General features: G+C 41.5%; 2 protein-coding genes and 2 long non-coding RNA genes across 9 annotated transcripts in view; 2 read left to right on the forward strand and 2 right to left on the reverse strand.

Moving 5' to 3' along the window:
• Nucleotides 1-23,751: 23,751 nt before the first annotated feature.
• On the reverse strand, nucleotides 23,752-27,546 carry LOC135406571 (uncharacterized). Of its 4 annotated transcripts, none has more exons than XM_064640886.1 (2): nucleotides 27,173-27,546; nucleotides 23,752-26,197 (listed from the first exon to the last, which is right to left on the reverse strand). In XM_064640886.1, exon 2 carries the CDS (start codon nucleotides 24,863-24,865, stop codon nucleotides 23,768-23,770), a length of 1,098 nt encoding a protein of 365 aa, XP_064496956.1. In that variant the 5' UTR covers nucleotides 24,866-26,197; nucleotides 27,173-27,546; the 3' UTR covers nucleotides 23,752-23,767. The 4 variants fall into 4 exon arrangements, with proteins under 4 accessions (XP_064496956.1, XP_064496957.1, XP_064496958.1 ...); XM_064640887.1 differs by having other exon boundaries at nucleotides 23,752-26,132; nucleotides 27,169-27,546; XM_064640888.1 differs by having other exon boundaries at nucleotides 23,752-24,967; nucleotides 25,074-27,546.
• An 8,960-nt stretch (nucleotides 27,547-36,506) lies between these two features.
• LOC135406754 (E3 ubiquitin-protein ligase Topors-like) lies at nucleotides 36,507-37,884 on the reverse strand. The gene has a single exon (XM_064641160.1). It carries the CDS (start codon nucleotides 37,800-37,802, stop codon nucleotides 36,747-36,749), a length of 1,056 nt encoding a protein of 351 aa, XP_064497230.1. The 5' UTR covers nucleotides 37,803-37,884; the 3' UTR covers nucleotides 36,507-36,746.
• A 16,454-nt stretch (nucleotides 37,885-54,338) lies between these two features.
• Nucleotides 54,339-56,520, forward strand: LOC135406854 (uncharacterized). Of its 2 annotated transcripts, none has more exons than XR_010426530.1 (2): nucleotides 54,339-55,385; nucleotides 56,057-56,520. It is a non-coding gene; the product is annotated as an uncharacterized LOC135406854 (long non-coding RNA). The 2 variants fall into 2 exon arrangements; XR_010426529.1 differs by having other exon boundaries at nucleotides 54,339-55,380.
• Nucleotides 56,521-67,243: 10,723 nt separating this feature from the next.
• Nucleotides 67,244-71,626, forward strand: part of LOC135407743 (uncharacterized) — a 12,018-nt gene continuing 7,635 nt past the window's right edge. The window contains exon 1 of one of the 2 annotated variants that reach the window (XR_010427002.1): nucleotides 67,244-67,619. This is a non-coding gene — a long non-coding RNA (uncharacterized LOC135407743). Of the gene's footprint in view, nucleotides 67,620-70,350 lie in introns of those variants that run through there. The other variant, XR_010427000.1, reaches the window with a different exon arrangement.

Below are 71,626 nucleotides of genomic sequence, written 5' to 3' on the forward strand. Positions count from 1 at the left end.
TGTTTTATTCTAGTTTTAATGGAGTGTTGCAAAGTAGAACACGCTGAAAAGATTCTTACAGAGGCTTGAAATAATGCAGGTAAAGGATCTGAAGAATTCCCCAAACTGTCTCCTGTTCGTAGTGGGTACTTCAAAGGATATGGAATGAGAAAGCAGGGGCAAACATGTATTTTGTAGACTGTTGTGATGAACAGGGAGTCAGCAGGACCACAGTATGCTGCTGAAGGAAAGGAGAGCTGTGGAGCTATGAAATAAATTGATAGAAGCAGTCTGAATTTTATGCGGCATTTACAAGAAAAACCATGATATATTCTATATTTTGTGGTTTTTTGGTTTTTTTTGAGTTTGTTTTTTTTTGTGTGTGTGCTATGGTAAGGGAAACTAGATAGATAAAATATTGGAAAGGAGAGGGAAGAAAGCAAAAGCTAGGTTTACTGACAATTACCAGTAGGACTGAGATTTGTATAGAAAGACTATGAGAATATTAAAGCTCTACAGGGTGAGGAAAACAACTAAACTTATGAGCGTGCAGAAAGAGAGGCCAGCTGCAAGGACATGAGTTACTAATAAGATTATCTTTCTTCATAAGAGACAGGTTCTCACTATTAATAATGTGTTATTATTTTATTGTTTTATTTTATGTTATTTTAAACTCACCTAATTTTCTATGGCTAAGTGGAATAGTGTAAAATGAAACTAGAGTATGTTCAAGGAATGAAGCATTTGGCTGTTAGCACTACTACTGATTGGGCAAAGTAAACTGCTCACATAAAAGTGGAGATGGCCATTAGGCACACAGTTGGGAAGCCATAAAAATCTGAAAGCTAAAGCTCATCTTGATTTCAGGGTTATGCAAATTTGGCACAGAAAGACAGAAAAGAAATTGAAATGCAAGGCAAGTAGCACTGAGGCCTACCATTCATGAGTCTATCTACTCTACACTCAGATTTCTTGATAGATATGAAAATACAGATGAGAAAAGAGTAAGAAGCTGATATATCAGGCTCATAAAACTGAAGCATTAACATTTTTTAGAGTGCAAACACTCTTAAAATTCAATAAGATAAGGAATCAAAATTAAGTGTACATAGTAATGATTTCTTATTTTATTACTCAGATATTGAAAGCTGTTGCCAGTGTAGTGTTGGGACCTCCTAGTTTTTGTGCTGCTAAATCTTGCTGCAGTACCCGATCTCTATTATAACGAGCCACTATAATTGCACGGAGAGCTAAAAACAGTGTCTAAAATTACAGTAGGGTTGATTTACAGCCCAGTGAATCAAAACAAGCAACTTGGAAACACTCCAGTGTGAATGGAAAAGTTGTCACTGGCATGTATTCAGTTGAGGAGGAGAAAGTAGCAACACATGGAGCTGACAGCCGACCTCCATCTCCTTCATCTCCTCAGGATCCTTTCCACAAAAAGAAACACCCCAGTAATCCTCATGTTCACTAGGGACTGGTGTCCACATGGTTGCAAGTAAGACAGGACTGCTCTTGGCACATGCTGGTGATGTGTGGCTGGTCATCTTTCTGTCCAGAGTGTAGCAAAAACAAGGTATTCTGCCTTGCAATCCAGAAATAGCAAATGTCTCCCAGACAAGAGGGAGAAGTATTTGAATGTTTTCCCATAGCAATCCATGGTTCCCATTGCTTTTAATTTTAAATAAATATAATATTTGTTCTCCTTATAGTCTTATAGATCTCAGTTAGTCTTAAAACCAATCTTCTGGAAATACAAATTAAGGTCTTAAAAGACTTTACTTGCTGTTTAGTCTTCAGGGTTCTAGTTGGTCTGAGAAGGCCGCTTAACACTGGTAACTGCCATCAGATAGGGGTGCTGTGTTTGCATCAGTAAAGACACTTTCTGCTTGAAAACTCAGCACAAAACCTGTCTGTTTGAAAATAATTATGAAAGCGCAATCACACATTCTTGCATAGACCACTGGAAGAAGAGTGAACAGTAGAAATGATTTTTACTGCAAGCCGCTAAAGTACAGAAGCATCTATCAGGATAGAAATCAATTGCAAGGAAACAGCCAGAACTTAGTTGGTATTAATTCAGGGACTCGTTCTTCACAATGTATCTAAAGGTAAATTAAAAAGATATTTCAGCATAGTCAGGACCACACTTTAGGGATTTTATGATAATGAGTAGGGCCTTTAGTTGGCAACTTTTGCTAATTGAAAAACTTAATTTCAGCTATAGAGATAAAAGTTAATTTGCATATTTCCCTTCTCCTTTAGACACGTGCAAAACATGAAGCTTCTAACTTAGGGTCTATTTTTTTATTACTGCTTTCAGAAATAAGAGTGGAAGCAATAGAGTTGGCAGTCTCCAAGTGGTGCTATGGCACTGCTGTTCACCACAGTCACATGAATTATTGGTAACTGTGAGGCAGTAGGAATGGAACTACAGTGGTGACCCAGTGGAGATGAGGAATACAAATTCTTGAGACAAGTGTGTAGGGATTTGGCTAAGTTCCTTAGGACTCCAACCCTTCAACTGGAAACATGTTCTCCACTTCTTCCTTGTTTATTAAATTCTTTTACAGACATCCTGTTATTGACTGGTTGAAGAGACTGGGTTAGCTGCATCTCTGCAGGAATATTGTCATTATTCAGCACCTATGGAGACGACTTTCTTGTTGCAATAGCTTAAGCCAAGACTGTGAATCTTGCTGTCTCTTAAACTTTGCCTATACTTAAAATAATTTTTTATTTTAGGAAATGAACACAAAAGTAACTTTAGTATTACAATTTTTAAGTAATAACATATCTTTATCTATGCAAAGATTTTCTTTGACCTGGGATTGCCACTCTTCATCCCAACATCTGGTTGGTGAGCTTGCTGCTTACACACAGCTCCAATCCTTGTGGAACTGCTGGAGCCTTCCCTGATACCCTTCTCCAGGGTCAGGAGCAAAGGGAGAAATCCTGGAGCTGAAAAAGGTACACACATTTTGAAAAAAACCCACCATTTAGGGCTCCTTCACTTTGGGCTCTTACCCTTTGGAAAACTTTGGGCAAATTTCATATGCAAAGAAAGGATGTTCATACTAGGCTGAAATGACTTGGAAATGGAATAACCTGTATTTATGACAGCATAGTGAAGTGCTTCAACTACATCTACCTTGCATTAAATTAACTTTCTCCCTTGAGATCAAAATATTGTCTGTTGGAGGAGACAAGGAGGAGTGGGAGCGTTATGAAGCATGGAGGAAGATATATAACCCTTAAATGGACTCTGAAATACTGGACTTGACATACAATACAGATTATGACACCTAGCAAACATGTCTGTTGTACCCCAGTTGTTCCCCAGTTTGTTGTTGTGATGTTATACTGTGTTATGTACTTCATTTGTTGTTTTTTAAAATCCCCTCCATATTGTCTCCCTCATCCCCTCTGAGTTTTCCCGCCTTTTCCTTGTTTTCCCGCTCCTCTGCCTGCCATTGGCTAGGTTTTGGTGCAGTGCAGAGGTAGCTTTCATTGGTCCTTTCCCCTGGAGACATCTAAAACTCCTCCTCTCCTGACCCAGTTGCCCTATCACCTTACTTCCCTAGTTGTCAATCCCATGCTCCTCCCTAGCCCAAGTTCCACCCCTTATCCAACCCTATATAAGTTGTTACCCACTTAATAAACGTTGGCATTGCTTTGTTCACCTTCCACCGTGTGAGAACCCCTTATTGCAGTGCCCGACCCTATCCTATATCCCAGCGGGTCGCGGCAATTGTCTTTTTGGAGTTTTGGTGTCGTGGTTTTTGAAGGGTTTTTTTGTTGGTTTGTTTGTTTGGTTGGTTGGTTTAACTGAGGAAAAATCCATAGAAAGCAATGAGTTTTAGTTAACATTTCTACAGGCACAACTGAACATAAAAATGCCAGAGAAATATTAGAAATTACCAGATCCTAATGAGTTAAGTGAGGCTCAATAGTGTAAGGTAACTCAAAGTAAGTTGTTGTTTTTTCATCTTTATTTTTTGATGGTGTTCCATAAAGGCCATAAAAGTACTCTCAGTCAAAGATGCTTCAGACCTACGTGTTCTCATAATGAGGAAAGATTAAGAAAACTTGAGTTTATTCTTTCTTTTGTAGGCAAAGCTGAGACAAAATTTCTGAAATGCATCCCGGATTCATGAGAGCCATACAATTCTCCAAAGATACCTTGGTGAACATGTATTTTGACTAGGAGGCACAACTTCACACCCACTAATCTGATGAGGAATTGTGACAGGTTCAGTCATCACAGCTATTCCGTTTCCCTGAAACTGGCTAGGAGTTTTGTGAGAGAATCATGTCTCTCTCCTCACTCAGAGGTCTAAGTGCTGTAATTCTGAGTAAGGCACCTTTATCCATTCCACACTTTTAAATTTTCCCTCTTCTCTGTAGGCAATTCAGAATTCCCTGTCTGGAACATCCATACAGTAATGGGCATCTGCCATACTAGTGGAAATCTGTCCAATATCCTTCTGAAATAGATGAACTTCACTGCTAAACTCCCCATTTAGTTCACATTGCTCATGCCTTTTCGTTGTCTGCTTTGACACTTTAATTTTGATACCTGCAGTACCTCAACCTTTTATAGTCCACTGTTAATTCAAATAATGTATTCACACAACACTTTTGCTCTTTTTTCACTTAATGTTCTTGAACTTTGGCTCTTTCTCAGCCTCCTATGTCTGCTCAATCTCTCTTGCACGCTGTTATTCTCCAAGACCAGTCTTCTAGTCTGTCTTGCTGCCTAAAATGCCAATCTCTTTTGCATTCTACAAATTATGACCAGAAAACTTTGCTCATTCCTTGTCACCACTATGCTTTGAGCTTTTTTTTCAGATGACTCCCTCCCTTACATAGTATGCTATTGGGTGTTATCCATGATTACTCATGCTTGAACTTAATTTTTTCCTTCAATTAAAACCATTAAATTGATTGGTCAGGGAATCCATTAATTATTACTCCTAAACTCCAACCAAGCCTGAAAAGACACCTGAATATCAGTGACTCAGAAAATAAGTTAACTCCTGAATGTGCTGGACGTTTATCTGGTAAGGTTGATAGTTATGTCACACGCTATTGCTGCCTTTAGAATGAACATTAAAATTAGCCACTTGTGAAAATTTGGTCATGGACTTGGATAGAATATTTTTTACTGCAAAGGTAAGTATGTCACTTGTGTTTCAGTGACTCTAAGCTCACTGATGAAAGAAAGATTTTGCCTTCTGTCTGGAGAAAGTTCATTCTGGTAATAAAAACAAACTATTAAAAAAGGGAATTGTTCATAAACAAGATGAAGGAAAGTATGAGGGGAGGCAGAAGATCCTGTCCTGGAAGAGAAAGGTGCTTAGCAGTTTGGACCTCACAAAAGACAGATATCAAGGCACTTGAGACAGTGAGAACTGGACACTTACAGAGACTCTGTCACTGAAATTTGAACCAAAGGTAGTAGCATTTTGTACTAATAACATTTTGTCAGAGACTGAAACAGTTAACGATTTATGCATTCTAGAATTGCCAGGAAACTTTTACAGGCTTTTGCAGGACTTTTGCATTATACCTATGATGGGCAGCTGGGTCCATCTCCCCCTCCAGTGTTGCTGAAGGTGTCATGCCCTCCATGTGAACTCTGCGCTGGGCTGTCCGAGATGTTGGAGGTTCATGGCATGGCCCGTCAAAGCTCATCCCCCTGCCAATCCTGAAAGGCAGGAAAAACCCTTTTACCATGCCCCTCACAGAAACTCTGTGCAGGCCCAGGAGATGTTGGAGGCTCATGGCATGGCTCGTGGCACTATCCATGGATACAATAACTCATAACTTCTTTGAGTGTGGGGGCTTCCCTCCCCAACCACCAGTAGGTCAAGGCTTCCACTTCAGCTGCCAGACATGGAAACTGCAACTATCAAGTTTCATCGCTGGACCCCATGGGTGATGACTATATACATCTTTCCACTCTCATCTTTTCTTTCCCTTACTCTCCTTAACCTTATCCTGTCTTTCCTTTCTCTCCCTTATGCATTTTCCCCAAAGGTTTTCTTTATGCCATATCACTATAGATGAGAGATACATATGATAACACCCAAAATGCTAACATATCAGTTTACCTTTGAAACAAAATTTTTCTAAAATAAACATATATATGTTTTCAAACACTGATTATTCAGTGTCGTTTCACCCTAATCCACCCCAAGGGATTTATTAATAAGAACCTGGGTTACCCCCCCCTTTTCTGGGGCAGGTCTTAACACATTTCATTAGGGCTTCACAAAATGAAATGATGGTGGTGTTTGCTGTCAAAATTTCTTCAAGTTTTTTATCAGAAACTGACATCAAGCATTTTAAAAATGACATCAACTGGTGGGAAGGAGTGGGTGGAGGGAAAGAAACTATTGCTTCTTTACTCTTGAGTATGTCTCTGACTTTGTTTATGCTTTTGAAGGCAGTACATTTTCAGCACTTTAAGGTTGTAAAAGTCTTTTAAAGTATGTTTCCCTTTTTTATAAATCTTAGGGCTCTGTAGTGGTAAAACTGCTCCCCGCCCCACCCCTTGACCACACTGTGGCCTCAGAAACACTCGTTAGGCCTCAGCCCTGATGAACGCCACCTGGGTGAGCAACTCTTGAGCTTATCAGAAACACTGTCTGTTCCCAGGGACTTGTGCTGGAAAGTTATTTTTCTTGCCTGAATAACAATCCAAGCAGAACAACACTTTTCTGACTGAACTTTCAAAGGAAGTTTCCCACTCAAATTGCAGACGGCATGAAAAACTGTCATGACTATAGCCAACTCTTGTGACCCTATAAACAACAATCCTAAGATCCTTTGAGCCCTCCTTGACTGCAGTGGGCTGTGACCAGTGATGTCCCTGTGAGTGGGACACCTCTCAGAACCAGGGAACTCTCACATTTGTTATACTCATAGGACTGCTGGCGAACTCTGCTGATGGATCATGGGCTGATATCCCCACTCCTGAAGGCTCAACTCTTTGCCCACTGAGAAGATACAAAGCCATCCGACGAGACTACTTCACTGAACTCAATGGGAATTTTTCATGGATATATTTCTTGCACATACTCTTTAGATCTGTGTGTGTGTGAATGTCAATATGTTGCAGAAAATGTACTATGAAAGTTGCTTTCCTAGATTCTTTATGTTAGATTTGTAAGTTAGGCCTATAGGTGAGCTACTGTGGTACTTATATTAAATGATATAAGAATCTTTTGTTAAATTGTTTAAATTAGACTATTAATTGAATGTTGCTAAGGTTTAAGTGCTGTTAAAACTTTAAGCCTAAACCACTGGCCAAGTCCAGGCCCAAGTTTGGCAAAGGTTCCCCTCTGAACCTTGTTACTCAAGGGGAAGGTCTCCCTTATTCCCTTTTATCCCTATCCTTTTCCTTCCTTGCCCTTTTCCCATCTCTAGTCTCCAGCTAGATAACTCTTGGTTGATTTGAGTGTTAGATTGAATGACTGTAGATTTTTAGTACAATTTTTCTCCATATGCTTTAACCATCTAGTAAGTAGTAGAGCAAACCTTGCCAATTAACTTTGTCGCATTTTCACTTTAATATTAAACCTTGTTTTGCCAATACCCTTTCTGGTGATTCTTTGAGCAACCTAAACCACTCATTCTCAATATCTTGTAAATAATTTTGAAGGTGGATGATAGATATGGGAAGAAAATGGAGCTGTGGTGGGTTAGCATCTCCACTTCTTCCTGGGGAAAGAAAAGGGAAAGTCAGTGTGTTTTCATTTATACTGAGAACATTTTCCCCCATAATTTCTGCTTTTTTATTCTGAATGTTACACACAACACACTTAAGTTGTCAGAATGCTACACTGTCTAAAAGAGGTGTTGTTTTAGGAAATTTCATCACCACATAAGAGGACGCTATTTCCTCAAATGTCAAAGGCCTTGTTGCTTCCTGCCATGTCTTTCTAGGACTAAAAACTGCTGAAATAAACACTGGACGGCATGGCTGTTTTCCAGCTCTTAGGCTTTAACTCATTCCTGTGGACGATTTTTTATTTTCTCTCTTACTCTAAAGACTGACAGTTCACTGCAACCAAAGCAGTGAAAAAGCTCCCTCACTGTGAACGAGAAGCTTCACTCTGTTTACACAAAGACAGTGGTAACTGGAGTCTTTGGAGACCTCTTGCTTTCACAGAATTTTCCTCCTCTGAAACAAGCTTTGCAGTTGTGTTTTAGGAGTACACAAAACCAACAGCAACAAAAAAACCAACCAAAAAAAAAACCTCAGGAAATTAATATTGTTTGTTCAAGGACAGCACATACAATGCCTAGAACTTTTCCTCACAGCATTTTCAATATCCTTCACTGCTTAACTGGCTCATCGCTGTCAAATCTGGAGTGGACTTGTCTCTGATGATCAGGCTATTTGCAGTAGAGCACAGAGCATGCTTTTTCATCTGCATGTCTTGCCTCAGACGGTAAAAAATGGTTCATTTCTGATGTCTGATCTATGGGCACTCTCTGGAGACTCTCCTGAATACATATCAGGATACAAAACTGAGCACACAGGAACAAACTTCCCGCTTTGTAAAAATAAGCTGTGGAAAGTGACAGATGCATCATAAGGTGTGTAGTGCATAGAAAGTGTAAATGGCAAACCCAATTACATGTAGGTTTCCTAACTGGGGTTTTTGCTCTTTCTGTTGTGCTGATTATGAATAGGTACAGAAAGAAAGCAAGACCTCCTGGACTGAGGCTCATGGAGGTAATTGTTGTTGAACATAGTAATGGTTACTGCAGCACTGCAGACATGAATGACCTGAGGAAATGGAAGTGCATTGCATCAATCACATGACTAAATATCTCATGATTTTGATTCTATTTCTTCTTCTTACAGCTGGATTCCTTTTTTCCTCTGTAGGTGGTATAGATTGACCTTTAAACAGGTGTAGACAGAGAGATTCCTGAGACCTTTAGCTGATCTGCCATGACATAGGTCATAATCTTGTTCTGTAACAGCTCTATTTCCCTTACACTAAGCTGCAGTCTCCTCTTCAGAGACATCTGATCTTAGAGTATTTTCCTCTGCTTTGAAACTGTTTTCAAATCTTTTCTGGTTTGACACAGACACTTTCTCTTCTGATCCTTGCAGTGAGGGTCAGAATCTCAGTCTCAGATGTCAGCCTCTCTGTAGACACGGACTGCTCCTGGAACACTGTACCAAGAAACGCATTAACTGTTGGTGTCTGTTAAACAGACAGGATACCTGCTGGCAGAGAATCACCAAGTGTTATTCAATTACTTCATAGACTATTAAGGTGTTGAGAAAATCTTAGATGATGCAGGACATATTCTGCATCAGGCCTGCTTGCACAATCCGGCCTGCGTGCCGGACGGCAGGGACCTGTGTTCTCCAGCAGCAGATGTGTGTCCTTGAGCAGCAGATATCAGAAAGCTGCATAGAGGAAAACAAAGAAGGAGGTTGTTATCCAGGATGTGAGAAACCAGAAGATGGGGGGGCCTGAAAATGTGCCTTGACTAATAGAGCCAATAAAGTTACAGATATAGTGTGTGAAAGTGAATGTAACCAATAGAAAGTTAGAACAGAGCGTGTGAACCCTGTAGGACCCTTGATAATGTGTGTATTTTTGGAATAAAGTTAGAGCATTGCCTGTACCTCTATGAGGATGTGTCTCTGACTCTCGAGCTCGTTTTTTGCATCTTCTCCTTTTATCTGGCGCCCGAAAAGGTGATAAAAAGCGCGAAACGGTAGAAGAATGCGGTTAGCCGGTTGATCTCCTTGCGGTGAGACGCGGTCGGAGACGCGAGAGGCTGAGCCGGTTGATCTCCTTGCGGTGAGACGCGGTGGGAGACGTGAGAGGCTGATAGAAGCTGGACAGAGGCGTTTCGGTCGTGGGCCAGTCGGCGCGAACCGAGGTAGGAAGGGTCGCTACCTTCCCCCTGTCATTTGCTGCAAGCATGGAATCGGAGTTTGCTGCAGCTAAAAAGCTGCTGTTAGCTATCCTTGCTAAGCAAGGTGAAACAGTAGCTGAGAAGGTGTTTGACAAGCTTATTGCTTGGACCTGTGAAAACGGTTTCTTTAAAGTGCCCCCTCTCCTTTTCGCCTTTGAGGAATGGCGGGGTTTGGGAGATAGACTTTGGGACTTGAAAACCCTCGCTGCTACTACGAAACTTCTCGGCCGTGTAGTCATCCTGCTGAAGGGGGGAGTGCGTCGCGGCCTGGCACACACTGCCCCGACCGAACCGTGTGAATTCGAACCGTGGCCGCCGCCACCCCGTGCAGAATCGTGGTGCAGACGAACACCAGAGAGACGCTATGACCGGAAGACTCTCACGGCGTAGCAGAGTAGGGCGAGGCAGCACCGCGGGGGTAAAGCAGGAGTACCCGAGAGCCGGCAGGAGAGCAGCCCGGCCGCAGCGGTGCAAGAAAAAAAAAAAAAAAAAAAAAAAAAAAAACAAAAAAAACCCCAACAACAAACCAGGAGCGGCCCCAGAGGGAAACAGGGATGGAGCAACCCCGGAAAAGTATCACTTCTTGTTGAGAAGGGGAGCAGGCTAGAAGGCTGCTTTCCCGTGTTTCTGTTAACTCTCGTGTTGACTCTGTTGTCTGTCCGGTGTGTCGTTGTGCGCTCACGGTGTCGTTAAAAGCGAAATCTCTCTCTTTAGTCCTTCTACTCACTCGTAGGTAACTTAAACCCAAAGACTTGCGTTTACCTGCAAGCTAGTCTGCAGACAGTTTTAGGGAATTTTTCCGGGAAATGAGTATTTGTACGAAAATCTTAGTGAAATGCCTTATTCTTAGCTGTATTTTACCCCTATAAAACCTTTCTGAAAAAACATCGTATTCAGAAAACAAACAAACAGAAAACAAACAAACAAAAAAAAGCAGGGTTTTGACAAAAAGGATAAAAAGCCCTCTTGCAAAACTTTGCCTTTGCCTTAGCAGAGAAAGAGATAAGGTGTTAGTGGCTCACACAATAGAGATAGTTTGTTGCCGAGCAACTGAGTAGGAGACCTCCTCTGGCCGAACTCAAAAAAAAAAAAAAAAAAAAAAAAAAAAAAAAAAAAAAAAAAAAGGGGGGGGAGAGTGAGGAAAGATAAGTTCATGAAATGGTCTTGCTGACTGTTACTTGAGGTTGCTTGCCTAAATAGCCAGAATTGTTTTAAACATGGTGGAGAAGAGGAGCTTTTGAAGTTTTTGTAGTGACTATTGACAAGTTCTCTTTGAAGTCCAAAAGCCCATTTGCATAGAGAAGTGTGTGTTTTGCTTTAAAAATAAGAGTATATATTTATCTTTAAACTATAAGAATGTTTGTATGTATTTGGGTTTTGAATTGAACGTGAAGCAGAAATATGTTTATGTTTTCCAAGTTATACTTTCATAAAAACAAGAAATGCATAATTAGATCTTACTCAGATGAGGGCAAAACACAAGAATGATAATTTCTCAGTTCACAACCAGAAAACACAGCAAAATACAACTCAAAAGTATGTTTGTGTGAGAGCATGAAGTGATGGCCATCACGCATGAAAGTTGTGTGAATGTATGGATATGAATGTATGAATATATGATTATTAATATATTCTGGTTTTGCTCACAAATGCGTAAACCATATTACCTTACATATGCATAAGCACCTTTGGATAAAGAGTGGGAGGCACATAACCCTGAGTTAAATGAAGTTTCATTTGCAAAATAAAAGTTCTCAAGAACCACATGGAACAAAGAGATGAACCAAGCAAAAGACCATCAGTCAGGCCTGGATTGTGCAAAAGAAAAAGGGGGAATTGTTGAGAAAATCTTAGATGATGCAGGACATATTCTGCATCAGGCCTGCTTGCACAATCCGGCCTGCGTGCCGGACGGCAGGGACCTGTGTTCTCCAGCAGCAGATGTGTGTCCTTGAGCAGCAGATATCAGAAAGCTGCATAGAGGAAAACAAAGAAGGAGGTTGTTATCCAGGATGTGAGAAACCAGAAGATGGGGGGGCCTGAAAATGTGCCTTGACTAATAGAGCCAATAAAGTTACAGATATAGTGTGTGAAAGTGAATGTAACCAATAGAAAGTTAGAACAGAGCGTGTGAACCCTGTAGGACCCTTGATAATGTGTGTATTTTTGGAATAAAGTTAGAGCATTGCCTGTACCTCTATGAGGATGTGTCTCTGACTCTCGAGCTCGTTTTTTGCATCTTCTCCTTTTATTAAGGGAAATCTCTGGGACTGGCTTATCAACATATGTCACAGTACTGGAGCCCTCCTGCAATTATTTTCTTTTTGTGGATTCTTATTTGACCCAGCTAGATAGACGTGATGTTATTAGAGACACTCCTGCTTTTGAGTTTATGTCTGTCAATAAAGTACTGTGGAGTTGCCTGACATAAAATAATGATGTCAAAGAAAGAATGCCAACTTTTTGTATATATAAAGGACTCTGGTTTTATATACAAGTTAAAATAGTGAGATATGAAAGATAATCTGCAGACGTAGAACAGACCTATTGTAACATTTTTCTTTGGGAAAACATCTATGAGATTTTTAATTCTATGAAACCTTCAAAAATATATTTTCTATAAAGTTCTTTCTTCTTTCATGTCACTATTTTTAAAAATCTGCTTACTGGAATAACAAATAAATTGCTTATACTTTCTAGTGTTTTATATGCTTTATAGAGACTATAGAGCTCTAGAGCTAAAAAAAAACCCAACTATTTTCATTTTTCTATTGCCCATTCTATATTGTCCCTGTGCCTGCAACCCAAAATCATAAATATTGTATGAAACCTGATAGTTTTACAGAAGCAATGTGTTATGCTCCTTCTATTTCACATCACATGGGAAAACGACTGGCAAATGGTCTTGATAACATGATATTTCAAGGTCTTTATGGGCCTAGAATGGGAATGACGCTCCAGATAGTCACAACCTCATATTGTCTTTAAAGCTTGTGGGCATCTCACTGGAATGATGTCATCCCCACACTCCTGGATCTCTCATTCAGCTTATAACTTATTGTACTCTGAGCTGACCTTTTCAACTTTCTCTTTTGCCTGGGGGACAGAAAGAGCAAAAACTAATATGTGTCTCCCCAGCTTCGGTCAATTCGTGACCCTTGGACTGTTGGGTTTCTGTGAAACTTAGAAATACTGAATTTTTGACTCTTGCTGAAGCTGAGGAAAAAACCAGTGTTCACTGATTTTGATGCAGTGAGAATGGGGGAAGAAAGTATGAAAAATTGATATGAAAAATTCATTTCATTTAACACCTGAGTTGTCTGACAATATCATTACACTTTCTGGTTTTATTTCTCCCTTAGTCTATTGAATGCTGAATTGTCAGTTTATAGCTGGAGGGGTGGTGTATTTATTCCCGCACTGCATCATATAATTCATAGTGAAATCCATTTCTGAAATAAAAAATTGCTTGAAGTGTGATATGAATAAGATTGGATTTAACAATTAAAATCTTTCCAAAGAATGAGTTTTAACTTCTATTGCAGTCTTGTGACTGAGAGTGAAAACACTAATAATATCTTGCCAATTCTATGAATTTTAATAGTGTATTATCATGTCAGTCATTTTAGATCCGAGTCTAACTAGCAGTTGGACACCATTATTATAATGATTTCCTATAACTGGTAAACTGAAAATTGGAGTACTTAACAGTTGGATAGAATGCACAAGGCTTGAGAATAAGTGTTTCTTAGAGAGTTGCTCTCTTTTCAATCTTTAGATTATAGCCCAGGATCCTGATAGTATGTCTTGACCCGAGCATGAATCACCAGTCCATCACTGTGTCATTTTCTTCCACTCATCACTGGAAAAGATTAATTAATTGAGCAGACAATAATGTTTAAAAATCTTTGGATATTATGCTAGAAAATTGTGTCTAGCCATCCAAAATGCCCAGAAGAGTTAATTTTGTAAATTCTATGTAAAGTAGGTATACGGAAGATGATATCGTTCATATAATGCCATGGTACACACATTAATGTGATTTTTTTTAATCTTACAGGAAGAAAAGTCTTGCTGTTTCTGATTTTGGTTTTCTATGTTTTTCTTAATCAAGCAAGAGATCTCTTAAAAAAAACAGACAAACCCTTAAGTATCCAAGTGTACTGGCTCCAGTTGTGATGGAAACTAATCATTATATACTCATTTTCCTTCCATAGAGGCAATTGAACCAAACTGAACATAGTTTTCTACTGCTTTCTTTTCCTTTTGGTCAGATCTTGTGAAACTTATTGACAGTCTGTCTTTCTCAAAGTCATATTCAGTTGTTTTTTCAATATATTCAATATTCAATATATTCAAAGACAGAGACTCCACAATTTCCCCAGAGCAACCTCTGCCAGGGCTTGTTGACCCTCACAGTGTAAAGTGTTTCCTGATATTCAGAGGGAAACTGATGTGTTTCAGTTTGTGCCTGTTGCATCTGGTCCTGTCATTGGACATCTCTGAGAAGAGCCTGTCCCCGTCCTCTTTCACCTTCCCTTCAGGTGTTTATATACATTAATAAGATCCCCTCTTATCTCTTCAGCCTTCTCTCCTCAAGGATAAACAGTTTCAGCTCTCTCAGCCTCTTCTCCTAAGAGAGATGCCCCAGTCCCTTCATCATCCTTGTGGCCCTTTGCTGGGCTCTCTCCAGTACGTTCACGTCTCTCCTGTACTGGGGAGCCCATCTCTGGACACAGCACTCCGCGTATGGCCTCACCAGAGCCAAGCAGATGCAAATATAGTAGAGAGGTTTGACCAATCCTTCTTTCTAACAGCTGGCCTGTGCTTTGCCCTATTTTCCAGCACATATAGAATCATCCCTGAGTTACAGTTAGCAGGTATTCACAAGGTCCCTTTTGCCCAAGTGAAACTGTTGGAGAGGTTTTACCTTGCAACACTGACTGCACAGAAAAACAGTACATTTCTTTCAATGACATCTCTGTCTCCTTCATGTCATCTTCCCTCCTGGATTCCTTGGTTTGTACCGATCTTGTCAAGGCCTCTGGAACAGGTGCTACAAAAAAGTCCAATGTCATGTTGTGCTAATGACCTTTAAAGAAGGCCAATAGAGCCCTTTGCTGCCTGGACATTAAGCTAAGGTTAAAAATTACTTTTTAGCACTTTGATATATTTATAGACAATATTCAGCTTTCTGGAAACTCATCATCATCATGGCTAGGCTTGGTGAACGAAGATTTGGGAAGGCTCTATCCATGTTTGTTACAGCCACGCTGGTGACTTATGAGGCCAATACGAGACAGACATATCCGATTGCAAAAGGCACAGCAGAAAGACTCCTTAGGTGGTGTATTCAGCAGGATACGATTCTTTCTGCGTTGTCTTTTCTCCTTGAGAGTGATCCTGCGTGTGTTCTCAAAGGAAACAGCAGCGTTATAGATGGTGTGTCTCCAGGCCTCCCGATTTGAGGCCAGAGTAGACCAGTTATGGAGATCAATGTGGCCAAGGCTGAGATGTTGTTTCAGGGAGTCCTTGTATCTTTTCTTCGGGGCTCCTCTCTTGCGGCATCTGGAGGCAAGTTCACCATAAAGCAGGATCTTAGGGAGGCGGTGGTCCTTCATCCTTGAGACGTGCCCTGCCCAGCGCAGCTGAATTCTCAGCAACATGGCCTCGATGCTAGTGACTGCTGCTTGTTCTAAAACAGATGTATTGGTCACATAATCTGACCAGTGGAAACTAAATCATAGAGGAAAGAACCTCTGGAGATCATGTCATCCAGCATTCCTGCTCATAACAACAGCAACTCAGAAGTTTGATTAGGTTGCTCAGGCTCATGTCCAGAGGGATTTTGGTTATCTCTAAGGGTGGAGACTTGCAAGACTCTCTGAACTCTTCTCCATCATAGAAAAGAATGTTTTTCTTTGGCTAATCAGAATGTTTCCTACAACAGGTTGCAATTTTTTTCTTCACATCTCTGCTGAGCATTTCTAAGAATCTGATTCCATCTAAGAGTCTTGACTCCATCTTCTCCATTATCATCATCCATCACTCAGGAGGACCTGAATATACCAATTTAGCTTTTTTTGAGTGTTTTGGGTTCCACCACCACGTCCCCCGCCTACACAAAAGCCCCCTTAACTAACCCATCCTGTTACATGCTACACAGCCATGCAACTATCTTTGTAGACCTTGGCTGGATTAATCCCAACTGGTCAAAGCCTGGGTGATTCCAAAACTGGACACAGAACTGAAGATGTGGTCTCACAACTGTTGAGTAGAGGGGAACTGTGTTTTTTTCTACTGCTTTTTACTATTTTATGCATTATTTCCACAGCTATGTGTATGTGTATTTATACACATATACCTTTGCACACATAAATATTTTATCAGTCTTTTGACTCAAAGGATTATTTTCTAGTAATGATACTTATCAAGAGGACATGTACATTAGGATTTAGGTTATGTCATTGTTGACATCACAAACTTATTGAAACTGTGAAAAAAAAGAACAAGATGATATTAAAAAGGATGAACATATGGACTGCTGAAGGGATTATAGGCAGTCTGTAATGGAGTCACAGTGTAGGATTTACAGCCAAGAAAAAGCATTTACAAAACTTTACACCTCATATGAAAAGGTAATATGCTCCTTAACAAGCTGGAGGAGCATGTTTACAAAAATGAGTTGGGAAAGGAAAAGGGAAAGCTCAGGCAGTCAATAACCTTTAATGTAAGTGACTGCTCCTCTCCAAATGGCTACATGATTTTACTGAAAAATTCAAAAGGATCTTTTTTTTTTTTTGCCTATTCATTCTTTTTTTGCAGAGTTTAGCTGTCCCATTTCTTTATTGATAGAAAATGAAATACATTTTGAAGTATTAAATCTATACTGTTGTGGCATTTATTAAGTTGTCTAGAAGAAGGAAAGTAGATTGCATTGCTATACCAAGATTTTAGTGATTTTCTATCTCCTGTTCTCCTATCACTGTTACTGTAACTAATTACTGAGAACATGCTGCTTTTACTGGGCTCTCTCAAGGCAAACTAATTACATGGCTCTAATCAAGTGATTTGTTATGCAGACTTTAAACTTCTCCTATTTCATAAAACATGGCTTTATACTGTCTTGAGAAAGAGAAACTGGGTATTCTAACATAAGTAGCAAGAAACTGAAATTGAAAGATAGGCTCTTTATGATGATGTTTTGACTGTTATTCCACATTGGCATCTTTCCTACTGACATTTCAAGGGAAATTTGAGCTGAACTCTAAATCTATGGAAGCAGGTGGATACCACTGCTTTATATTTAGGGAGAAGAAGTCTAAAGTGGCGGTCTGAAAAATAAAAGCTAGACATGATTCCAGCATGGGGAATGCTGGAATGCTTTATTGAACATGGGAACACTATTTTAAAAGCATCTGGGGCTGGACATGCTAATGAAGGGGACAACCTATGTTAATTGCGGAGTTACACAAGTTTTTACTGCAGTTTCCAAATAGTTAATTTTTCTTCTAGTAGGATTACATGGGTGATAGAGGGATTACAGGGGTTTAGACATGGTTTTAACAATCATCTCAAAAAGTCCTTTCTTAATTCTTCTTTGAGCCAGGTTTATATCTCCGGGTGACACATTAACAGGTCTTAGGACAAGGGTCCAAACTTCTTGAATCATGAGACGTTTGTCAGCCTTGTTTTCTTTTGCCGAAAGCTGGGTTTGGGCTCCCACAGTCTAAATTAATGTTTTTGTCAGTCTTCTCAATGTTTTTGTTGGGGGAAAAAAAATTACTTGTCTTTCGCACTTCTAGTATTTATCTGGTTTTAGAAAAATTGTATTGGGCAAGTGCTAAATTTCATCGTATAGTATGCTAGTGAATGCTTCCAGGTAATGTAGTGGAAAGCATGATGCTATGCCACTGTGAACCTTTGCAATCCCTCTCTTCTCAGTGGATAATATTTGAGCCTTTCTGTCTTTTTGATTTAATAACCCAAACATGGTGTTGAGAAGTTTTCATAAATGGCACTTGGATACCTAACCTTAAGCACTTAACTTCAAATGGGACCAATCCATGGAGTGTTCTGCAGAACCATTCTTACAGTTACCTTTTCGTTCTGACCTAGCTCAGCAGATGCACTGATTTGATTAGAAATGATAAATTAAGTAAACATTATATTTTCTATAAGAAATTAAAACTCTAATGCTATGATCCTCTCTACAAAATGAATCAATTTTATTGCAACTGAATATGATCCAAAGGCAGCGTTTTGCACCTTCCCTGATATGTATGTTTAGTAACAGACAGCAAAGATAAGTATTTTTGCTCTCTTTAGCAGTGAATTCCTGCACCATGCTGTGAGTGTGGATGACACAGAATAAGAGGGGACGGGGACACAGAATAAGAGCTCAGCTCAGTGGGGTGCAAAGAGTGCCACAAGGTCCGTGGGGGCTGAGATTGGATCATGATGGGAGCATGTCTGGTACTGACTTGTTCTTGTGTGAGCACCCATCCAGGAGACACAGCTTAGAGTCAGGAGTGTTGTCTGAGAGTCATAGGCTTTTTGTGCTTCTAACAGTTTTCGTGGCAATTCTGAGCAGTTTTATGTCACTTTTCTAAGCCAGTTTCTGACTATTTTTTCTGAGACAAGGCCTTCAGAGAGGTTTTGTTTCAGACATTGGAACAAAATAAGTACTTCTTATAGAGGGAAAGATGAATTTCTCTGAAATGACACTGCTCTCCTGGGAAATCTGGAATAGGGTCATTGATAAACTACTCATCTTTTCACACATGTCCTCTAGTGGAAGAAAGGCTGGTGGCATTTTGCAACCGTCTCTGTAGTTTGCCATGCTACTTCTGTTGAGTTCTTTTACTATCTGTGTCTTGCAAAAAGTTAGGATAACTGGTCCTGTTTTTCTTTCCACACTTCCTAAAACAGTAAAACTTGGCACTGCAAATGTTTCTGTTCCCTGGTAGCTTTCCATTTCTCAAGGGCACACCCATGACTTGAAGTCATAATGTGTGGTCCAGTATGGCATTGGTGACCGTCAGCTTGCTGCTTTAATTCTAGCAATTTTTATCTCCTCTCTTGGAACAAGGATGTTAATGGATTATGCAGGGAGTCCAGCCAACTAGCTGAACCAAAGTAAGATGCTCTTACCTTGTATGTTTGTATTATTTTAAAAATGTAGAAAGGAAAACCTACAAAACCCACACTATAAAAAAAAGTCGCAGATACCTGACGTCAAAACAAAATGGTTTTGCATGTACAATGACTATTCTGCCTTAAGTATGTACAGAAATGGCAGTGCAAATGGTGACTGTACTTACTACTACTAGTAAACTACTTTAACAAGTGTGTTTGTGTGGTTTGAGGCTGATTTGTGGGGGGGTTTTGTTTGGGTTTTGTTTTTTTTTTTGTATGTGTTTTCTGGTTTTGTTTGTTTGTTTTAATTTCCTATTATGAGGAAATGAAACTAAAGGATTGGCCTCAATGTATCTCCTGGGACTGCAGGGGCACCCCCATCTGAGTGTACCTTTATCCTTACTAATTCTCTTTTAGACCAACCTTGACTTACCTCTCAATTACAAACTATGAAGCAAAGACTTGGGGATCTAGATGTTAGTAATGTTAGTAATTCTAGTGACCGCATCGACGTGTACTTTCCAAACTTGCAGAATTATTCAAGAGAACTTAGAATGAAACAGTTTTTGTGTCTCCTATCTCCCCACAAAATCCCTGAGGTTTCTGGTAGTTTGGTGTCCCTGCTCTGTGGTAAAGACAAGAGAATGCCTACTCAACATCAGATTGCCATGGCATTTTCCAATAGGCAAAAATGTGCAGTTCTTCTGCACGTAGATTCTGGAGAACAAACAAAATTATAAAAATATACAAGGTTTCAGAGGTGTTAGGAAGAAAAATAAATTTATTAGAGTACAAACTATGTCTTATCCCTTGATTGTGGCTGCGTTTTGCCAGACCATCCAATTTGAGAGAGATTCACTTTGGGAGGTAGTTTTCAAAACTATTCATTAGAAGAGAGGTATGATATAGCATGAAGGGTACTTTACATGGTAAAGAAGGATGCACGCTCTTCTGAGGTGGTAATCAAAGCGGTTTATTTCAAATTCAGCGCTTCCCTTTATACCCTGATATCATGTGACTTTCTAACCAGTAGGGTTACCCATTTAGACGCATGCTCCTTTGGGCCTCTCTGCCCCAGCACATCCCCCGTGCCTTGGACACGCCTCCAACAGTATGATTTACAAGTTGAATGTTTCAATGAGAATCTTAAAAGCTCTGTATTTTCTTCCATCAGGAAGACTTGGTACTACTGGTGAAATGGCAGCAGGAGATGAAATTGAAATGCTTTGTGCTATCTCAGAAACTAAAGAACTGCTGTGCCTGAAACTCTTACAGTGAAAAGAATTTCCAAAGCCTTTACACAGACTTCCTGAAAGGATATATCTTAAAAAATCACAATATGTTAAAGTAATAATCAATACAGCCATCTCTGAGTACCTGGGCAATAGCGTGGATCAGTAAATCATAACAAAAACAGAGATGTGAATTCTGCTGTTTTGAGAAAAGACAAACTCCTCATTCCAAGAGGAGCATTCTTCCAACAAAGGGGGCCTGACCGCAGCTTCTTGGGAGTGGTCTGGATTTTGGCTCTAAGAAGTAGAAGCAGTTATGAACTTCTCACCCCCCTGTGTGACCTGTCTTCAGCTTCAAAACAAGTTTCACCCTTTGTAAGGGTAAAAACCAGGTGAAATATCTGTGGAGACAAATCAAGGTAACTAGAACAAGGTGACTAATTTTTTCCAATTATTATTATTATTATTATTATTATTTGTTATTATTTATTTAGAAATCCAGTGTAGTCAGTAGAGAGAAACAGATAATTTTCAGGCACTCCAGGAACTCAGCTTAGTGCCTCTGAATTGTCACTAGCTGTAGAAGGAATCTCAGAAAATGACCTTAACTAGGAGTTTGGACTTGGTCATAAATTATACTGTGCTTGAAGAGAGATTACTATAATTAGTACCTTACTGCTTACTGTGGTATAGTTAAGCAGAACAGAACAAATTCACCAAGAAAAAATTGGCTTGGTAAAGTAAAATGCATCTACAAATGGCAGGATTTTTGTGTGTATGGGACCTCAGCTTGAAAAATAAGAGCTGTATCAACCAGGGCTGCTCATAAAGCATTACATTCCTTTTAAATTGCTGGTCTATCTCTCTATCCCAGGAGAAACACAAAAAGTCATGCATAATTTCTAAATCGACATAGAATCAACGGACTTTGAAACTATAAGCAATTTAATAATTCCACTAGTTAGATAACAGAAATCTGGGAGAAGGGAATTTCAGTAGCACATACCTTCACTGTTACAAATTAATGTAAAAAAAAAAAAAAAAAAATGGAAAGGCAAGTTTTATGGAAAATTACTTGGAAAAAAATTTATTTCTAGGTCCTTTAAAATCAGGGCACTTGACTACATGAGATTCTTAAGGGACTTGACTTTATATGCTCTTGGTGCTTGTGTCTGAGAAAAAAATAAATAAAATACCTGGGCTTGTTTAGCAATAAATTGAAACTTGTTGGTTTGGCAAGAAGTAGTGTGGCGGGAGTAGCTAAATATTCTTGTGGGAGAATGAAGAAAATGAGCAACAGAATCCTTCATCCTTTAAGTATTAATATCTATTTGAGGGGAGATTTTTACGTAGAGAAATAAGCATTCTAAAAATACTCCTGCCCTCATTGGTACAGAGGATGCCACTGACCTCAACGGAACTGTATCATGCTTAATAATGTTATCTTTTATTCTCTTAGCTTATTTATTTATGCAGTTCAGACAAACCTATCAAAAATTAAATTTTTTTAAATTAAAAAATTAAATCTATATACTAAGTTCAATTTTTTTAATATTGCTGAATCATTTTGATCAGTTTAATAAAAATCCTTGATTATCAATTAAAATGTTAAAATAATAAATCTGTCTTGGGAAAGGGAGCTAAATTTCTGCTAATAAGCACCTGATGAAGGTTTTCTGAGTTTTTCAAAGTTAATTGTGTCTTAAAACCCTATATGCTCCACTACAAGGAGAATATGAGGTTAAACTTACCAGTTTGACTGAAATTTTATAAAAACAACATCAGTGGTGCACTGTGGATATGGCTATTCATTTAAAATGATACTTGAATTTGGGAGAAATATCAAGCCAATAAATGTATTATAAAGGCAGCGCTCTGCAGAAAAGAAGAAAACCCAGATGATCTTTAAGGACCCTTCCAACCTAACCCATTCCATAATTCTAAGATTTTTAAAGATCCATTTCAGGCCAAACCTTTATATGGTTCAGCATTTCTATTTTAAGGCCTAAATACACTCCGTCTAATACTTAGCACTATTCATGTCCCCAAAACAGCCACAAGAGTAATGTGAAGTAAAGCACAAGAACTGAATGCCCCTATAAGACACATCTTGTCAGTCAGAACTTCTCTCCATGTTACTACTGAAGTCCTTCTTATGCTGTACCCAGAATATGGTGCACACACATTCAGCACAAGCATTAGATTTTGGTTCTAAAAAGATTTAACCCAAAGCCTTCTATCTGGAAATGTGCTGAGAATCAGCAAGAGCAAATAAAAAGGTTAGTGCTGAAAACAAAGGAAATAAAAAAGCTTAAAGGCTTGCTTAGGCTCTTGTTTAAGAAACACGGGAATAATGTTTCAGTCTCTTTTATAACTCAAATGCAGAGACTGTACACTTCTAGCCCTTTGATCAACACAGCAGAATTGATTCTGAATAGTAAGTAGTGGATGAGAAATAACTCTTTTTTTTAAAAAAATGCAATATTTGAAAATGAAGTTGTCCATTATCCATCCTGCTGGTAGATTTTTCTTTATCAAACCAAAATAGTTGCTTGTCTTCTTTTATTTTAAAATATTGTAAAAAAATTAAGATTTTTAAAACATCTTTTCTTGCTCTTTCTGAAAACGTAATTTTCTTATCTCTTATTACAAGGCAATGTGGCTTCTAAAATTTGCCCACTTATATACTGAACAACAAAACAGATCCCTCTGCTTTTAAACTCTTGGGTCTCGGTTAATTTCAGTCTTCTGTGCCCCTGCCAGATATATGATTCTCATTCAGCACTGTTGTATTAGTTGCTTTTTGCAATAAGTCATTTTTATTCTACTCTCTTAGGATAGTGTATCTGCTTGATGTATAATTTCAGTAAATTCCCTCAAACTGGGCAACATCAACCTTTGTATAAATAGGAAATGAAGAGTATTGTCTTAAAAAGTGCTTTTCCAGGATTTAATAGTGGCTGAAGCCAAAGCTTTTACTGTCTCCTTCAATAATATTGTCAATAACATAAATCTGTGCTGAAACAATTTCAGTTGTTTAAGACATAGAGATAAAATTATGACTCAGGATCAAGTTTCCACTAGTACTTGCTTGTCTGCCAGAACATGTACTCTCTGCACGCTGCCCTGTTTGTCATCAGACAGTGGAGAGAAACCAGAGCAGAAGTGTGGGTGGCTGGGCAGAGAGGGGGACTAGAAGTAGGCTGAGGGCATCGTCCTGTGATAAGCCCAGCTGCCCCTGCTGCCTACTCTGCCTTAGGCATCTGCTGCAGTGTGAGTGTGCGGCTGCAGTAAGAATTCCTGTGGGAAGAAGCATGTCCAAAATGGCCCTGGGGCTGCAGGGGCCCATGGCTGTGTACCTCAGCATGTGAGCGCACCCACAATGGAGCCAGAGAAGTGAAAAGGCAACAGAAGGGAAAGAAAGCAGCACCCAGAGACTGGGTGAGAGAAATAACAATTTATTTCCTTTTCCTTGAACAAAGGGTTGCAGGAGCCCTGCTAGTGCTGCCAGAAGGGTGGTCTCTTGCAGGGCTGGGGAGAGTCCTGGGGCTGGGTGCCCTTCTATCTGGGGGTTGTCCAGGCCCATCAGGACACTGGTGCCTGCCCAGGACAAGACTGGACTGGCTACAGCTGCTGCCCTGGGCAGAGGAACCTGCCACTGTCATTGCCTGCCCCAGCTCCTCCTGAGGCTGGTCCTGCTCTGCAGGGACAGGCACAGGAGGGGGGTGCCTGGGACCCCTGTGTAGAGTGGCCTTTGATGTATCAGCTTCTGTCTCCACATTGGGGCCTGCAGGGCCACTGGCAGGAGACCCCTCCCAGGAGCTGTTGGACCTGAAGCTGCTGGAGCTGGAGCTGGCTCTGGCCACAGGGCTGTTGTTCTCATCTCTGACTGCACCGGATTGCAGCAGCCTCTGGGCCTCCTCGCTGCACTGGCCCACAATTATGTTGATGGCACCATGGACCAGCAGTGCTGTGTGTTGCTCGAGGAGAGGCTCCAGCCCCTCAATCAAGGCCTGTGCATTCGGCCCCTTGACACAGAGGTCGTGCAGGATGGTGCTCTCTGCGGCCTCAACCAGCCACCACCAGCTCCGGTATATTCCCTCCAGCCTCTGGCGCAGCCAGGGCCGCACAGGGTCCAGGAGCTGCTGTCGTCCACGGAAAAGTCCTGCCCAGACCTCAGGAAGAAGACCACCTCCAAACTCCAGCCCTGAGGCCCTCTTCTCAGGTGGGGATAGTGTACCCTGTGGAGAAGATGGATGGGATGCCACTGGGAAATGGGGGCTGTTCTCATCCAGGACATCAGGAACTGTCCCTGCTAGGCTGCTGCCATCTGGCAGCTCCTCAGGGGCTGTGATGGCTGTCTCCAGATAGTCGTCTTCACTGTCAGAAAACCTGATAGTCTCTATTGTTCTTCTGCAGAGTGGGCATGATGGATTTCTCTGAGCCCACCGCAGGATACAGCCCAGGCAGAACCGGTGGCGACAGGGCAGAGCAGAAGCCACGTCCTTCTGAGTGTCCTGGCAGATGGAGCAGTTCCTCTCTATCTCCATGGCCATTTTTGTGCTCTGCAGCACACTTGTGAGAGCTGAGGATCAGGAGCTGCTTTCCCTCACTGGTGTCACGCATTGAAGGAGGGAGAGGCCATGGTGACTGGTGTCCTGGGAAGGGAAGAAATGCCCAGGGCCCTTGAGAACAACAACTTCTCAGGTCCCTGCTCCCCTTCACCCACACCACGGCCACCCTTGATGTCCCCACACAGCCAACCTTCACTGCTGCCAGCACCTGCAGTTCCTGGCTGCCTGAACCAGGCAGGGCCAGGGAAACAGGCGTGACTGCTCTGGGTCTGGCACTGAGATCTGCCAATGACAGGCACCAGACACCACCAAAGAAGCCTAGCTCAATCCTCTTGGCCTCACAGTCTTGCTCAGATGGAGTTCAGGTTTGAGCCAGACTAGTAAGGTTCTGCCCAAGTCCAAATATAAGCAGTGGAGGACAAAGTGTCCTTGTACATCCCTCCATGATGTCACAATCTGGCACTCAGTGATGTCACACTCAGCCAGCAGGTGATGTCACAATATAATATTTGCCCTGACTAGCACACAGTATCAGGAGAAAAAAAGGAAATAACGTTTCTTGTTTTCAACGCCTTTATTTCTGTGTTGCTCTTTCTCAGCCACAGATGGCAATGTGTCTTACCCTGTGTCATGGTCTCCTGTGAGGGGCAGAGTGGTGGGAATAGTCAGCATGGACTGCCTGTAGCTGGATGACACCTTCTCCTCTCACTGCCTTTCCTTGGGCTATGCCAGGATTTGGAGGACTTGGGTGATCAGTAGCCAACCCTGGGTGTGAGTCTCCCACTCCTGTGGGTCGTGTCCCTGCCTCAGGGAGAAGCAGAAAGGGGCATTTTGCTCCAGTCTCATCCAGTGCCACTGGCACTCACTCACAGTGCCATGTCCCTCTCCACTTGCCAAGTCTCCATGCTTCTGGAAGACAGTGCATTGGTGCTCCTCAAAAGCACGAGCGATGGAGTCTGGCCTCGCATTTGCAGGAAGGATCTGGAGTTGCTGTCCCTCCAGAATAGGGCAGAAGGGCTGGTGGCACCCTGCTCACAATTGTGGAGAGTCCAGAATCCATCACTGTTATGACGTATCACAGTTTGAATTGTCTATATAAGCTTTTGTTGTTCTTAATGAAGTTGATTCTGTTGCATGCCTTACATGTGACGGGGTCCGTGCCCACAAATGCTACAAGCCCTGGAACAGGCTCTTTCAACAGGCATTGGTAAACCAGAAGCACTAGGCTTTGGGATGTCTGCAGTAGCATCTCCTGGTAGAAATCAAAGGAAAAAGGAAGAGCTCTTCAAAACATATTGTGTGTACCAGTCACCTCTGGAAGGATAGGGACAAAAAGGAAAAAGGACTGAAAAGGAAAGAGAAGCATTCAGCAAAAGAGGTGAGCTACTAGGATAGCAGGGAGGTTTTCCCAGAAAGGGAGGTTTTCCCAAAAAATAAAAGAAAATGTTGAAGCCATTTGCCAATTTTTAAAAACACAGAAAAATGATATAACGGAAACTAAACTGCTGGCATTCTTAATATATATTGCCATAGTTATACCAGGATTCCTGCTGATCAGGACTCTTAATGTGACTGCTTGGCAAAAAGTTGGGAAGATAATGAGAGAAAGAGCAACTTTGGGAGATATGGAAGCCTTCAGGAATTTAACTACATGGACAGAACTTATGGATGCTTTAAAGTCTGCACAAAAGAATTCAAACTCCTCTAAGGAAACCGACTCTAACCCTCCTGCCTCCCCCCCCCCAAACCCCTTAGACACTGGGCGAAGACATGGAGGTGGAGGGGGACCACTGGGAACATGGGAGGAAAAAACATGGGAAGGAGAAGGTATATTGTTGGGGTCGGCATTGTCTTCCCGCAGTCAGGAGCGGGAGGGAAATGTTATAAGCGGTAGTTCTGTGCTGAGTTTTTGCGAGCGCGCAGGCTCCAGGGAGCGAGTGCATGATTTAAACCCGGAATTGTTATGGGGGGGGGGGGGGCGGTTATTGGATTCCTGCTGCAATATGTGCATGCAAGATGGCTTTTGCCGTGGGGCTGCTGTGGAGTGCAGCCGTGTGGCGACCGCGTGGTTGCATGGATGTGGTCATTTTGCCCGTGCTGGGGGCAGGAAGCGGAGGTTTCTCCTCTGTCCCAGCAGCCATTTTCTCCCGGCCGCGTGGCAGGGGAGGGCTCATCTCTTCTGGTCCCGCGGTGCCGCCTGCACCGCACTGAAGAACCGCAGGCGTGGTGGGGTGAGAGGCAGCCGGGGGGCGTGTGGTGAGAACCGAGCCCCCAGCACCGCGGACTCACCCCTACTGGGTGTGCCTGCCCCGTGCCATGCTGGGTTGGAAGTCCTGGTGGCGTGGCAGACCCCCCCGCTCAACCCTGGCGCGGTGCAGCTGCCTCGGGGCCGCCACGGCGGTGGCGGCTCCAGCTACGCGGGAGCCGGAGGAGCTAAGGGCACCCCGGGGTGCGAGCCCAGGGTCTCCGGGTGCAGCTCTGCGAGACCCCGTGTGGCCGAGGGGTTGCCCCGGCTCCAGGCTGGCTCTGTGGGCTGGCCTGGCCCCACCCTCACGCCCCCGCAGCGCGTTCGCACCCCCCGCGCTCACAGCAGGACACGGAGACACAACCTGGTACAGCCCTGGCCCGAGGCCATCAACAACGGCAACAGCAACAATTAAGACGCCTGACCCCCCCCCTCCCCCCCATCGGAGACCTGATGGGGAGGAGTAGTTGAGGCAATGGAACCTGCAGGGAACAACAAAGGTGGGAATGCTGGCACCACCTGGTAAGTGCAAGTGTAATTTAGTCCTTGCTGCCTGCCAAGGGAGAAAAGAGACCTCAGGGCTGTAGGTCAGTGTTACTGAAGAGCAGGGGAAGAAAACCTGACCTACAAAGGATCTCTCTTTGGAGAAAGGGCTGTGAAGTCTCTGTACTTCAGGTGCTGTGCATTTTGCTATTTATCTGTTGTGCTGCAGAGTTGTTTCCCCTCCAGACTGATTGGCTTGACAAACAAAGTTTTATTGATATCTCTAAATGGGAAAGAAAAGCCCAGGGAATATCATAAAACTTACTTTCTTCTTCACCTGCTTCTGGATATGCATTCAGAACAGGATCTTAGTTGTGACCCAGCACCTGTGGGCCAACACCTTACAGAAATGACACAAATAGGGAATGATTTGTACAAGGGGAATGGATGGAAATTTCCTGAAACAATGCAGAATGAGAGCACTTGTCAAAGCAAATATTTCTTAAAGCAAATACCTAACAGGAAAGCCACCATACCAGCTGCTGAACACGTGCAGTGGGTCAGTGCAGAGAGCAGAGAGAAGGAGGTCTGTAGGTAAGGGGTGCTCAGAACCTGTCCCCAGGCGAACTTTGCAAAGTGGTCCCTTCACATGGCAGAAACTCTAAAGCAGCTGTGACTTACCTTCCTACTGGGAAGAGATGGAGGAAGATCAAAGAGATCTTTAAGAATTTGCTGCTTTCCAGGAAACAACCACATTAAAGCACTTCAAGTGGACAGACCAAAATTGGAAGATTCATCTGGGGCTTGGGGAACAGCTTCAGAGAGGGAGGAAAAGATCTGTGTGCTTGGAATCAGCCCTTTATTTCAGTTACAGTGCTTAAGAAAATGTTTTTCTTCACTTCTGGATGCATTTCTGAGAGTTTAATCCAGAAGAAACATATTCTGAAAAAAATTCTGTCTCTTCTTACCTGCCTAAGATTTCCTCAATCAACCTCTTTCAGGATAAGAGGAAGCTTTTGCTGCTGAAGGTTAAACAGGCTTTGGACAGTACATTAGAAAGAAAGGAAGAATTTGTAAGCATTTTCAAATTAGAAGGCCTCAGGAGGGGAATATCTCTGCCTCCAAGTGTGGCTAAAACCTAGTATTTTCCACCTTGCTGTTTTTCTTCCTCTTTCATTTCACATAGTTTTCAGGAAATTATCCTGGAGCCCGTGATTTCTGTGTCAGCCTTTTTGATGTACCTTCAGTGGCTGAAACCTGACATTCTAATAAAATGCTTTTTTAGCAAGTGTAGGTCAAAGTCAATGCATGGGAAAAAAGTGGAGGCTTTACTGGTTCAGTAACCAACTCAGTTACTGGGAACTCTCCTCATTTCAGCCACCCTTCTGGTTCCACATGGCTATGTATCAAGCCACAGACTCAGGGAACTCTGTCAGAAGATAGTAACCACCCTGTGGTTCCAGGGACATCCCGTTAGTCCTTCTTCACCCTGGTCTTCTCAGTGATGGAGGTCCCAGAGTTGTTCTTCTGAACAACTTTATACAGTCCAGGTTCTGGGTATTCACAAGGTGTAGATGCCATTCCTGTAACTCGGGATGGCATGTGTATAAGCAGTTGCTTTCTTTCCCAAAGTCTGACACAGTGGAAATTTTTGTCTGGATGCGTTAACTAGGATATGCCTTGCTCAGCCTGGAATTAGTGCCTTCATGTTGCGAATTCCACCCTTTTGTGCTTATCTCAAGTTCCTTTGGTGGCTTTGCCCGCATTTTGAGACCATCAGTGGTGCTCTTCAAGTCCTTACATGTCTGCACACATATAGGACTCCCTTCCAAGACAGCCTTGGAGCTGGCACTCTATATATGTGTTGTGCCTCTTTTCCTTATATGCCATGGTTCTGGTAAGACTTTCCACCCACTGGCAGAGCTCAAGCTGTGCTATTTGTTAGTTGGTCTACTGAGATGATCAGCTGTTCCTGCCATCTGATCCACTGACCTTTAGGGAATTATGAATTTGTAGAATGCGTGTGGGTCCTCACATGTAAGGAAACCCCAAGCTTGCTTTGCCTCTCACACAGACCGTGCAGAGAACATGCAGGACAGCTCAGGATCTCAGCGTCTTGTGCTGCTGCTACTGCTGCAGAGGTAGAGTGCCAGTTAATGAACGATTAGCAGGATAATAGACACCTTACAGCACCTCAGTCATTTCATCAGGCACACACCTTCTACAAGGTGTGCAATACAACATTAATTTTACAGTTAGCCAGGGAAGGACATGTGAATTTCTGACATGCTTTGGTAAAGGATAGTCAAGGCAGTTGGCTTCTTCTTTTCTAGAGCTTCACTGTTTTTATCAAACCTGTGATCTTTAATTCAGCTGCAAAAGGACCTGATCATCCAAATAATAAAGATGTTATTCTTAATTAGGCTGTTGATTTTTGAAATATTAGATAGTAATAATTTATTCTGTGAATTAGACAGTGTTTTGCTAAGAGATTTTGGGAAAAAACCCCACAGACTTGATGACTTCTATTTCCATCCATGAAATAGAAGGGGAGAGGAAGAGAGGGAAGAGGAGAACACCTTCTTGTCTGGTCTGTGGGTCTGTTGATAGCTGTCATGAGCTAGCAGAGAGGGAGCTACAAGAACAATCAACTACAGCTCAGGCAGCTGAAAGCGACCTGTGTGGAAAGAATGAGTAACATTACCCTCTTTCTACTCTACATGTTGTAATATTTAATACTCTCCCGATACTTCATACTATTAAATTGTGATGAAGTAGGGCCGTTACCTTTGATTAAATTCAACCATGAGCTAAGTGCTCAGTGACACTAAAAGGGCTTTTACGGAATTAAACCAGACCTGAGATAACAAAAACTACAGCAGAACCTTTCACCCAGCTGGTGTTCACCAAAATGCTACCTCACCTTTTTAGAGGTAGAAGGAGATTGAATCTCTCAACCAACTTGTAAACTGAACTGCATTGAGATGTATGATATTCATTTTATAAAGAGAAATACGAAGAAATGCTCATTCCAAAGAATGAAATTAAATCCTTTCTCATGGCATTGGATTACACTCCAGCCAGCAGGAACACATGTCCCTCCTGTAAGAGCATGTGCATAGGAAATAGTCTTGTTTTAGCATCCCAAGATGTTCCAGATAATTTTAAGTAGGAGCAGAATTTTCTCAATTGATAGTGATTCAGAGACATCCCAGGATTAGGTTGCCCAGTCACAGCAGGTGCAGCACTGCAGCCTGAATTTTGAACCTGCCCCTTTCAAAACCAGGAATTACCAAACAAAACTGAGTCTCTCAGGTTTCCCTCCACTTTGTGAGTCATAGTTTAATGAGTATTTTTAATTTGGTCTTTTTTGAAAATGGTAGTCTCTTGTCTAGATTTCAAAATTAACATGCATTTCTAGTACTAGCTTTTGCCCTTCCAGACCTTTCTAACATGTAATTTTCTTCTCACTGTGTGGTGCATCACACTTGCCTCTGGATTTATCCATAGGAAACCATGCCTAAGCAATGGTTGTAGTTCTTAAATAAAGAGCATAAAATCAGTCACCTTACAACCTGTTGCAGTTTGGAATCTGTATGTGAAAGAGGATTCATGAAATCAATACAGTATGGATTATTGAAATGTGAAAATTAATCCATGTGAACAGTAATCCATGTGAACAGCTGATACTGACACGATCTATCATGTTACTTCCAGGTTGCATCTCAGAGATTTCAGCTTGTTCTATTAAAACATGAATTTAAATGTAATTTTGTCTAGTTTTTCTGCTTCACGGCTGTACTGAGATGAAGTTGTGATGACATTTTTGGTCTGTGTTTGGCCTTAGCCACCTGCAGTAGTTTATAGTTCTCCCTGCCAAGTTCACTGATAAAACAGTGAATTCGTCCTTGGAGGAAGAACTTCTGTATAAACTGTTTTAACTGGTGTCCTGTGATTGGTTAATTGTCCGTCAATGGCATTTGGAGGAGAAAGTGATGATGAAGTGAGGAATGCTCGCCCCCAGACTCAATTAAGAAAGACCCCCAAAACACACCACGCATGCGTAGGGGGATTTCCGAAGTTCTCACCCATGCGCAGAAGAGGTGCACTTACATAACCAAGAGGGTGGGATTGGGAACCTCTGGCAGGGCGGTACTGGCCACTCCTCCCTGGGCAGGAGTGCCCAATGAATTGTATAAAAGCAGACACATTTTCCGTGTTCGAGGCCGGCTCTACACGAAGGACTGAGTTGCTGATAGCGGGGACTCCTGCTGAAGTGGGAGCCTGCCAACCCTTTGGAAAACGCAGCTGCTGCAGAGGGCTTTATAAGTAGTTAGAGTGGATAAGACCATCTTGTAAGTGACACCTGGGTGAGTAGGGTGTCATGCCTTCCTCTTTGGTTTTTGGTTCTCTTCCCCCCCTTCTTATTCCCCTTCTCTCGAGTGTCTGTCTTCATTGTTAGCCACCTTTCATAATAAAAAATTTGCTTTATTGAGTAGCAATGGTGTCTAGCTTTTCACGTTCCAGTATACTTCAGACCTTTTCACTAATACAACGGCACTTCAATTTCCATGTCTCCAGTTATTTTTTTCTCTTTGTGTGGTTCAGAGCCCTGGAGCATGTCCCTTTGAGATCAGTCAGTCTTTCCTTGTGCAAACATCTGGAACACATTTTCGGTGTCACTGGGATGGTGCCTAGAGTTGTTTTGAACAGCAGCACGCAGTGGCTGCAGCCTCCTGGACACCCATGTGCTACCACTCTGCTGCCAACCAGAGAGCAGTGCAGAGGTTTCTCCCTTGCTCAGTTTGCAAGGAAGTGGCCCATGAAAAGAGAGCAGAAGAAAACACTCACTGGCCAAGAGCTGATCTTGGCTTCAAAGAACCCTCTAGGGCAGGCTGGCTGTCCGTTTGTCCCACACACTGCTCAGAGAAGGCCACAGGACAGTACCTGCTTTTGAAATGCCTCCACAGCTGGACCCTTCTGGGCCCTGTACCTACAGGAAGAAATCAATAGAGATATGTATGTACACACATAATTTTGTTTGTACTCAGTGCAGAGCCAGAAAATGATCCTTCTTGATACCTGATGTAAGAAACTAAATCTTCATCAACCCCTGACTGCCCTAAGGCTAAATTTACTGTTGAGGGGGGCAGGAGAGGAGAAAAGTTTGCCTGTGCTGATGCTGCCGGGAAAGATGAGCTGGGAAAGATGAAATGGCTCAGCCATGCTCCCTGTGTCACATGGGCAAGGTGTGTGGGAACCTAAGGGTGTTGGGAGAATAGAGATTATATGTGAACAATTTCCTTTGCATTCCTGTGAGCCTTGCTTTGGCATAACTGGGTGTGGACAGTAAAAGCAGCTGCTAGCTAAGTATGGCTACAGGCGTTGAAGTTAGAACAAAGGAGGCTCCCTGCCAAATTTGAGGTGGAGTTTCAGGAGGGTAAATGTGTGTCCTCAGCTCATATGAACACCTGTTGTAGTCCAATTAACAGTGGACAACAAAGTATGTTTTCCTTATGTATCTAATGCTGTGTGAAGAAGAATCACATGTTTGAGTGTAATACATAGTATATAAAGTGTCTTTCTTCTAATAAAGCCAACATTTTGTCGATCATACTGGTCTATGAGCGATCTGTCCGTGCCCCTCTGCCTATATAAGGGGACATTTTATGGCTGGGTAACAGCTGGAGGAGCTTTGGTAGTGTGTGCTTTTGGTAAGGGCAATTGTTCCCCGGTGCAGGCTCCAGCTACAGTTGAGTGGTCCATCTGTTTTTGGAGACTTCCACGGGGGAGAGGTTAGCTTTGTGAGCATAGAGCTTGGAACTTGTGGTGTGACCACCTAGATGACTTCTTTTTTAAAGGCAGAGTTTGTGATAAGTCAGGGATTCAAATGAGTGCTACAGTGTCACCAGACAAAATCTATTACACAATTAATGCAGCCTTAAATGACTGTTTTCCATCACGAAGGTGTCTTGTGGAATGTACAAATGTTTCTTACACCTAAATGTACAGAATCTTTTAGAGTTTTACCTTTTGGTTGCATTTCCACCTCGTTGTTTTACATGATCTTGATTCTTGAGGACAGAATTGCAATTGTAAAATGGCAATTGAATTTATCTAGGAAATGTAGATACAAATCCTCTTTGAGTGCAGAGCCACAGATATTTTAGATATTTATAACTTACTTTAAATGACCAATAAAGTAGCAGCATTATTAGGGTGAAAAGGAGTCTTCTCTTTGGGATTCATGTTACAGTCCTTTTTGGTAAAATGCCTGGATGACAAACAGGTAAGCAAATTTATATTCACGGTAGCTCATTTGGAGGTAAATATTGAGTTCATTTTGTATTTTCCACTTAATTTGAATACAGTAAGTCAATATGATGGCTAGACACTTACATGCAGCACTGCTGCCAACACTGACTGCTCTTCTCTTGATGAGGTGACTGGTAGTGACAGTTTTCATTTTTCCCCAAACCAGTGCTGTCAGTGTTTATGTATTTGTATTAATGAGAAGGGTAGAGTGCAGTTTTGTGGTTTAGTGGAGAGCAAAACAGTGCCTGAATTCAATTGATTTAATTTTTAGTTTGATTACATTTTTTTGTCGTAAGTCTGAAAATGAAGGACATCCTTTTGGAAGTGCTCAGTATCCAATATCTGTGATCTCAGTGGCAGCCAAGTGACACCTTGGAACTTGTTTACCTTGAACTGACTAAGTGAAGATATGAGCTCTTTTGGCTTCTTTTAGAGATGGAAAAAAACCCCAAAATCAAACTCGAACCAGTTTTCTGAATCCTCTGGAAAATCTGACTTATGCAAGAAAGTGTCATTTTGAATGTGCAGATTTTCTGCTGTGATTCATTCAGACACTTGTTAAGTCAGACCAATAATGCTCTTTATAGTGGTTTAACACAGCTGATTGAAATAAAATCACTTGAAATTTTGGCCTCAATTTTCAATGATGTTTTGAATGTGTGAATATCCATTTAGGAGAGAACAGAATGAATTTGCACAATCCCATTATGGCTTTTTGTTCAACACACACATCCTCTCCTTCTCCCTTCTCTGACCTTGAGTACTAAAATAAAACACCTGCTTTGGAAATACAGCTCAAATGTAATTGTTTCTGCTATTTTGCTTAATGTTTCTACGGGAGTTAAAAATATTCAGTTGTAATTTGCTTTATAGCATTCTTTGCAATTGTGGGACCAACAAAAAGACCACAGGAATTATTCCCACCAAAAGAAAATATGCAGAATAGCATTAGAAAGACTGGCAAAACTCATATTTTGCTTTATATATAACTATTAAACTTACACTTTGGAATAAATTTACCTAGCAGGCTTTCAGTTCAATTACAGCAATTGTTTTTCAGCAGGATAATTTTTCAGAAGGACTAGACAAGGAAAGTAATCACTTCAGAAAATCCACAAAGATATGCAGTACTCTCATGGCTGGTTTCATCTTGAAAAGGTCTGGAATGGCTTCTGATGAGAAACTTAATCTTTCAGGACAAAGAATTCAGCTGAACCATTAAATTACAAAATGACCCTCCAGAAACTGGATCAAGGTCATTCAGACCAAATCCTGTACAAATATTATGGTCCAGTGTGTTCTTTGCAAGGATGTATTATTTATAGATTGGATTATAATGATCACCTCCAAAACCCATAGGTTTTCTTGGGCATGTTGCAGTAAGGCAAGGAAATCACAGGCAAGAAAGAATAGGAAACATGATCTGAGCAGCTAAAACAAGACAGACAGTGTCATCCTTCTGGAGCAATTCTTGAAAGCAGCCAGTCAATAGGGACAGAAAATGTGCTTTGGGGAAACTTCAGCACAGAAAGATTAAATGTTTGTAGAGGGGCAAGACAGTCAAATTTTTTTCTGAAAGTTTTGCATGTGATCTTCCTTTTACTTAATTACCATCTAAACATGAAATTTTTCTCTTGTGCCTCTCTGATGTTTACAAACACAAGGTGCATCCCTTTTCCAGAAGGCAAAAAGGAAAATTCATGAGCCTTGGAATCAACAAGTAGCTGTTTTCTCCTAGGAGAGAGGCTTTAAAAGAGCTCAGCAAAGCTGCTGAAGGATTTAGAGTCAGATATGACTCTGTGCAGATGTGTGTCAGAGTGCAGAACTCTCTGACCAGGTTCTTTTAGATACCCCACACTTGGAGGGAGAAATCTGAGCCAAAATCCAAAAGGGATGGACCAAAATGGACATGGGATTATTATTATTATTTTTTATTATTATTTGTAACATACCTTAAGAACTCTCATCACGTAGATGCTTGTATTGTTTTTTCTCCCTTATGCCAAGGTTCACCAAATCTATCTTCACAAGCACAGGTGATTTGTGGCTGTCTAAGAGCCCATGTGCTCTGGAGCACATTTGAAGTTTTGTTTGATATAGCACAAATCACATATCCAGCATACAGACTGAGTTGCCATTGCAACTTAATGTAAGTTCTAGCAGCAAAAATAAGAGTAAATGTCTGGTCATCATTTTTATCTAAATCTTCAGTTTTACCTTGTCTGTCTGATATTGGCCTCCTCCTTGGAGGTCATCAAGGAACAACTTTTGTGCTGATTGGAGCAGAACAACTGAGTCAACCACCTTAAGACTGTTTGCCCTTGACTGCCCATTCACAGAAGAGTCTTTGTGGACCAAAGTCACTGCTGCCTAGTAGCTACTGGGTTCTTGTTGAGGTCCTTAAAGACTTAACAATCAACTTCAAATCCACAATTAAAATTGCAAGAACTGTATTGGAACTCTCTTTGTCCATAGCTTCTGTGGTGCTTGATCCAAACTTTCCTTTCACAAGCCAGACGGAATCTGGCACAAGATTTTCAGATATGCTGGTGTTTCAGTATGTCAAGCTCTCTCAGTTACTGAGGGACTCAGATATTTATAGATTTATTCAGACGCCTGGCTCTGTGGGACCTAAGAGAGACCTCACTTGGCCCCTTCAAGAAGCCAGACATGGAAAGGGGAGGCCACTTCCTGAAACCCACCATGGGTTCCATTAGCCTCAGGCTGTGGTTCTTGGATGGGAAATTGGCAATGAAGAGAGATGAAGTTTCATCACTTCATCTGTGTCCCTCAGGACTGCAGGGGTCAGGTCTGTCCATGTCATGGCTTCTTGCTGGGCTTTGGAGAGTCTAGAGGGCTGGGAGCCCTCCTCTTCTGGGCACACCGGGCTGCTCCAGGTGAGCAACCTCTGCCCTGACCAGGAGTGGAGTGGCTGTGGCTGCTGCCTTGGGCAGAGGGACCTGCCACTGCTGCCTGCTCTGGCTCCTCCTGGGGCTGGTCCTCCTCTGCAGGGATGGGTTCAGGCTGGGGGCAGCTGGGACCCTGGTGGGGGGCAGTCTCTACTGTAGCAGTTTCTTCCTCCACATCGGAGCCTGCAGAGCAGCTGACAGGAGTGCCCTTGTGGGTGCTGCTGGACATGGACCAGCTGGAACTGGAGCTGGAGCTGGAGCTGGTGCTGGCTGCTGGGCTGCTATCCTCATCCCCAACAGCGTGTGAATGCAGCAGCCTCATGGCCTCCTCATTGCACTGTTCTGCAATAGCATTGATGAGGCCATGGACCAGCAGTGCTGTGTGTTCCTCCAGGAAGATCAGCAGCCTCTGGACCAAGACCTCTGCATCTGGACCATAGATGCAGAGGTAGCGCAGGATGCAGCTCTCTGTGGCCTCTATCAACCACCACCGGCCCCAGTATATTCCCTCCAACCTCTGGCGCAGCCAGGGCAGCACAGGATCCAGGAGCTGCTGTTGTCGACGGAAAAGTCCTGCCCAGACCTCGGGCAGGAGGTCACCAACAAGTTCCAGCCTAGAAGCCCCTTGCTCATCTGGGGACAGTGTCTCCTGTGGAGAAGATGGAGGGGACACCACAGGGAGATGGGGACTGTTGATCTCCAGGTGGCCAGGAGCTCTCTCTGCCTGTCTATACCCTTCTGGTGACTCTTCAGGGGAGGTGATGACCAGCTGTATGTAGTCCTGTTCACTCTGCTCAGAAAATCTGACAGTCTCTATCATTGTTCTGCAGAGTGGGCACGATGGATTTCTCCTTGTCCACCGCAGGATGCAGCCCAGGCAGAACTGGTGGCGACAGGGCAGAGCAGAAGCCACATCATTCCGAGTGTCCTGGCAAATAGGGCAGGTGCTGTCTGTCTCTTTGGCCATTTTTGTCTCAAGCTAGACTGGCCAGTGCTCTCCTGACATCTGAATATAAGAAATGAGGGCTGACATGTCACAATTCATCCCTCTACGATATCACAATCCGCTGCTCAGTGATGTCATTCTCCACCCCTCAGTGACGTCTAAATGGGATGTCCATCTCTGCAGACTCACAGTGTCAGGAGACATTTCTATGTTACTCTTTCTTGGCCACCTGTTGTGTGTCTGTGGCCCTGTGCCTCATCCCTGCTCCCGATGCCTTGCTAAATTTCCTGTGAGGGGCAGAGTGGTGGGAATAGTCAGCATGGACTGCCTGCAGCTGGATGACACCTTCTCCTCTCACTGCCTTTCCTTGGGATTTGGAGAACTTGGGTGGTCAGTGGCCAATCCTGGGTGAGAGTCCCCTAGCCCTGTGGGTTGTGCCCCTACTGGCAGGAAGAAGCAGAAAGGGATGTTTTGCTTCAGCTCATCCAGTGCCAGTGGCACTCACTCACAGTGCCAGGTCTCTCTCCGCTTGCCAAGTCTCCATGCTTCTGGAAGACAGTGCATTGGTGCTCCTCAAAAGCACGGGCGATGGAACCTGGCCCCACACCTGCAGGAAGGAGCTGGAGTTGCTGTCCCTTCAGACTAGGGTAGAAGGGCTGGTGGCACCCTGCTCATGACTCTGGAGAGCCCAGGATCCATCACCACTGGGCTGGGCTGTCCCACCATCCCTTCTTGCCTTTGGCTACTGTCATCATGGAGAGGCATTAGCCCAAGCACTTATTTTTCCATTTGGAAGAGCATCATCTGTTAGTTTCAGGGCTGGCTGGTGCGAGGCCAAGATTTCTGTGTGGGGTGGCCACATGGCTCTGCCCATTAAAATATCACCAGGTGAGATAGCCCGTGTTCGCTATTCACAGGGCTTCTCTTCTGCCTCACTGGGAAAGGCCATCACATCCAGGTGTTTCAGGCCAGTCCCTGCACAAGATTTTTCCTGTTTAGTTTTAAAATCAGGGTTTGTCCTCTCTGCAGTTCTCCTGGATTTGGGGTGATGGGCACAAGGACAGTTGGTGCCTGTTTTTAGGGCTGTGCCTTGCTTGCAAAACTGCTACTCTTGGTGCTATCTAGCAGTAGGGGAGCTCTAAACCCAGTAAAGAGTTCTCTCTGCCATTCGTTTTCACCGGCACAATAACAAGGATGGGCCTCCATCCTGGGAACACTCCTGAAATGACAGGCTCCAAAGGACAGCATCTGGGCCCTTGAACAGAATAAATCAGCAAATACACAAATGGTCCCCTCAGCCCTGGGTGTACAGGTCTACTTGTCTTCTCCTCCTGCCTCACATCACTTTGGTGAGAAGCTGTACTCACCACCTGAAGCCTGAAGAATCTGAATAGCACCTGACACCTTCATTACTGACCAAATGAAAGCCCCTTCCTGATCATTCAAGCTACAGAACTGTGGGAATACATAAAAGTATGTATGAATTACACAAATCCTAATTTGTGTTGGGTTTTTAAAAAGAAAATAAATCAAATGTACTGTTCCTTAACTTTCCTCTTCCAGTCAAAAAACAAAAAGAAAATATCTTTAGACAACATGTTCATGGTGTAGTCACTAACTCAGTGTCTTCATTAAAGCCTTGTACTCTTATCCCATTCCAAAATAAACTCGAGAATAGACAGATGAGAGAAAAATAGGTACATAAGGAAAATTTTGGGCAAATCCTTCAAAAAATTTGAATCCCTCTATTGTCATTAAGCTCTAATCCTCCTCTCTGTGCTGGTAGGGACCATTATGTTCCAAAGTCCACTCCACTGCAATGTGCAGGGAGCTGTAAATCCCTGCAGCCATCTGCAATCTTGGGAAAGTAAATGATCACAGCAACATTAATCAATGATGATTAATGCTTGATAGCATGGCAAAAATGTGTGGGTGTGCACAACAGTACCCAGCTGTAACCAGAAGAATTTTGATAGTCAAGCTGGTGGTTGTTTTGAGAGTATGATGACTTTTTTTCCCTGTGAAAAAACCACTTCTGTTGCTGTTAAGTAAAACTGCTAAAGACATATGAGTCAGGGACATAAAGCAAGATTAAAGAAACCCAGATCCTGTGATAAAAGACTTTCAAGGAAGTTGATTATAGCAAAACTATGCTTCTGGAGTCTAAATGAGTATAATTTCTGCCTGATCAAATTCTGTAACTGGTCATATAAACTGCTCAAGTTGCTCCTCTTCCCTCTGGAATTAAAATCTTTTACAACCATTTGTGGTGCAATTTTCTCCATGTTCTGTGTAATACCACAGCAGTTTTATTTGGGGCTAGAATCAATGCAAGTTTAAATTCTCACATTCACTTTCCTTTATTTAAAGAAAAAAACCCCAAAATTTAAAAAATCAAACAAACTAACTAACAAAAAAAAAAGAAAGAAAAAAAGGCTCCTGACTAATTATTCAAGAACAGCAAACCCAAACTCATATACTTCAGGATGTATTCTGGCATACTGAGGACAAATGCTTCTACAATTCCTGTGTAAGTCTTAGCATAATTAGTTAAGCAATTTTTTGTCTTTGTTTGCAAGGCAAACATACCATTTCCTTTTGATTACAGATGGACTTGAAGTACTACCTTAAACTGATATTTTATTTTCCAGTACTGTAGCATGACCTATGATTGTTTTAATTTCTCTAGTTTTGGTGATTTTTTAGAGAACTCATTCAGTGTATTTGAAGGCTACTTGATCAAGACATAAATAAATATGGCTTTCCTTAACACTGAATCTTACAATGTTGTTGATAGTCCTCCAAGCTGAGAAAAGAATATAGTGCCTTTGGCTGACATTTATTCACACTAATGCACCAGTGTACCTTGTAGGTGGGAAAGGCATATTTGAGCCACCTCATAGGCTCGATGGCAATGCCAGTCAGGCTAGGATGCTTAGGCAAATGTGTCTGTCACTTGACCTGTGGCTCACTGTGCTCTGAGGGGACTGTCTAGCATCTGTTCTGTAACGTGACCATAACTCAGTTCTACTGGCAACAGAACAACAATATTAAAACAGCACTGAAGCTAGAGAAATGAAATGTGTCTACCAGTGTGTGGTGATCCCGTCAAATTAATTTAACCTCTCACTGTAGGACTCTAAAGATAGCTAATGTTTGCTTTCAGGATTTAAAGACTACTTTGGGAGCAGGATCTCTCCTCTTTGACCTGTGGAAGGGAGCCTTCACCGTATCTGTAAGTCAAACACTGGTACCCCTGGATGATAATGCTACACAAAAGGCTGTTTTTCAAGCTATTCAAGACATGAAGAGAAGTGTCATCCTGTTGTTTGATGAAGAACCCTCAGTGAGGGAGGTTTCTCCAAAACCACAGCTCATTCATAAGCTACAGGCTTCCTATTTGGCAGAGTCTCTCCCTTGGCATGCTGGAGGCTCAGCTGATGCATTTGCTAAGGATGGAGAGGAATAATGCCTGGATCCAAGGCTACAGAGTTAGTTTCTCTAAATTCACCGCCAAATCTATTTGCTGTCTGAGATACAAGTAAAATGTATCTGAAGTCTCCTCTCTGAGCAGAAGATTCAGTGAAATAAAAACTGAAGAATATTCCTGGGACTGAAGGCTCAAAAGTAGTGGCAGTACAAGGGAGTGTCAGTGGGGTTCAGTGGCCAAGAGATCAGGGCTGAGATACCCTTATTGCCAGGAACCCTCATTCCCTCATTGTCAGGAACAGAAACTGGTCAGAGGTGCCAGTTTTGTACTATCATCTTCATATACAGCTCATGTGTGTAAGACTGTTAGAAAAAAAAGCAAAAAAGATTAAAACAAGCAAAATAGAATGTCAGCAGCAGGTAGTACCAACTGCAAAACAAAACAACAACTACAAAACCCCCCCCAAATATGTAATTTAAATTTTTTGAGGTTGATTTAATATTACATCTCTTCAGTAGGTGTTACTCTAGTGGGAGTGCATTGATTTCCCTGAAAGAAAGACCATCATGTGTCTTTGGTAATTTGTCTTTCTCTCCCAGCACAGCATCAGGTTGTGACAGATGCAATTTGCACATTTAGCATGTGTGCTGGAATAAATGTTGCATTTCATTATCCTGAGGAAAATCTACAGCCTGTACCCAAGCAGAATGTTGCTTGCATGAGGATCTACTGTCTGAAGGAGTGACAGAGAAATGTCATGGACAGCAGTTATAAATAAAGACAGAAATTTGCATGGTCATGGGTTGCAGGTCTCTGCTTTACAGGTGCTACATTAGCTTGCCCACCTGCAAACAGGGTTGAACTTCTGCTTGACATTACTGTTGGTTCATCCTTCACAGAGCCTAATTTAACTTTGAATGAATTGCACATGGTTGTACACACGGACATGGTATTTAACACATATAGACATCTCTCCTTTGTAGGACTGAGTTCCTCCTTCCACATCGTGGCTTTATGCAAATGAAGATCATTACAGAAAAACCTCTTATGGTTATGACCTTTTCCAGTATCTTGAAATAGTGTATCTATTTTGAGTATAACAGATAATAATGCACAAATTGAAACAGGATCTCCTGGACTTCAGCTTTTCTCCAACACACTGTAGTTTCATAGCTGCACAAGCCTATCACGTATTGCTGAGGAAAGCCTGGGGCAAGTTTCACAATGTGAACTCTGGTTTATGTCTTCATCAAAGAAGAGTGCAGTAGGTAAGTGAACCAGAAATGCCACAAGGAGATGTCACAGGCAATTAAATAGTCCATTTTCTTGCTTGCATCCTGGTAGAGAAGACATGAATTTAAAATAGAAGTGATTTTTCAAGGTTTCTAACTTGATACATGCCTTGAGTAAAGTTTTGGTGATGAAAGAGCAAACACAGGATGATATAATGTAAAGTGAAGCAGCACTGGATGTGGATGTTAAACAGGTCTGCCCACATAGGAATAACAGGAATAGTTTCAGTCTTAACATTTACACTGTGCTTCATGCTGTCTCTTTTGCACAACTAAGACTCCAGCTTTCCTTCAGTCACAAATGACGTATACTTCCTGTGAGGGATTTTTTTTGTGGAATGAGATGACAATTTAGTCATTGGCCTTTTGATCTCAAATAAACCAAGGATCAGCACAAATCTGGCAAATTTTGCACATCATGTAGTAAGGTTAGTGTGCCTTGAGACGGTTTTGGACAGTTGTACGCCAAATTTCAACTTTTCTGTTTATAGAAAATATTAAGCATATGCTACCAAGTTGAAGTTATCAGTGGCAGTTCACTTCCGCCTTCTCCCAAGGCCCCTTCAGTAAGGTGAAGCCACAAATGGTAAGATAAAGACAATTATTTCTTCCTGCCTCTTCTGTTAAAGAGATGTAAAGTTCATAAAACAAATGTTGGCAAAATAATTTTGCATGAAAAAACACGGTGCTGCTGAAGCAACATGCTGGTAAATCAATCTTTCTTGTCCCAAAACAGTGTTTTGAGAGAAGAAGAGGAATCATTTTTGGTTTTAGGAAAAGCATATTGGAAGAAAAATGTTTACTATGGCTGTGATAATGTCAAAATGTGACCCATAAACAAAACTCAAATTCATTGGCCTCTCTGATTTGTTTGAAACTTTATTTCTGCAGACTTTCTTTTCTAGAAGCATGATATAATTTGGACATGGGACTTGCATGGTGATAGTCTTAGGTGAGAAGTCATAGCAAAGGAGAAATTTTTCCTCCCAGTCCTCTCCCCTTGGCCCCCTGCAAGTAGTGAAGTAGCTCCACTGCTTTGGAGGGGCTTATCAAATACTGGCTGCAACATGACTCTAGTTACATATTGCTCCCTTTGCTTATGGTACAACTCTGTCACACACTTTGCATTTTTCCGTAGATGGAAGGATTTAGGGGGAATCTTTTCTTTCGGTGTCAGTTAAGATCACAATCAACATTAAGACATCACTGTCCTCTCTGGGTGTTTAAAGCACTAACCAGCTTGCCAGTCATGTTTTTGTGCCTTAGTGTCCAGGTTTAAAGTCTTACAAATCAGAGAGTTATGTTCAGTACACCATTACTTTATCCCCTGGTTTCCTGTGCTGAATTCCTGATGCGTTGTGGAGCTCAGGGAGAAGAGCAATCAGAGCTAACTACAGTGAAATTGGTGTAGTTAAATACAAGCTGTGTGTTTCAGTCACATTTGGGTGACTGGGAAACTAGGAAGCCCTTTTCCAGTGGTGTTTGTCACTAGGACTGTATCAGACATCCTGCAGTGTGACGGACAGGGAGAATTCCTTACCCCTACATAGTGCCAGCAGCAGCATCTGGGACCAGGCTTGGGCAATTGTTCTGTGCAGATCCACTCGTGCTTTTACAGAGTGAGCTTCACTGTGCTAAGGTGAGGTCTTGTCCCATATGTATGGTTTCTGCTCTCTGGGAGGGACATGTTCTCCCTCATGGGAGAATTTTATTGGCCACACAGATGAGTTTCCAGTCTGCTCAATTTTGGTTTTTTTGTGGCAGCTTTTGTTGTCCAGTCCAAGCAGTAAGAGAAATAATGATACAAAAGATGTGGGATTGTTGGCTGTTTGATCTAAGGAAAAATGTTTGCTTGCATCATGGAGGAAATGAAAGGGATAAAAGAAATCAGTGGGGGCAAATACTGCACTGAGACAACCCCTGTGATCTGGCAATGAGCCAGTGAACTGCACTGTAAACCATCATTCCAAGGTCATCTGTGGAAGTACTAAGAAAGATCAGAGCACTACACTTAGTTTTACGTGGTGAATTTTACTCCCAGAGGTATTTTTCCGTGATGCCAAAGTGCTGCTTGAAGAGTAAAGCCCTTTCCTATCCCCCCATACATTGAGACTGAAGGGAAAAATGCAATCACAAGTTCTGACTGCAGTTATGAAGAATTCAAATTATCCAAGATATCCCCAGGGTGAAGATTAACCAGAATGACATTAGCAATGGACTGTACAAATTTGGGTGATGAGAATTAGATGGTGAAAAAATGAAGAATTAGCAGAGAGGTGGTACTGTCAAAGGATTGGTTGTCAGCTTTCTTTTTTTTTTCTCTCATGGAAATTCTATGTGTGGATCTTGGAGGAATTGGGGTCACCCAGGTTGAAAGCAAACCATATTTAATTCAAAAGAATATTCAGTAAAAAGACCTCACAGAATCAAAACAAAAATAAGCTGTTTCCTCCACTGTCTTAAAGATAATATTCTAGACAGTTAAATGGCTACAAACTCTAATTAAATTTTCTTTATTAAGTCTGAAATTTTAAACCTGAAAATTATCACTAGCTACTACCTACTTCTGAGTGTGGTTTGCTATAATTGCAGCAGTGATTGGAAAAGAGGTTATAGAATGTGATGCTCTCTGATTAAATGCATAGTTTACCTATTTCAAAGCATTAAGTCTTAAATGAAATCTTTCAAACAGAGAAACACACAGTAATGAACTTGGTGATTACCCCCCTCAGTCTATTATGAGTTCTAGCTAGAAAATAAATGAGAAATGTTTGGACTAAACACTTCAATATGGCAAACTTGGAAGTTTTCAATAATCCATCATTGTGTGTAAGCATATATGTTTGAATTTCTTTGTTTTTTTGGGGTTTTTTTTGAGTTTTTCAAGTCTCAAAGGGAGCTTGAGTGCTTTTGAAACACTGATGGCTCATTTCTAATCCTGCTGTTTAACACAGTGTGGAGCTGATGTCAGAGCAGAGCCAGTGAAGGTCACAGCATCTCAAGAAGTCAAGCATATTCCCAACAGATTTGTCCCCATCCAAAGGTGACCAGTCATGCAGGTTGATGCAGATGAATCACTAAATGTCCAAAGGAATGCAGCATCACTCGTGTCTCTGTTACTTTTGTCACTGTACGTCTTACAGAATTTTGCAGATTGTGGTTAGTAATGTTCTGGTTCCTGGAGCTTTTCACTTCCAAAATTTATTTCTTAAACAATTGCTCTTTCTGCAACTACTAGTGCCAGAGGGAAATAAGGTTAGTTTTGGGTTTCCTGAATACAAAAATACAAGGTTCTGCTGCTGTTCTTGATATTTTTAGTAAACACATCAGTCAGCATCCTGTACAGCAGATGCCATCAGAGAAATGTGCAATTCTAATCTGAGGCAGTTTATCTCTGAGTAAACTGTTAAACTGTGCTGAGATGTTCTCCAAACTGTTCCTGGAAGTGGCTGGGATAAATCACCATAGAGGAGACCTGACAACTGTAAGAATACATGGACAAAGTCCTTCATCAGTCTCAAACAGGAAGTGTGGAACTGAATGAAAATTACTACTAAAGTAGGAAATGACGTAAAAACTACCTACAGCTACACACAACAGCATGCATAAAAAATGAAAGGGAAAATAATGCTAAAAAGGACGGATACATGACCCTTCAAGAAAGAGGAAAAAAACCCTGTCTCTATAAGAATATGGCTGCTGTCAGGCAGTTTGGGTTTCTTCATTAGGACAAAGAGTTTATTTGCAAGTCTCTTAGAAAAACTGCATTTTCACAGGTGCAATGAACAATCCCCAGCTGGGATTTTGGAACTGGTACCTAATTTATATTGTCAGAATTGTTCCAGATACCAGAAATGGTGCTTTAACTAGTCTAAACTCATTTTCCTCTCCTTTTTAAATCCTGTTTTCACTGGCTGGCACATAGCAATGGCCACCAGCAATACTTGTACTGCCCCAATTATTTTTCTTTCCTCTTCAGGTGTAAACCTGAGCCCACACCATAAGAAGGGTCTGCAGCAAGTGGCTGATATTGAGCCAGCTCCTTGGCATTCTCAGCATGGAGCTGGGAAGGAAGTGACTATCTAGGCCTGGCTGCTCTGTGTGAGGACAAGGGGCTGCTGGCCTGGAGCAGAGGGTCATCTTTCTGTTGCCTCTGAAGTGATTGAACCTGAGTGTGACAGATGAGCTATTGGAGAGGCACCAGCAGACGTGCTGTTCGGCCCTAAGCCTGCTTGTCAGAAAAACACTGGCACCTCTCAGCCTGCCCAGAATGTGCAGCTTCCAACTGGAACTGGAGACAAACATATAAAGTGAGGTGCAGGCATGCTCCCTCTATGTCAAAGCAACTGGTTTTCTGAACTATTTTTTTCTGTTGTACCAGTTATTCTGAGTCCTTGCTCATAAAAATCTTCACCATCTTTTTCCTCTATCTGTCAGAATGAAACTCTAAACACTGGCTCCCAGTGTTGCCAGCAGGAGCTCTTTTTTTCTGCAGGCAAAGAGAAATTGTGTTTACTGGTGATACAGTGGTGGCGCGTGATTCAGAAGGTGCAAATCCTGTTTTAAATTGAAAATAGTTAGCTGGTCTCTGACTAATAGACAGACAGACAGACACAGACACAGACACACACTCACAGGACTCACTGGGTACCAGCATGTGGCTTTGTGCCTAAAACAGATGGTAATATGGTGTGGCTGAGTGAAATAATACCAGGATTGAATTTAGGATCTGGATCAAACCAGCAAATTATCTCTTAATTCTCTTTTCTTCCCAGTGCACTCATCAGGTAAGGAGTCTTCACCTAAATTGATAGGGAGCAATTTTCACTAATGTGAGTACAATTCTACCTCAGAAGAAAGATCACAATATTCTCAGCAACTGGACCATTCGATTAATGGATATCCATTCAATATGGATGAAATAGACTTGAAAGGAACATTTCAGGTAAATGTTGAATTGCTCCCATGTAAGCTTTTGAAGCATCAGGTTTTAATATCTTATGTTTATGCATTCTGAAATCAATATCAGACAACTTTTGAATCACCAACCTTTCAGGATCTGAAAGACCCTGAGCTGCCTTGTTAGTGTGGGGTTAGTTCTGAGTGGTTCAGTCAGGTGGGTACAAAGTACACACCAACAGTTTGATACTCAATAAACTCAAAACCAGCCAAAGGCAGGTGGAGAAGTAGAAAAACAAAGCAAAGTCGATGCTGTGGAAGTGATGCTATAAGTCAATGTAAGTAGAAAAGAATATATGTTCTGTTTTGATGCTTTTCCTTGCTTTGAGGGAGTCTTGTTTAGTTGCAAAAGCTTCGTGTATTATGTTGGGATGTATTTCTTGCAGGATATTGATCTGCTGGTGAATACCTTGGGAGTTCCTTTCCCATTCTAGTTTGGGCTACAGCAAAAGTGAGCCTGCTGACTTAAGTCCTGATGATTCATATCTAAGTCGTTGGGAAATTCCAGCCTGGGGAAAAAGAAAGATTTAAAATGTCACCTGGGTTTTTCATTGCTGCAGATCATTAGGGGTTGAATGAGTTTCCCTCCAGAAAAATGGATAATTTATTGCTCTGCAGGATTTTTCTTTTTTTTTCTTCCTGCCCCCCCCCCCCAACTTAATGATTTCTCGGGTTTGGTTGTTGCATATTGGTGCATGATGAATAGGAACATGTATAAAATGCTGAAACTGACTATTATTGACTATTACTGAGAACTATGAACTGTAATACACCTTTCTTCTTTATGTCATTGCTATATTCAATCCAGCAAAAGGAAACAACAGCAGCAGGTGTTGGGAAGCACATTATCAATTTGCCTAATGCTTCCATGCTGCAATCACTCATCTGTCTTCTCAGCAGCCAAATATTAATGTGACATCTGTTCTTACCTAATTCCAATCCATATCCAGAATCTCTCTGCACACAAAATGCATCCTGCTTACAGTGTCAATTTCACAGAGAATAAACTGTGTCTGTAATGACAGTGGTGTTATTTATTAGAAGGAAAACCTTTGAAAGGTTAAGGGTAACACCCTTACAGCCTTCCGGCAGCATTTCAAACATCTGAGGCAATTTTAATAGCGTCATAGAATCATAAAATCACAGACTGGTTTGGGCTGGAAGGGACCTTAAAGATCATCTCATTTCAGTTCTGTGCCATAAGCAGGGACACCTTCAACTAGACCAGGCTGCTCAGAGCCCCATCCAACCCGGCCTTGAACACTTCCAGAGATGGGGCAGCCAAATTGCCTGAGCAGTGTGTTTGTCTAAATGTGGTTTTCTAAATGTGTTTACCACCATTCCCATGTATTTGTCTAAATAATTCCCACAAATATTCAGTGAGATCCCTGAGTACAGTTCTAACAATGAGCTTTGACGAGTTTCTAAATTGGCATCAAACAGATGGAATTACAGATATGTCTTACTAATGCATTAGATTGCAACATCTTACTATAGCAAAAAAAAAAATACCCATAGTCACTAGGAGAACAACCATTCCACTTCAGCTGATTTTCCTCATTACATCTTATAACTGTTATGATAGGTTGCTGGTAGAATGCTTCTTCACCAGCCTTTCCAGATGAGGTTCTGTCTGGACTAAAATAATGTCACATAAATTCATGCACCATCTTGTTTGCGTAAATATACAAAGGCTCTTAGCCCAGTCCAGCTGCCTGCCAAAGCTGGTGCTGTCTGTAGGCACACCTACACTTCCTTTTTTCTATGCACACAGCAGAAAAGAGGCAGACATTTTCCCAAACTTCATATTTTATCTTCTTATTTTACTGCTTCATTATCCCACTGAAAACATGTGAGTAGAGAGAATCAAACACGTTTCCTGGTAAAGCATGATGTTATTTTCCATAAATGTGTTTTGACTTGGTTGCAGAACGCTGAAAACCTTCTGCACAGGGAGTTACAGAATCCAGCACAGGATGGGCCTTTAACCACAGTTTTTGTGGTTTTCCCTGTGAGTCCATGAAAACTTCCCAGCTGCTAAAGACCCAGATTCCATGGTCCATGAAGGACATGTGCTGGAGAGGCAGAAACACGGCATGTTTGCAATACTCCAGCTGCTGTGCAGACTGTGCTGAAAATCACTGGAAGTGGGTATTTAAATGTGGGGGCAGGGTGAGAGTCAGTGACTGTCAATTGGAGGAAATAAGTTCAGGAAAAATCTTCAGTGGTACCATCTTCAAAGCCAGGAGCAAGTCTAATTAGCACATTGGGACAATTCAAGATATGGAAGATTAGCATACCCAAGGCAGAAAATCTTATTCTGGACACACAGACTACTTTCCCCATGTCCAACCTTTCAAGCTCAGGCTGAGAACAAATGTTAGTGACAGCTGAAACCTTAGAAATCACCCTTCTGTTTTGGTCATCTGCATGGTATTGATGAAATAAATACAGTTGCTTTTCTTTCAGTGTTGTTATCACTAAAAAATAGCAAAAACTCTGCCTGTACCTGTCAATATCAACACTGAAACAAACTAAAAAGACAGAGAATGGTAAGGTTTTATTAGATTTTTCATAAGTTTACATGGCATAATTAAAATGCTATAATGATATACTAAATATATACATACATTGTTTCATTCTAACTTTAAAAGATTCATACTTAATAATTCAAAACTACTGAAGATTTTTTTTTCCATTTAAAAACTGTCATTACAAGTGACACATTTCTGCAGAGTATGTGTTTTAGTTTCAACTCATCTACATTTTCAATAGAAACTGCTCCATCAAATTGAAATACAGACCCTATTATATATAACTGTCCCTTTGGAAGAGTGCACAGAAAAGAAAAAAAATAGCAAACTATTTGAATGCTGCCTTACTTACAAATCTTGTAGTGTTTTTTTAGCCAGATCACAGACAATAAGCAATATGTCACTTCCCATGTTGTGAAATTTCAGTCACTAATAACACAGAGCATAGGAAATTGTTGTCTCCTAGAGGCCATGGGTATGAAATCAATTAAATTCTTCTTCATTGACTTTAGTGACACGAAGGCTTCCATGGTGATTATTTATCTATTTACACCATTTTTCCTCCAGGCAATAATCAGTAATCAGAACTTCATTAAAGGTGGTTTAATGGCTGATTAAAGACAAGTAAGAAGCTTCATTTATCTATTCTTATTTAAATAGTGAATAATGGAGTGATTTATTAAAGCTTCTCAGAGGTTAAGCCACTAACAGATCTCCAAGGAGTAACCTGATTTCTACTTCTAGCTCCAGTTTCAGCCTATATCTTGTACCTACAGCAACCTTAAGTCAAGTATGGGCTGACCCAAAGCCTCTTGAAACAGCTAGAAAGGTGTTTATATTGTCTGTTCTTTTATAGAGGAAGAGCAGTTCTGGGCACTGGAGTCTGTTCTGCACTTTACTACTAGAGCCATATTCAGCACATGCACTTAATCAGGGAAAATGATTTAAGGTAACTTTAGTCATGGTTGTGTGTATTTTAACAGGTGTAGTAAATGGCTTGTAGAATGGTGTTTGTCCCACTCATTAAATGGTTTTAATTAGGCAAAGATCTGCACACCAGATAGGGTTCCTCTTGGTCTGGGAAAAAGTGATGGGAGAAAATGAATGACAGAGCAGCAAGAGCTGAAGTTTACAGCTTTGCAAATCCTATAAGGTGGGCAGCTCTGCAGGGTCAGTGTTTAAACATGACTCAGCGTTAACAACAGTGCCCTGGATGGTTGTTTGTATTCTTCATGGCTTATGAACTAACCTACTTTCACTGTGTTTAACTAGATTTTCATCAAAAAAAAAAAAAAGGAGGGGGTCTAATCCCTCATGACTAAAACTATGTTACTGGCTTCATGACAAAGACTTTGTCATCCAGCCTTGGTGGCTCCTGGCCTTTCTTTGACGTCGGTTGTTTCAGCTGCAGACTCTGGATTAATTCAAGGGCTTATCCTTTTGAGCAGACGTTTAGTGTTGACCCTGGTTTGCACAGTGAGGTGGTTTTAACTCAGACAGATATCTGAAGGGCAGAATACAAATGCTTCCACAAATTGATTTTCTTTATTAGATTGTTTACATTTCAGCACCTCAAAGATGACCACTGGTGCAGGGGATGCCAACACAGAAAGTGGAGAGTGGGAGAGGGAGGGATTTCATAACTCTCTAAGTGATTTGCACCAACAAAGTGATTTAGTTAAGTCCTTAGTCACCAATTTGCAGGAAGCTGGAGCCTTCTGAGAAAGTATTGTCTTCCTGAAGTTTAAACATTGATGATGTTTCTTTGCTATGTAATATAGAGCAGGAACATGCTTGAGGTTTTTTCCAAACCCTAAACCCTCTTTATCTTGCAGAAGTACAAGAACAACTATAATTTTAACCAGCGTGACAACTAGCCAGATGAGATTCATTAAGAAAGTGCATCACATCATTTTGGTGGAAAAAAACAGACACAGCTGACTGTGAACTGGGCTGCTGAGTCAGTGGTGTCACCCTAGCACTTGGGAAGGGGAAGGCCAGAAGCCATTGGTTTGGAGGCCTCACCTCAGCAAGCAGGTCCCTAACAGGCAAAGGATTTAAAGAAAGACATGAAATAACTTCAGAGTCCGTGACCACACTTGGAGAGAATATACAAAGAGTAGGATTCACCTAATTGACAAAACAGCAGCCTGGGGGAGACAAGAAAGCATTCAAATATTTAGAAGGCTGCTAAAAAGGGGAATGAAATAGGTTGTCCTTGGTGTCCCACGGGTACAATAGGAAGCAGTCAGTGGCAATGGAAGTTTCAGATGGTGAGACTGGAACAGGAGGGCCAGTTAAACACATAGACCGTGGACAGAGAGGGATCTGCGAGTGCTGTGGGTTCAGAAGAAAAGATCAGGCAAACAGTTGTGCTTTTTCCTTCTTTATGGCACTGAGCAGCCTCTCAGTGCTGTGTTTTCTGCTCACCCATAGATGACACAGATGTTATTGCTCTGTGAAATGGAAAGAATGGTTAAATAGCTGAGTCTGCTGATGCTGATCTTGTGCCTTTGTGTTTTGCCCTTACTTTGTTCCGTGGTCACTTTTTGCACCAGAGACTGAGGAAGGACTTGACCTCAGGCTCAGAGCTGCTGGCTGCCAGGTCTGCTCAGCATCCCCATCCCTGTTTGGAGGGGTCTGTGAGTGCTCAGGGTAGGGCAAGAAGAGGAGAGAACCTCACCTTGTAATTCCATGTGGAGGTAGATAAGTGGAAATGGTCATCAGAGAGGGTTCTCACTGACCAAGCCTGGTCAGGCACTGGGAGACGAAGAAGGTGCTTGGGGAACAGGCAATGAAGTGGTGATAAAAAGGTCAAGTACAGAGCATTGTGGTAACTTGCAGTTTGCATTTTGTTCTAAAGCTCTAATTTCTCATTCAGATCAGCTCTGTAGTAATGAGAATAAGAGGAGGTAGAATACAATTGCTGCTATGAAATGGCATATAACTTTATGAAGTCAGAATGAATGGTGGGATTTTTATGTCTGCACTTCAGTTTTATAGCTGAAACATTGCCGTCCTTGGAAGACATGACAATTTGTCATTCCATTTTCTATACCAGACTTCACTGCAGTATTTTATTATATTAACTCTTACAAGGACAGGAAACAGTGATTTCTGGACTGGTACACCTTATCAAGCAGAAACTCACTAAAAAGAAGACAGCTTTGTGCTGGTACTTGCTATTCAAACAGCAGCACAGGCCTGTGAGTCACAAACCATCAGCACAAAACACCCACTAGCAGCTCTGACAAAGTCCAGCCTGTGCCCTTTGGGTCGTGTTCAGCCTGTTTGGCTTCAAAGGCTGTTGCTGAGGTTTTACTAACTCAAGACTAGGAAAATATTACTAACAGGAGGGTACTTTTAGAGGCCCTGGACAGGAGCAAGAGCAGCCAAAAGGACAGTGACCTTCAGGGAAAACTTAAGCTGGAACTGCATCTATTCGATGCTGCTGAACAATCTTCTCCTTTCCAAGTGACTGTGTGAGAGAAGGGCAGAGTGAGTAGCAAAAGAAATTCTTCATGGTTATGAAGAATTTAGCAAGCCTGAAAGAGAACATTTGGACAAAACAGAGTTTTGTCTGCTGAAAGATGCAGAGAAACTGAAAGAATGACATGTGCAGCAAGTGCAGATCTGATGCTAAACTCAGATCTTATTGTTTGTGTCAGAGAAATCTCTTTTAGAATTAGAGTAGCCAAAGATGAAAAAGGTGTCAGGGACGAGATAAAGAAATGTAGTGATAATGACAAAATACATTAATAGAAAGTTACTAAACAAATTCATCTGTTGTGGCTGGATGCCTATAAAGAAGGACTGTTTAATTGTTTAACTCCTATTGGGCCACGGGCACTAATAAAAGGATCTGAGAGTCAAATTTATTGCTTTTGGAGGCAGGTGAAATTCCATAAATGAGCATGAAACAAAAATCATGCTCATTTTTCTGGGTTTTCTGACAGAGAGAGACACTTTGCTGTTGCAACGTCTAGGCCAGGAGCATTTATCTGAGAGTGTTTCTGATGCCTCCACTCTCCAGTAACTATGAGAGGAAAAGTTGAAAGTCCTCACAACCCTCACATTCTGTCTGAGACTGCACTGACCTCTGCAGATGTCAAACCAATACCCTGACCTTTCTGCTCTTTCTCAGAAATGCAAATAGCTGTCTTTGCCCTGGAGACATTACATTAAATACCAGAAATCTGTTTTAAAAACAGAAAACAGGAGGCAAAAGAGAAAAGGGATTTAGAGAGAACTTCAGGTTTAAGTGTGAAGGAAAATAAAGGTTTTGCCTATAGCTCTGTGCAGTCACCTCCATTCAATCTGCTTCAGTCCCCTTACTGCCCATACACTCAGACGTGGATGTGCCTACACCAGAAGTGGGAGCCACTGCATTCCCAGAAGTGGATCCACTAAACTTCATCTTCAAGCAGACTTGAGACCTAAAGCAGGATTTGAATGGGAGAACCTGTCACTGCTAAACTAGCTGATAGCTGTGTGCCTGGCTGCCATTACTCCTTATTTACCAGCATTATTTCTTCCGTTTTCCCAGAGAAGTGCTCTTGTGCTTATTGAAGTGTGAAGCAGCAACACAAACGTAACAGAGAGAGGATAGCTGTTTTCTGTAAGAGAAAAATATTGATGACTTGCCCAGTAACAAAGTTGCCTTGAGACATGCCCATGGCTTCCTATCCGGAGCACCAGTTAGGAAGGATGCTTCATTGGGAAACACAACCATCCTGCCATTATCTCAGCTGAGGCAAGTGGCTGTTAAACTCAGGTTATTAAACTCCAGATTCTTCATGTGCAGAAACTGCAAATCTGACTGTCTAAGTACTCTCTCGGTCAGGGCTGGTAGCAGCCACACTTCCTAATGCCCATTCTGCACCACTGTGAGATGTGAGATACTGGATCCAAATTTCATTGAATTATTGATATGGGTCAGAACCAACTCAGTGTGAGAGGGGGGGTGTGTGTGTGTGTGTGCGTGTGTGTGTGTAGAAGGACTGGGCCTAGATCGGCAGGTCCACGGTAAGGCCTGCACACAAGGCCCACTGAGAGCACACAGCAGAGCCAGAAGGCCTGTGGCCAACATGGCTGAACCCACGGCGAGCACAGGGCAGAGCCAGAGGGCAAGGCCTGCAGCCCATGGAGAGCACACAGCAGAGCTGCAGCCCTGCAGCCGGGCTGTCAGTCAAGGCCCACTGACACCACACCCCTGCAGCCTGTGACTCGCTACAGCACAACTCACTCAGGCCTGGAAGGCACTGACTGGGTATCCTGCCTGCGAGGGAAAACTGAACTATAAAAATACATGAGACTCCATGTGTGTCCTTCTCTGCTCTCCTCTCTGTCCTCTCTCCTGCAACCTGAACTATGTGAACCATCAGGTCTTGTACGATAATAATTTTTCCTTTTCTCCCTCTCCTCTCTTTTCTCTTTCTTTACTCTTTTAATCTGTTTTCTTCTTTTACTCTTTTCCTTCTCTTGTGAGTAACTTAAAACCAATGAATTGTGTTTTTCTAAAACTGGTATATTGATTGTTTGTAGTGAGTGCTTTTTGTGAAGTGGGTTTTTTGTGCTGTTTTAATAAAATATTTTTTCTTGTGTGTATTTTACTCCTGTAAAACCTTTTGCCAAAATATCTTATTTTTCTCACTAAATTAAAATAATTTCTCTTAGAGAAAAGGGTGTGACTATTTCTCCAGACGCTAATTTGAGGTTAGAACAAACCAAAAGGCTTTTAAAATGTCTTAAATAAAATGTAACCACTCTGGGCAGCTTATAGCTTAAATCCAGAGTGTAACAACCATTGTACCCTAAATACCTAATTCTGCAAGTATTTAGAAATGCAAAAGTCATTAAGAAGATGAATGGAGCAGCACACTCCCTGTGACTAATTCTCATTTAAATGTGCAATATTGTGGCTAATAAGAATGCTGAGAAACTAGGTCTAATTCTCTTATGAATGCACGGTTTTCCTGTAAATGCAGAGATTTCGGGAAGGGTGATCACCTCTCAGGGAATAAGGGACTTGTGAATAAAATGACTATTCCATTATTGCAGCACTTGGCAAAGGAGAATAGAAGATCATGAGCACAGAGAAGGGGAAAAACAACTGAATGGATGTGTCAGAAGCATGATTTTGTGAGCAATAGGAGTGATCGGCACATGGCTGGAGATCTTTTCATGTTGATCTACAAAATGAGTCTTTGAAATAACCTGAACTAAAACAGAAAAAGATCTCTTTGTAGAATAGAGTTTTTCTTTAATGTGACTATTTGCCATGGTTATTGACTTAAAACCCACTATAACTGAAAATATAAAATGAAAGCAGTGTGGATCCTGCAGTGTTCAGGATATTACAGTGTGATTCAATTCAGAAATTGCAGGAAGCTGTGCAGAACATTTGTTGTCAGATAGGACTGTCAGGCAGGACTATCAAGGTTCTGAAGAACAGACAAAATTATTAGATTGTGGCCAGAATTCGTGCAGAGCCAAAATAAACTTTTGCTTCTTTGACTGCAGAATAGTTGTCCGGTTTCAATTTTCTTTCAACAGAAGAATCTGATCTCAGCCCACTAGTGAGCTGTCTGTCAGTAGGGAAAAGAGACTTTCACTAAGTGTTTTGAATGGAAAGGTTCTTCAGCAGATTTGTTTTTTCCTGTGAATGAAGCAATGGGAAACTTGAGATACAATTGTACCCGTGGCAGGACCAGAGCATCCCTGGCTCCTGTACAAAATTCAAATGACAAAGCAGGGGTCAAAGTCATCACTCAAGTGCACAAAACCAGATTAAGCACAGGTATGTCCTTGGTATCAATGTACCTATGAGCAGAGGTCAGTATTTATTGTCACTGGGCAGAATAAAGCTTGTTTTTGCCGGCTGTGAAACGGGACATGAACAGTGGAGCATTCAGATGTGCAAACACTTATCAGCAGTGCCTTGATGGCCTCCAATGGCTTTTGCATGCAACAGCTTTGAAATAATGAGATTTCCTTGGTTGATTTCACAGGTTATTGGCAAAATGTGCAACTAAATATTAGTTTATACACAACTGTGTGCTACTAAATGCTTGATGGCATTGGGTTGTCAGCTTTAGTTAGCAGGAATCTACCTCAAAGAGCTCCCCTGTGCATGATTACTGGTGCCAGCTTGGACCTCTTTATTCTAAAAATCTGTAAAAGAAAGGCCAAAAATGGAGCAGTCTTCTTCTGAATAGTCAATGCATATAATGGCCAGAGGTAATTTCAATATTCTTTAGCACTGTATAATAAAACAATGTTTTAATAGTCACAGTAATTGAAGGTAGAGGTGCCCAATTACATATGGTGGCAAGCAGGCACTGGGGTGTACACACGGCAAGTATTTCTCTATCCCAGCATTATATTATAGTTTGAAATAATCTCAAGTCGTAAAAAACCCTCAAACTTCAGCCCTGATATGCAAGAGACAGCTGCCAGCAGTATTTTGTGTATTAGAAAATGTTTATTTATTGCCTATGCAGAAATATTAGCAGGGCCAGACTCCCAGCACATGTTCAACTCTCAGAGGGCTAAATCCCATTTAGACCGGTTGAAATTCTTCTTAATGCAAGTCAAGCTGCCAGGTCAAAGTCCCACCACAGAAGTCTCTTCTATCCTGGTGTGTGAGGCTTGTAATATGTATGATGTGAGGAAATGAGGTTGTCTCATGTGGACAATATCATACCAGTGGTTATGAAACATTCACTGGATTTGTAATGGGGAAACAATAGGTAAGTACATTTCCATTTAATATAAATAAGAAGTAATTATATTACATTATAAATAAATTTTTTAAAACGGTCCCCACAACTTTCTTATTTCTATGCACTATTTTCTACTGAAATGAGTAAATGAAAATTATACTGTATCTATTGCAAAATAGTGTACTTACACACACAGAGGAGGTAAAGTTTTATTAAGAACTGCTTAAGGGATGCAGTAATTTTACATGTATTTTAAGAATTATATGCACATTAAGAGACAAACCTAGTGTGATAAAATTATTAGTTTATTAATATAATTATGCATCATTTACAGCGTATAGTAACATTACAGACAATTATTTGTAGTTAACTAAAATGTAGTCCTTTTTTAATATGCATACTTATTTTAAGCAGTATATTTTAGTGCTATACCCTTTGTAAAATTGTCAGTTCTCTCCATAAATTCTGTAGGACTCTGTGTCCTTTCACAGCACTGTGATATCCAGATGTCTGAGCTCTGGGTTGCTTCCTCCTCACACCCTGCTCAGGAGTCTGTTGAACTGAGGAAGCTTAAGAAAGCTTATGGAACTTTCTTGTCAGTCCTGTAGGGCCTGCTGTGGCTCCAGCTGTTGGCAAAGGCACATCCCAAACTGCTGCCTCCTCTCTCAGAGGAGTGAGGGAAGTTTTTCTGTGGTGGTGGGTATTTAATGGTTCTCCAGAGGGATGGCACTCACCCTGTTGTTTCAGCTCAGTGTGATGTTGGACATGATTCCCATGGAACCTGAGAAAGTTGCCCTGCTTTTCCTCCCAAATCAGTTTTTCTTCCCAGAGCGGATTGATCAGGCTCAGTGCGAGACATCTCCATGCTCAGGGTGTGGGATGCAGAAGTTTTGGAAGGGAGTACCCTGCCTGTCCCAGCCTTTTGGGGAAGAGTGGGAGCTCAGCAGGCAGACAGGGCAAAACACACACAGAGCCCATGGAGCCCATGGATTTTGTGTCTTTGTGTCACTGTGAGGTCTGAGGGGATGCAGGAGGCTGCCTGCTCAGCCCTTCTGAAAGAGGAGTCCCTCAGTATCAAGTTACCACATGTCCCTGCTTGTCACCAGCTGCTTGATTCGGCTGATAATGATGATGCTCCCACAGGGTCAGGATTGCTGAAATCCAAATTTAATCAAAATGCTTTGGTCCATTGCAGGGGTTGTAGGGGCGGGATAATGGGAGAAGTTGCAGCATTTGCCTGACTCTGCAGGAAGTCATGTTTGACCTTGGCTAGTTATCATTTCAGCATCTGTTGTTGTCTGAGTACATGGAAACTGTTTCCCTGCTCTATCCTGTGAAATGGTTGAGCGTACAGAGCACACTCAAGTGTGAAGAGCCATTGGGACACGTTGCTATCTTCATTGCTTGGAAACATAAACAGGTTTTGAGAAAAAAATTGGAGCTTTGATTTTCTTTCAAATTTGGTGGTTTTTATTTTAATTTTTTTTTTTTTTTTGGCATTCTTTCCTTTAAGGTAGTTTTTGATTATTCCTATGTGGATGTAGTATAATTTAGTAGTACATCTTTGTCTTAGAATTTATTAGTATACGATTGCTAATACATCTTCATATATTTGAAATATAACAAGTGGCGTATCGGTCACCTCTCTCTGCAATTGTTTTTCCAGTTCCTGTTCTTCAGTAAGCTGACAGAAGGGATTTATATTTGGGTTCCATAGCTGAGCAACCATTTACAATGCAATTTTACATTGGAATGGCTCTAAAATACAACACTCTGGCTTTGAAAAAAAATCCCCAAACCCAACAATTTTCCCCTTTCAAACTGACAAAAAAAGATACCTTACAGAATGATAAAGTCAAAGTTATGGGAAGGTCCATGAGGAGATCTCCAGCCCAAGTGACAACCAGAGTAAGTTGCCCAGAGATGCCTCCAGTGGAGTTTTGAGATTCCTCAAGGGTGGAGGTCCCACAGCCTCTCTCTGAGCATCTACTCCCATATCTGACTTCTGCCACTATAATTTATTTGCTTCCACATCTACAGATGGCATTTCCTGTGCTACCACCTGCTCCTCTTGCCTTTCTACTTCAGAGGAAGGAGAGTTATGAAGACTGCAGGAAGATGAGAGTGGATTTGTTGTGGTTTATCCAATGTCAAAATAATTGTCTTTAATCTTGTTCTCAGAAAAAAATGCCTGACTACATGGTTTTTGCTGTGCTTTTTATTGGTGAATAACTTTTTCTCTGGAAGTAAATGGAGTAATGATAATATAGTGCATTTTATACAAATAAGAAAACAGTGCATGTGAAGCCAAATAGACTGATGTCCAAGTAATGTAACCCATAAAATTATTACAAGCCAAAAAACTAATATAGTTCCATGTGTATCTTTGAGGATATTCACTAGAAAACAGAATACTACATAGTTCACCAATTCTCTGATCAAGTCCCTGTGTGAAAGACTCTAATATTCCTTGTAATGCCATCTGAAATTATCCAGAGAAAATCAATAATTCAACTAAATGTCTGCCTCTAGTCCTACTTGCATACACTGATTAAGTTATTGTCATTGCCTAACTGAGCTGTATTTAAGGAATGTCCTGCCAAATAACATTTATTCAGAGAAATGGAGGAGAAAGGGCCAGAATTTGGTTTGCAGTTGTTGATGCCAGATTGTTCCTGAAACTGGTCTGACTATTTCTGAAAGAAAGGGTAAAATGCCCCTCCATTTTTAGGAGAATGGAGACACTTTTGAAGATGATTCTAAGCTTTATAAAACAAATGAACAAAAAACCAGAAAATAATTCTTTCATTGAAGAATTTTATTATATACTCTTGATTTGGTTTTAAGGGAAAACCTGAAACACACTGCCAGTATTTTTTTTCTTTTTACTTTTACTGGTCTAGCCTGAGAAGAAGGCAGCAGAATATAGGAAACACCTCTACAGTTTTGCTAAAATGCATACCTGTGATCCAGTCGCTAATGTCAACATTTTGAAATGAAGATTGTAAACCTGGACTGGCTATTGACAAAAGTCTTGAAATTACTAATGGATCATCAAAATATTTTGCAGTACTTGGTGAATGAGTAAATCCTGCCTATTAAAAGAAGGATCAACAGGTAAATTATGTTGTAATTTACAACACTAGTGGTGTTCCCCAGGGGTCTGTGTTGGGTCCAGTCCTGTTTAACATCTTTATTGATGATTTAGATGAGGGGATTGAGTCCATCATCAGCAAATTTGCTGATGACACCAAATTGGGAGGCAGTGTCGACCTGCTGGAAGGCAGGAGGGCTCTGCAGAGGGATCTGGATAGACTTGAGAGATGGGCTGATTCCAATGGGATGAAGTTCAATAAAGCCAAGTGCCGGGTCCTGCACTTTGGCCACAACAACCCCCTGCAGCGCTACAGACTGGGCACAGAGTGGCTGAAGAGCAGCCAGGCAGAAAGGGACCTGGGGGTACTAATTGACAGGAAGCTCAACATGAGCCAACAGTGTGCCCAGGTGGCCAAGAAGGCCAATGGGATCTTGTCCTGTATCAAAAATAGCGTGGCCAGCAGGAGCAGGGAAGTGATCCTTCCCCTGTACTCTGCGTTGGTGAGGCCACACCTTGAGTATTGTGTTCAGTTCTGGGCCCCTCAGTTCAGAAAGGATATTGAGGTGCTGGAGCGGGTCCAGAGAAGAGCAACAAGGCTGGTGAAGGGACTGGAGCATAAGTCCTATGGGGAGAGGCTGAGGGAGCTGGGGTTGTTTAGCCTGGAGAAGAGGAGGCTCAGAGGTGACCTCATCACCGTCTATAACTACCTGAAGGGAAGTTCTAGCCAGGTGGGGGTTGGTCTCTTCTCTCAGGCACTCAGCAATAGGACAAGGGGGCACGGGCTTAAGCTCCGCCAGGGGAAATTTAAGTTGGATATCAGGAGAAAATTCTTTACAGAGAGAGTGATCAGGCATTGGAATGGGCTGCCCAGAGAGGTGGTGGATTCACCGTCCCTGGAGATTTTTAAACGCAGATTGGACGTGGCACTGAGTGCCATGATCTAGTAAATGGACTGGATTTGGACCAAGGGTTGGACTCGATGATCTCGGAGGTCTTTTCCAACCCAATCGATTCTATGATTCTATGATTCTATGATTCTAAATAACCCTTTGAAGGCAGAATTTTCAGGTCAGTAATGAACTCTGGCCATATAAAGAGCTCCAGTAAGAACCTGCCTCCAGGAATAAAGCCAAATGCACTCAAAATGGAAGCAAGGATTTTCGGACATCCAGACAAACCACTTCAGAGAAAGCAGGCAAAGGAGCAAGTGGCTTTTCAGTGTCATGTTTGAAATATGTGGATAAAAGAAAAGAAATGCATCCGTGTAGTTTAAGTTCCAAGAGCTTCCCTAACAAAGCAGACCGGGATGATTTTAACTAAAAGTCCTCATCCTGCAGTCTTTCATTCTCACCACCACCACTTCATTCTCACCATCACCACTGTGATGTCTGTAGTCACTGTCAAAACCAGGAGGGGCTGAAGAATTTTGGAATTTTCAAGCACAGCCTGCTGGCCTTGAGGAAGCAGGAGGATGGCAAATATTTCTCTTGGGCTACCTAGAGACCTGCATTCTGTTGAGGAAAATAGGAATTAGCAAACTGCTGCCTTGCATTCAGCTCTGTAGTTTCAATATTTGGGTTAAAAGGCTGCAATCAGTGTTTGGGTTTGTCTGCATCTCTGCCAAGTGGTAATGAGAGCAAAACCAGATTGTCCTTGCTGCTCCCAATAGGCGAGAGATAAAAAGTGTTGTGTCACAAAAAAAAGGGAAAATTAAAGTGGTGCTGCTCATATTCAAAGTGGCTGTAAGTGGAATTCTATGGTTTGCAGACCAAGGAGCCATTTCCTCCTTGATGTGTTTTTGCTGTGTTTTTTTAGGGCAGGGAGGAGCCAATTTGCAGTGACCCAGCAAATGCCAGAGAACAATTTTCTGTGGTGCTTTGGTCTCTGCCAGGACACAAACTTGGTGGTTTGGTGGTTTGTTTGACAATTAGAAGGGGGCAGGCTAAAAAAATGTACAGGATTCATTTAACAATTTATCACTTCATCGTTTTCAGGGACCAGCTGAAAATCAGAATGGTCTTTCTACAGAGCTTATAGTTGCAAGTTCAGTAATTTCTACCCCTGTTTCTACGCTCAGCTCTCTTTCTCTTAGTTTATTTGAATTACTTCAACAAAATTTCAAAATGTACAGAGGAAAAATAATGAGTGTGTGTGGGGGGGTTGTGTATCATTAGAAGATATCAGTGTAGATAAATGTGAGCTGCGACCTGTATGAGTTAAAATGCACTCATAAAGATGCAAATAATGTTATCCTGTCTTGAACCAAAAACACAGATGTAGTAGTATAACCACAAGAACTTACAAGGATTTTGTAGCCAAACATGTATAAGCACTGTAAATGAATATGAGGAATGAAAGTAACTAGTAACTAGGGGCAAACAGTAGCATTGTGTTGTACTTGAAAGCATGTGTTGCATGTGGCAAAGAGTTTCTAAGCAAAGAAACACAGGGACAGCAAATGGGCCAGGTATGATAGTGAACACAGAGGAGAGATTACTCACAAAACCCAAAACAAGCAACATTGGCAGCCGATGTGATCCTCTGGCAATAATGGGGAAGCGACACAGAAAGGAACAGAAGAAAGGCACAGAAAATTTCCTGATTCTGTGCTTAATTCTCTTATCAAGGGTCTCTCAAGCCTGAATCACCTTAACCCTCTGAACTGTGATCTCAGCCAGGTGATGGTTTCATCAAACTACCTCAGCCGTCAGCACTGGCTGCCTGGCATCTGCTCCCTGGCATTGCACACCCACAGCTAATTTAGGGTAACTGTTGGGAACAGCAGTTCAGCATATGGAGTGATAAGGAGGGAAGATAGCAAACATAAACATTTAGCACAAGTGGATTTGCAATGAATGAATTTAGTAATAAAGTTTTATTTTAAACTGAATGGACTTGTGAGTTTCCAAAAACACTTGTCACAGTAATCTCTAACTCCCTGTTAAAGATATATACACATAAATACATAATATATTCAGTACAGCACCATGTCCTGTGCACCCAGCCTAACAAAGCTGCCAGATGCATTGCACTTAAAGATCCACAGCAAATCCATACCCTCTTCCTGCCAGCTGCAAACACAAGGCAATATCTCAAATGCAAAAGCTTACTCTGCATGGTGTTTGGACTCCCAGGAGTTCAGAACGTCTTCTTCAGGCACAGATGTAAACACACAGGCCACTCCTGAGCTGACTCAGAGCAGCAGAAGGGAAATGACTGCCCTCTGGAAGTATTGGAAGAGTAACCAAAGCTCCTGTCTCTTTATGACTCTGTTCTGGGATCTGAGGGGGAGCCACTCTGGGCTAGTTAAATTACCTGAGGTTGTCTGTTTATTGCCCTCTATTAACAGATAATGATGCTTGTAGTGGTTTAAGCTCCAGCTCCTTCGCTGGCATATAGAGGCTGCTTGGCTTACAGAAAGGTCTGAGTGTAATGGAGGAAGCTCCTTGCCTCTTCCCAAGGAAGTCAGTGCAGGGAAATTCACATGGCACAATTTGGGTTAGTTTTAATTTTTCTCCATCAGTTTTGTGATAAGCCAAGACAATAAACTCTAAGGAGTCGTAAACCAACCATTTTAGCAGTTCATTTGTCTGTGTTGGAGAGTGTAGAGCGTTAATATTGGTAACTCTCTTCCCTGGATTTCTAAGTTTGGGGTAACATTCTCACACTGACAACCATCTCCACCAATGGATCCCTGCCAACCCTGGTTTCTGTGGATCAGAGTAGCTATTGGTCAGGTGTCCCTGTGCCTTTGTGTCTCCTGTGACCAGCACTTATAACCCTCAGCCATTCCCTGGACAAGCTTTCCTTCATTTGGAAGAAAATCAGATATTTGCTTGAAGCAAATTGGGAAATTTTTCATAAAAAGATATATAAACTTCATTGCTGTGAGAGCTGTCATTTTCTTGATACACCAAAGACCCATTGAGGTCTCCTGGGTGAGGAACATTACTCACAGGTACAGCCTGTAAGTAATTTTAATTTTCCTCATGTATTGTGGTCTTCTCTGGACAGGGAGAGATTGGAAGACTCGCAGCAGGTAGGTGGAAGAAGTAATATTTTTTACCTTTAAAAGGTAGAAAGGAGTGGGATTTGACACACTCTGCCCACTCCATTTTTTTTTTTTCCCTCTTGCTCCTGGACAAGTGGTCATGATTTAAAGTTATTTGCTGGGAAAAGTAATTTCCATAAATTACCTAATGGTTCAGAGAAACCAATTGTGAAATATTAATGTATGGTACTCGTATAAAGGTTTTAAGACCATGTCATTCAGTGATTATATAAAAATTAACTGAAAAATTGTGTCCTGAATAGGGTCCTTGTCTTCCAGCAAAGAATTTTGGAAGGGTAAAAACATGAGATGTGTCTCCTTATTTCCCTCTTGGTAGTGGACTCCATGATGTATCTGCAACCTTCCTTGTGGTACAGGACCTTGTAAATATTTGTCCTTGTTATGGAGCTTATCAAAACAAGAGAATGGCAAGAAATGAAATGCAGTCATTTGCTGGTTTGTGCTACTAATATAAACTACTGCAACTTTCAGGAGACCACATTTTAACTCCTCAGGCATGGCATTGTTTGATATGCAGTGATCAATTTCATATGTTCCGCCTTTTCAAAAAGACTTTATAACAGGTTCATTTATCACAAATCACTATTTATATCATTAATCAGCAAATGAAAGCAATTGTCTTTAGTAAAGCCAACCAACCTTGGAGAATGGAATCAGATAAAAATTAACAACTCTCATAATAAATGTCCCCATCAGTCCTTCTTTCCTACACGTAATTAATGTGACTGAATCTTCAGCAATACTGGGGACAACAAATATTTAAGTCCATCCTCAGCATTTTTTTAGATCTTCCCCAGTCTGTAAGCTTTCAGTTTTCCTGGGGTCAATGTTAAATCCTGATTGTTAGCTGTTTTTTATTCACAGGTATATTTAACCTATCCTTATTGCTTGCTTTTTATTAGTGGTTAAACGGGTGATCCTCCACAACCTCCCAGAGTTTGTGTCCTTTTTGTGTCTCTTTTTCCTTGCATCCCTTCATCATTTTCAGGGACTAGCTGAAAATCAGAATGGTCTTTCTACGGTGCTTATAGTTGCAAGTTCAGTAGTTTCTACCCCCGTTTCTAAGCTCAGCTCTCTTAATTTATTTGAATTACTTCAGCAAAATTTCAAGATGTACAGAGGGAAAATGACAGCCACCATGCAGCTGAGAGCTCTTGAAATGTGGTCTCCAGGGTCAGGAATGTCATGTCGTCATTGGTCTTGTCAATGGGTGAAGGTTTGTCCATGAAAATCCAAAGACTCCAAAGGCTGAAGCACAAGCACAGCTCTAAGTCCACAGACTTAGAACATTTAATTCCTTAATTCCCTTTCAACACAGAGGATATAGGATATCTCTCACTCAGATTTTCTTTCTAGATGACTTGGTAACACCTGCGTTTTTTGAACCCTTTAAAAAAGGATTTTGAACCCTTTAAAAAGTTATAACTGCATTTGACCAACTGGAAATTGTAATAAGTGAGCTTCTTACCACCAAATTGGTGATGTGAATGTCAATGAACTTGCTCACTTCCTCTTCAAAATGCAGACATTCAACACTTAATGGGAAATCTGTAAACAGAGGGTGCCCCCTGCCAACATCTCATGATTTAAAGGAAAATCAACTGACAATTCACAGTTTAGTTGATTTCTTTCAAGTCACACACAGATGTGGGGGCAGAGGGCTTCCAAGCATTTAGCTACATAAAAGTGATTTTTTCCAAGCTTTTAAATGTCTTTTTAATCTACACTGTGGACATAAAAAGACACAGCTAGCAGCAAGAGTTAGTGGGAGTATCATTCATTCAGCCAGGACAAAAGGAAAAGACTTCTGGTGTGTGCAAGGCAAAAAAAAACTTTACACATATGCCACAAAAAACAAGCCTGTCCCAAAGCACCACAGTGCCCTAGTCATGGAGAGGAGGCAGATTTCTGTGGAAGGGAGCTCTTGGAAGCCGCTTTCCTCTCATCCTTGTCTTGTGTTTCTCCTCAGAGAATCTGAGCTAGCTGCTCTTTTTCTAGGAGCCAAGAGAGAGAGCCCAGTGGCGTCTGTAATAGGGATGTATTTACACATCACTGGGATTTAGCTGGAGAAAAACAGTGGGACTGTCTACTGCTGCTGTTCTGGGACATCAGGTCAATACTCTGGATGCCCCAAAAGAAAGAGCACTTAATTATGGTCTCTGTCCATTGCTCTAGGAGGACTTTCTCTGAAGGAACCAGAGAAATCATAAAAGGAGACATAGTTTTTGTCTGTCTTTTTAGTACTGGAGAAATGAGAACCATCACCTGCCATAAGCATTATCACTTGGAGTCTGGCTGTGTTCCTGTCCAGGGATGGATTTGAAACAAGTTCTGGGAAGGGGGACAGAGGAGACCCTAGAACAAGCATTGACATCAGTCCATGCTGTAATTGTTCCCCATTGTCTTGCAGTGGGGACTTAACAGCAAAATCTTCGGTTGTTATTAAGGGACTGAACCTGTTTCAGGCTTGAGTATCTCCAGGCAATGAAACCACCCACTACAGAATTTCTTTATAAAAGATTGATGCCAGTTTATGTTAAAAAGCTGCTTATTGCAAACCTTTATACTGCACATTGGGACTTCTTTCAAAATATGCTGGAGAGCTCTGAATCCACGTGTGATTTTACCCTCCTCATTTTCTCCCTCATTTCTAGACCTGCTACCTGAAGTATGTGAAAATCTTTTTTTCCTTTATTTTATTAAATGGGAAAATGGCTGACAAAAAACAGGGTGAGTGGAACCCTTCAGAATTCATTGCCTGCTTTGGAGATTAATTATACCGCAGAGAGCCAGGAGATGAGGATATCTCTTCTGCAAATTGAACCTTAGCAATGTGTAACTGAACAGCTTTTTTTTTTTTTTAATGAAGGATAGTTATAGACATCCCTACAACTCTTTCAACTACATTACTAGCCAGATTTTTCTCTTTTCTTAATAGGAAAATGCTCCACTCCTGTAATTTCTGTCATGACTTTGTGCCAGATCACTGTGGCAGCAAATTCAACAGTCTGACTGCTCAGTCCACAGGGATCCTCATGCATCACCAGAACCTTGGTAGCTTAGCCATCGTCCCAGAGATAAGGTGTCTTTCTTCCATGTTGTGAAGTTGACCAGAGATTTCCCCCAAAAGGCCCAAGGGAATGTATGTCCCTGAAGTGTTTCACAGAGCAGTAGATGAAATAGCTGGCACAAGCAGCAAGCGGCTTGTTCAAATCTGGTTCCGTGGTTTCTTGTTTACCCTGAAGAGGTGGAATAATCTGTATTCTTCAGCTGAGAGCTGGGAAGGATCTTTCTCCTTTTCTAGCAGATGTGTGGGGCAGGTTGTCAGCCCAACTACCTTGCTGAGTCCCAGGAGAGGTTTTTTCTCTGCTGCACTCTAAATCCCTGCACAGAGTGAGAGTTAAAAAAACCCAAATAACAATTTCTTATTAACAGGTTACAGTGACTAAGGAGCTGACAAACTTCTGCAACTCAGTCTCCACAGAGATGCTTCCTCCAGAAAATCTTATGGAACACCTTTTTTCAAATGCTCTTAGACTTGTCAGCGTCTCTTAAAGGCATAAATTAAAGGAGTCTGTTTTTTACCTCAGTCACACAATCAGGATGCCATTATTTGAAATGTTACAAGGAAAGGGAAAAAACCCACATTTTTGTTATTAGCATACTTGAGAATATTTTCAGCATTTCAGCATTTTAGTGGCTGTGCAATTCCTTATATAGGGCTTGTCAAAGTAGGTTTATTCCCACAGAAAAACCAGTGATGAATATATTTTACTGGGCATTAGTAAGATTCAGTGTGCAAGATTTCATCCCTAATTCCTTCTGAGCAAACCCGCGCAGCAGCCTCATATTTTTATGCACGTTCATGAATTTTGCCCTTCATTAGCATTGTATCTTGGTTGTGTTCCACTAAAATACTCCGGATGACTTAATGCACAGTGGGAAAACATTTGTTGAATTAAACAATGTTACTCATTTCTTTTTGATTGCTGAGGTTGGTTTAGGTTTTTGATGGGGTTTGTGTGATTCTGGTTTTTTTTTCCCCTGTCTGCTGCTATTCTTTAAAATCAACATATTTGTGATGAAGGATAATAAAATATGCTCATGTTTAAATCCATGTCTTTAGGAGGATTTTGTGATTCTTAAGATCTGACAAAATGTGCTGTGCTTAGTTTAATAATAATGTATTATTGGACATTTTTTTCTAGGATCAGTGAGTTTCTTTCTACCCTGAGTTTTGACTGAGGAGTCAGATATTTTTCTTCCAGTCAAAAAAAGTCAGCTGCAATTTGGGCAGTAATTAAACACAACCTGCTATAAGCACAGTTCTTTACCAGCCCCGAAATGGAGCGGTCAAGCAGATATTCAATGGCTGCCTTCCTCTGGAGTCCCAGCTGCTGTCCAGGCACAGTCTCCAGGGCAGTGGATTGTCATCAGTGCAGATCCTTGAGAGAGGAGGTTGCTTAAACATTGTTTAAATTGCTTAGAAACCATGAATTTTAACTCCATATGGTTATGCCTCAAACAGATGTGCCTCCTACATTTTTAGGAATGTTGGAAAATCTACTTGAGTTCATCAGGTAGATGAGCTGCATGTTCCACAAGTATATCACCACTGCACAAACCACAGCCCTATGCTGGATGCTCGATGCTCTTCCAGCAAGTGTGTGGCATCAGCATTAACTTTCCTGTAGCACTTTACCCAGTTGGACATTGGCCGGAGTAACACTACTCTGGCCAATAAATAACTAATTCTCAGCTGTTTACCTTCCTCCACCAGCCATGATCTCCCTCACTTATGCTGATGTTTTCTCTCATGTTCCTATCCTTTTTATTTCTGAACAATTCTGAGCTTTCATCTCATTTTGCACAGAAAATTGGAGTGTGAGTCCAGACTCCCCAACTGCCTAGTCCTTGAATATCCGTTCAAACTTTTCTAGGTCTTCTTGGAGCTGCTGTCCTTCCTGTCTAGTGAGTACAGATAAGGAATCTGAATGACCTGCCTTGCCAGACCAGGAGAGACACAGATGCTGAGCTTGCAGGTCTCATACATGAGTGGACTCTTCCTATCTGTTGGTCAGACTGTGACATCTTATTCTTGGTGTCTCAAATTAGCATAGGCATTGACTGGCACAAGCAAGCCTTTACCAAAGCTGCTGATCCCAAAAACTCTCAGGAGGTTTGGCTTGTATGTACTTGCAGTGCAGTTTTTCCCTGATGCAGGTGCCATGCCTGACATAGCTGCAGTTACCTGGTGTAACCTCAGTGCTTGTGACAGTCTCAACCCTGTTGCTCACCTTGTTGCTCACCTTGATGCAGCCAGTACGACATTCTCCTTTCCCACCAGTCTTGATTTCAGGGGGTTGTACTCTGAAATGCTTCATTGCTGCTGTGTTTGCTACAGAGGATCTTATTATGTTCTCCTGTATTCAATATACTTAAAATACAACGGTTTTCCCAGACTGCTCATCTTTCATCCTTCTTGTATGCTGGAGCTTGCTTTCTGTATTTATTTAGTATTTCATCAACAAAGATTTAAACCCAGGGATCCAGCAGCAGCTTTTCTCCAGACTGCATCTCAAGTGAATATTACTAAAAGTAACATGTAAACCCTAAAATAAATTTCAAATAAGAAGGCATTTCATCTTCTCTGTTTTCATAACCGTATTCTCTGTTTTAAGTCCAATCCGAGAGAGATTTCTTTTAACTAAAAGGATTTGCATATGGATAGTGTTATTTTGCAGTACAGTGATGGCTTTCAGTCACCTCAGTGGAAGTTCCAGGACTTTTTTTTGCCTTAATCAGTCTGTACTGCATTTTAGATGATCGGGACAACAGAAAGATAGGATTTCTTTTCTGGTTCTATTAGTAGATAAGGACTAGAAGGGACTTACTTGTTCTTGCATAATGTTCATCACAGGATATTACTAAGTTCAAAGACAACCTCCAAGCAAAAATGCAACATTTCCAATGATTCACAGTCTTTCTGTGTATGGAAAAATAAACAAATCAAACTTCTTCAGACAGGACGCTATTTGGATATGTTTAGCTCTCAGTGGTATGATATTGTGGTTTATTTTGCATGTGTGTGTTTTTTCTCAGTAAAACTGTGATCATCAACTTAAGATACTTTCATTGCTGTACTCAAAGTGCTGAGTGCAGCATCCTGCTTTTACAACTAATGTCTGTTTCCAAAAGAAGTGAAATTTGGAATAAGCAAAGCTCATGCTTTGTTGTTCAATTGACCATTTTTTATACCCAACTTGGAAACTATTATATTTCCCTTCTCTGAATATGTAATCAGCAAACTAATTATGACTGACATATGAAAAAAATGGTGATTAAGAGGGAGGAAGAGGAGACAGCAGAGCAGGTTCTAGTATCTGACTGTCGAAAGTACAAAAGCCCAAAACAAAGAAAAAAAGAAGAGCATTTATGAAATTGTGACATGTTCAGAAATTCCACTTTTGTTTTTTTGTAGGCTCCCAACACCTCTGTGCAGGTGAAATTGTGTAAGTAGTCTTAGGATAAGCCAGTAGAGACAAGACACTATTTCCAATAAAAACTCCATAAAAATTTATTTGTGCAGTTTTTAAGAAAAACTGAGGCAGTGATGGGGTGAATGACCACTTATAATAATTATTTTAATTTATTGTAAACCAGGTATATCTCCACCGGTGTCTTCAGTTAACTTTCCAGTGTTGTCTTTAAGCCACTTAAAATAATTTTGCCATCAG

This window comes from Pseudopipra pipra, chromosome Z, assembly GCF_036250125.1.
Source record: "Pseudopipra pipra isolate bDixPip1 chromosome Z, bDixPip1.hap1, whole genome shotgun sequence".
NCBI classification, from domain to species: domain Eukaryota; kingdom Metazoa; phylum Chordata; class Aves; order Passeriformes; family Pipridae; genus Pseudopipra; species Pseudopipra pipra.

Bases quoted from the DNA above. Each gene is read 5' to 3' on its own strand.
- LOC135406571 (XM_064640886.1), bottom strand. From the start codon at position 24,865: ATGGCCATGGAGATAGAGAGGAACTGCTCCATCTGCCAGGACACTCAG.
- LOC135406754 (XM_064641160.1), bottom strand. From the start codon at position 37,802: ATGGCCAAAGAGACAGACAGCACCTGCCCTATTTGCCAGGACACTCGG.